This window comes from Cardiocondyla obscurior, linkage group LG07 (assembly GCF_019399895.1).
Source record: "Cardiocondyla obscurior isolate alpha-2009 linkage group LG07, Cobs3.1, whole genome shotgun sequence".
Classification (NCBI taxonomy): Eukaryota; Metazoa; Arthropoda; class Insecta; order Hymenoptera; family Formicidae; genus Cardiocondyla; species Cardiocondyla obscurior.
Genome location: NC_091870.1, coordinates 4,369,125 through 4,441,213, shown reverse-complemented (window position 1 = coordinate 4,441,213; position 72,089 = coordinate 4,369,125). Strand labels below are relative to the sequence as shown.

At 38.1% G+C, this 72,089-nt stretch overlaps 1 protein-coding gene across 1 annotated transcript; it reads right to left on the bottom strand.

The window, feature by feature from the left end:
• Nucleotides 1-17,267: 17,267 nt before the first annotated feature.
• LOC139104059 (odorant receptor 13a-like) lies at nt 17,268-58,063 on the bottom strand. The gene is made up of 4 exons (XM_070659286.1): nt 56,170-58,063; nt 55,427-55,754; nt 17,749-17,989; nt 17,268-17,293 (listed from the first exon to the last, which is right to left on the bottom strand). The coding sequence occupies exons 1-4, from the start codon at nt 56,418-56,420 to the stop codon at nt 17,268-17,270; spliced, it is 846 nt and encodes a 281-aa protein (XP_070515387.1). The 5' UTR covers nt 56,421-58,063.
• Nucleotides 58,064-72,089: the final 14,026 nt, after the last annotated feature.

Here is a 72,089-nt window from a genome sequence, read left to right as displayed (position 1 = left end):
TTTTTAATTTGGGCGTTTATTTACGAAAAATCAACGTTTGAAAATTTATTATATTCGACCGAGAGCGAGACGATGCGACGAAGCGCGAGCGAGCAGTGCGGCGATACGCGAGGCGTGGTTAAAGACATCATGCGAGCGAGACGATGCGACGACGCGCGAGTGACACGATGCGATTGTAGTTAAATTCGCTTGCACGTCTTCGCATCGTGTCACTCGCGCGTCGTCGCATCGTCTCGCTCGTATGATGTCTTTAACCACGCCTCGCGTATCGCCGCACCGCTCGCTCGCGCGTCGTCGCATCGTCTCGCTCTCGGTCAGATATAATAAATTTTCAAACGTTGATTTCTCGTAAATAAACGCCCAAATTAAAAAATGGTATAGAACTTTTTTGTTCGAAATAATTAGAACTACCCATATCTCCCGGGTGGGTCATGAGGAATGGGACACCCTGTAGAAGCATACGGTGAAGCCGTCTTAAGTAAAAAATGTTGTCGTGAGTAGTTTCAGAAGTTTAAGAACTGTGATTTTAACATCGAAAACAAAAAACGTAGTTGAAGGCCGAAAGTGTACAACAACGCAAAATTGGAAGAATTACTGAATAAAGATTTGTGCCAAACGCAAGAAGAACTTGCACTTACATTAAAAGTGACTCAACAAGCAGTTTTACAACGGTTGAAATTATTGGGAATGATTCAGAAACAAGAACATTGAGTTCCATATGAACTAACGCCGAGAAACATTAAACGCCGATTTTGCATATGTGAAATGCTGTTTGCCAGACAGAAACGAAAGGGTTTCCTGCACCGTATAGTCACTGGTGATAAAAAATGGATCTACTACGATAATCCAAAGAGGATGAAATCATGGAGACCACCTGGCCATGTTTCAACATCTACAGCTAAGCCAAATATTCATGGAAAAAAAACTTGTATTGTGTATTTGGTGGGATCAGGTTGGTGTGGTATATTACGAGTTGCTTAAACCGAATGAAACTATTACTGGGTCTGTCTACCGAACGCAATTAATGAGATTAAATCGAGCACTGAAGGAAAAGCGCGCCCATTATTACTCCAGACACGACAAAATTATTCTTCTGCACGATAATGCTCGTCCACATGTTGCGGCGCCTGGCAAGACTTATCTGCAAACACTTAATTGGGAAGTTATACCCCAGCCGCCATGTTCGCCAGACATTGCTCTATCTGATTTACATTTGTTTTGATCGATAGCGCATGGCTTGTTTGAACAGCACTTTACATTATATGAAGATACGAAAAATTGGATTAATTCGTGGATAAACTCTGAAAGTGAAGAATTTTTTTGACGCGGTATCCGTATGCTGCCTAAAAGATTGCAAAAAGTAGTGTCAAACGAAGGACAATACTTCGACTAAAACACAGGTACCGTTTTTTGTAACAAATGCCCAATTTTTTTATAAAAAACGGCGAAAATTTATTTCTACACCTAATAGAATCATCGTGCTTCAGCTGGAATTGCTGGAATACTTTAATCGGTGCATTTTTGTGCGTGCCAAAGTCCTCGGTGTATCCGTTTGGTGAGTCTTTGCAAATTTGGTGGTTTTAACTCGCATATGCTGAGACTCGCATATGCGCTGGTTATTCTCGAGCATTCTGTTACTAGGGACTCGAGATATAATAGACCCGAACAACAGGTCATTACACATTGTAGAAATAATACAGAAATTGTTGTAAAATATTTATATAAAATTATTAAAAAGTGTAATATTTTTAATAAAATAGTGTATCAGTATTTTAAAATATTGTTGTGTGGAAAATTAATTTTGTTCACGAATGCTTAAGAGCTGCATAAAATAACTGTACATATCAATAGAAGAATAATACTGTAATATATACTGGTAAAATCAATATTTATTGTACATTGTCATATTTGTTTCGAGAAATCAAGGATAGACGCGTCGGATAATTTGTCGAGTCGATCGCCGCTTCGATCACTCCGTGATCGCGTGGCAAAAAGCTGATCCGTCGTGGAGCACGCTCTGTCAATGTTTTCGATGCGTGATGTCTGTACGCCGGCTCGACCCTTTTCAAATAAGTCGGGTTTTTTGACATCGACACCTGTACGTCGAGAACAATCAAGAACGTTCTGCGATGACGTTCTTCCGGATCTCGTATGTTCTGGTAGCTTTGGGAATTACCGCCTGTATAAAAGAAGCGGCGTTTTTCGCGAAGCACCAGTAGAACATAGATATCGTGCGGTTTCCTGATTCGCGTTCTCTCGTTGCGTTTGCTGCTCGAGCTTGTATTGCCAGACGCGTCTGAGCATAAAACCGTGCAGTGGCTTTTTAAATTCAGTCTCATGCGGCACGAAATAGTTTTTCGTTACATTCTGGCTTAATGTAAACAGTTTCTTATCTGCGATTATTGACCAAAATAAACTAAGCTGTGTGAGTCAAACACGTATTTTTAACCACTATTACTTTCTTTAATAATTTTTAAACAGTTTTGTAAGAAGAAAGAAAAATAAATTTGAGTACTCACCTTATTACTCACATATTCACCAGCAAAACAAAATATAAATGCTTCTAAAGTGATAGCAATGTAAAAAAACAATGTCTTTACTAACATCCTGACGCCTTCATCTGTACCCAGTGACTGAAAGTCCAAAAAAAGGAAAAAAGAAATAAAAAATTAGACAGAAAGTTTAACGATTACTATACCATAGAAATATTAGAAGAAAATCTTCTAAACACGCAACAATAAAAGGGACATTGTAGATTAAATAAATTGACACAATACATCAAACATAGTAGAAAACAGATATACGGTAATTACAATTAGATGTAGCAACAAATTGACACATATTTTCTCTATTCTCTAATTAATTATTTTAATCGTCTGTGGAACTACCACCATACCAGAAACTACGTATTAAAAATACTAAAATATTAAAAGGTATGTTTACATAGTGTTTGGATTCAGAGGTATAAAAGGTGCTTTTTAGATAAGTGATTAATTTTGTGTACCAGCATCTGAATGCTTGTTTCAGACTGTAAAGTGGTTTCTTTAGTAAACAGACTTCATCTTCTGATCCATGAACTTTAAACATCTCGGATTGCTTCATATAAATTTTATCTGATAATTCTCCTTTTATGTATGCAGTGACGATGTCTATTTAGGCTATATACATTTTTTCTTAAATTTATTCAGCTAGGAAAACTTGTATGGTTTCACATCTTGCTACAGATGCAAACGTTTCTTCATAATCTATTCTTTGTCTTTGTTTGCAGCTACGTATCACAAGGCGTGATTTATATTTGTCTATTGAGTCGTCTTGTTTTTTTTTATTTTAAAGACCAATCTATTGGTTAACACTTTTATTTTTGGTCGTGGTATAAGTTCCCATGTTCCATGTGTGGCTTTAGGCCACAAAATCTAAAACTTCAAACCTCGCGCTGCGACCACCACCGATCGCCCAAGGATTAGCGCAGACCCGACCATTTTTTGAAATAACGTGAGCCAACCATCCGCCCGCGGCGTGTAGCGCGGATCGTCGCAGCCAGAATGTTGCACCACGAAAGTGCTGTGGGGTCCGTTTTCCGGAAAATGTAGACGGATAGTGAGTGAATAAAGGCCCTCTTGATATAACTGCTGCTTGGTATAACTTTCTTTATTTCCTTTTTTTTAAGTTACGGCCGTCGACTTCACGCGATACACTTTTAATTGCGACTGCCCGTCCCGGCCGCGGTTGCTTTTATATATGCCCTGCTGTTGCTATGTCAAAAATCATAGCAATCAGCAGATTCGCGGGTCGCAACCGCGAATGTCCTTGAAACGTTGCATCCCGGCGGTATTCTGCCGATCAAGCTAAATGGTCGCGCGCGTGCGACATTCCATCGTTATTCTCGAGCTTTCTGTTGCCAGGGGCTCAGGATATAACAGGTAACACGGGCCGACCATCCGCCCGTGCCGCGCGACGCTACAGTCCGTTTGGAAGGGGGTTTCCCATCTTTTGAGCCATCGGATATATAAGCCGGCTCGAGCGCGAGCTGACTACCTTGTTCCTCGCTGAAAAGAACTCCAGCAACAGCTCCACCAAGACTTGGGCGCTCCCAAGCCTTTCCTCAACCGGGCTCACCCGGCCTTCAATTCCGCTACTTCCAGGACTCAGGCGCTCCCGAGCCTTCTCTCGACCAGGCTCACTCGGCCTTCGATTCTGCTGCTTCTGAGACTTGAACGCTCCCGAGTTTTTCCTAGACCAAGCTCACCCGATCTCCGATACCACCGCCTTCAGGACTCGGACGCTTCCGAGCCTTCCCTCGACCGGGCTTTTCCGGCCCTAAATATCGCGGACGTTTTCATACACACCGTGTTGAAAACTCGCGACCGCGGAACTTTGTACGTCCGACACGGCCTAGACGGTAAAACCTGTACACACCGCACCGACGACTCGCGACCGTGGAACTCTGTACGTCCGACACGGCCTGGACGGCCCTACCTGTTACACCGTCAAAGTCCCCCAACCGTGAAAGAACCTGTCACAACCGTTGCGGTCTGGTGAGCCTAGTCTGTACACTGCGTTAAATAATCGACACGCTGGTGCGGCCTGGTCGGCCCAAATTGTATATAGCGCGTAAGATTTTTGAGAAGACGGGCAGAATCAGCTCTTTATGTAAATATCTTTGTAGATTATTATTTTTCTTTTTAATAAATTACTTTATTAATTTTAAACCACGTCTCGGTTCTTCTACTCGTACTCCGAATCCCGACAAGCTTTACCCCGACAAAATTACCATGTTACACATGTTTTGTGAGAGTTGTATTCCGTCTGCATTGAATCCAGTCGTACTTGCTTGTCTTTTCATTTTTTGATTTTCTTTACGATAATAGTTCCGGTTAAATATTCTCGTTTAATATGTATTTCATATGTTGCGAGACATGCAGTGGCTTCGCGATTCTTAAATAAAAGAGTGGGGTTATCCCTTTGTGATTACTGACTGTCTACGAACTTCTCAGTGTCTTGGCAGCCATATGATAGATGCCAAACACTTCATTATCTTGTTTTTTAGTAGTTTCTTAGATTTATCAAACCTTCGTTACTGCAAATTAAATATATTATAAATATTAAGTTTTTAACGTAGTTCATCTTTATCAAGAGGCACGCGCCATGTATAAGGGCAGCGAGGTACACTTACCAGCAATAATGGCCTGTCGCACTGCGGCGACGGCGGCTCCCGCGCGTGAAGTGGGGTAGTGTGCGTGAGGCCTCACCGCGGATCGCGTACGTGAGGCAGGGAACGCCGAAAGGAGCGAGAGGACGGGGGAAAATTTGGTGGGAGGTGTTCTCATGCTCTATCCCGCTCGCGACCCGTGCGTGTGAGAGAGAAATCATGAGTGAACGCTAAGAAATTATTATAGGCGCACCTTCGCTCTCTCGCTTGCACGCGTTCGTGTTTATACGGGCGGACAAGGATAGAAGTATATCGCAAGAGTACGCTATTAATTCTAGCTTATACTTTAAGACATTTCGCGACTTTTGACAATCGAAATTAAATACTCATGTTACTTATATTATAAATGTATATTTTTACATTACGTATAATTAAATTTTGGAAAAATTTTTGTTTTCTGTCTTGAGAAAGACAATTTTAAATGCCTTGTCTTTCTCAAGTCAGAAAACAGCATTTAAAATTGTCTTTCTCAAGACAGAAAACGAAAATTATCCCAAAATTAAATTATACGTAATGTAAAAATATACATTTATAATATAAGTAACATGAGTATTTAATTTCGATTGTCAAAAGTCGCGAAATGTCTTAAAGTATAAGCTAGAATTAATAGCGTACTCTTGCGATATACTTCTATCCTTGTCCGCCCGTATAAACACGAACGCGTGCAAGCGAGAGAGCGAAGATGCGCCTATAATAATTTCTTAGCGTTCACTCATGCTTTCTCTTTCACACGCACGGGTCGCGAGCGGGATAGAGCATGAGAACATCTCCCACCAAATTTTCCCCCGTCCTCTCGCTCCTTTCGGCGTTCCCTGCCTCACGTACGCGATCCGCGGTGAGGCCTCACGCACACTACCCCACCTCACGCGCGGGAGCCGCCGTCGCCGCAGTGCGACAGGCCATTATTGCCGGTCAGTGTACTACCCGTGCTCTTTTACACGCCGTTTAAGAAAATCCGTACATGTTCGGATCTCTACAACGGCTGAACCGATCGTTTTTTACATAAGTTTATCGTGTAAATTAGGGTCGAATTATGCTGTAAAACTGCTTTAATTTTTTCACTACGTTATCCACAAACGAAGATATCGCGATGTTGAAATTTGCTTGCAAGAGTAAAAACGGATAATTAATTAAGAAACGTCGTCATCATTGTCTCCCAAAATTTGTCCTTTTCGTTTTCGCGCCGCTAGATGGTGCGGATAGATTTATGAACTTTATTATTATCAACTCTGTTTATTGACGTATTATCAAAAGAACAAGAGGCATGGTTGTTTAGTGTGAGATAAAAAATAAGTAAATGATATAAAATGATAATTAATCATCAAGTTATTAAACTCGTCAAATTGCGCGTCTAGTTTGTTTTAGTTATTCGCAGGATTGTACGGACAAAGAAGCATTAAAATCTTAAGATACTTATGTGCTTTTAATAAAGTAAGTATTCCTATTCCTGAACATTTTAGTTATAGGTGTGACAGTTTACAAGTAATAATTATTTTTTATTGCAGGTTGCAGGATTCTTGGTTGTTGGACGAAGAAACATAAGAATCTCAAAATACTTAAGTGTTTTTAATAAGATAAGTATTTCCTTTCTTTTTAATTATAGGTGTGACAGTTATCAATATAATAATAATTATTATATTTATTACAGAAATTCTTGGTTGGCATTGTAAAGAAGAAGCATAAGAATCTCAAAATACTTATGTGCTTTTAATAAGGTAAGTATTCCTATTCCTAAACATTTTAATTATAGGTGCGACAATTGTCAAACATAATAATAATTATATTTTTGCAGTCTTGGTTGGCATTGTTTGGTCTCAAGATGTGATTTTAATATAATAAGTACTTTTTCCTTTCTAATTTTAATAAGTGCAACAGATGTCAATCATAATAATAATTATATTTATTGCAGAAATTGACAGTTTATTCTTTAAGCGGCTGGTTTAGGAAAATGGTGAAAAGTTAAAATTGAAATTACTGGAATTTGGAAATATAAAAGCACTGGACAACAGATTGTTTACTCTTTTGAACAATGGGAACAAACTTTTCAGGTAATTTCTACACAAACTCAGATATCAAATGTGCAGAAAATCACAAACCAAAATTTACAAAATAAAATTTAATTTATCATAACTCATTTACGTCAGGGAGGAAACCCACGACTCCAAATTAACAATACTCGGGCGCGCTTGACGATCTCAATATTTATTAAACCAAAAGAACTTTCCCACCAGAAAAGAAAACATACAAGATTATTGCTCAGTGACTACATAAGGATAAAAACCGAAAGAAAAAAAATTTACAAAAGATAATCGCTTGCCTCTACTAACTATAAACCAGACCTAAATGAATAATAACGATTCAATCTTACTCAAAACTCAACACTTGATATATGTACCGCACAGAATGTGCCCCGATCACTGACCGAAATTTTACCAATTTAAAAAAACTAAAGAATGTAAGCTATATCTACAAGGGGAAATTCTGTTTCTCACGGTTAAACCTGCGCGCAATAACACAAACGGCACGTGCCGACGCAAATCTGATCATGTAATGTTTCACACATATACTTATACTAATGGCATCGGGCCAACGCTATGTACAATCACGTGATGCTCACACACACTTATATTAACGGCAACGAGCCGACGCAATGTTCGGTCACGTGATGCTCACGTGACGTTTTCAAATCCACCGGCGGCGAAGTTTCCCTACATTGAAAGGGATTACTTGGTTATAAAATTTGCCGTCATGCAGAAATCCGGGATCTCGAACCTCGTACTTTTGCATAAGAAGTCCCCTTTGATGGTTCTCTTCCCTCTTGTTATAGGACACGCCACGTCGGTAAATTCCGCAGCCCGCGATGGTCGAGCTAGCTCGTTCTTACACTTCGTGGGCCCAATTACATAATCCCGTATTTATAACTGTGAAAGAGAACTTGATTAGCCTGAAGGCCTCCATGGGACGATGTCTCAGAGATCCCTGCCGCGGGGCACATATATATTTCCCCGTAACTCCGCTGACCTAGAGGTACGATATTACAATTGCAACGTCCTTTTCGACTCCGTGCATCGTGGCTCGTTCAAATGCTCATAGTCGTCCGGCCACGACCGTCCTTGCCGTCGCCTCGGTAGTATAGTGGCGTACTACATAGGCACTTTCACAACCGTAACGATGGATAGCACAATCCCAAGAGAGCACATGTCTTCTTGTGCTTCTCCCGAGCACCATCCTAGATCACACCTGCGCCGACGTGAGAACACGTTGGTAATACAATTGGGCCCTACAGCATCCCTAATCGGTAATTTAATACCCGATGGTTGGTAACCAAAATCGCGAATTTTTCTTCGTTACACAAAATAAATATTTATAGCTTAATTAAAATAAGTTTTTTTGTGGGTGACAAGCTTGCAATATATTAAATAACACTGTGTAAAAAACACACTTATTTTAAATATCCTGCCGGGCATACGAGCTAGGGAACGCGGCGTCCTAGTATTACTGGCATCACAGCGCCATCTGAAGCCAACCGCGCCATTAAGGCGAATTACAAAACGGAGAGCGCGAAGCAGTAGCTATCGGCATTTGCAAGCTATCGGTCCGTCTGTAATAGATCTATAATGAAGTTAGTAGACTCAACTGACTGACTAGTACGTTAAACAGAGTCCTGCCGCTTTCTCTCTAGATCTCGCCAGTTGGCCCCCTTCGAATCCCGCGCTTAAACGGACCATCCGAGATATTTAACCTTACAGTAAAGAGTCAAAAGTGAGATACCGAAGGCAATCCACGTGTCGAGGTCAGTAGAGCCGAGCAAACAAGCTTGCCAGAGGTAACCGCCCTCAAAAAGGCACAAAAGCGTGTATCGTATAACCAGTATGTTTCCAAACGTCGGCGTAAGCCGCGAATATGGCCGAGGAAATGTCCTCTTCTCAGCTAAGTGCCCTACGAGCAGCGCTGGAGGAACTTCTTTTCAAGGACCTGCAAGCGAAGGTTTGGCGCTATGAGATTAAGGCAACAAACATAGGTAAAGGATGCATGGAACTGATAATAGACCACGTCAGTAAAAAAATAATTGAACACAAACAAGAAAATCAATTAAAATGCATATTAAATTTCAATACAATTATATATTTTACGTAACCTAACCTCAATTTTATTAACATGTACATTGAATTGTATTTCAGTTACAGATGTTTTAATTTTAATATACCATAGTATATTAAATTTTCATAAAATTTCATGATTTTTTTAACAGTGTATCATCGGGTGCAGCAACTTCTTCCGCGCGACGAAGCAGAACGTGTGGCTTTTTATACAGGTAATTAAATTTATAGAATTTATTAACATTAATAAAGTAGAATTATAAATAAAATTATTGTAGGCTTTCTTACTCAATGACGGAGAAATGAATTATTTCCCGACCAAATTTTATAAACGGATGAGGTCCTATTTACGCCGAACGGCATTTTCAACTTTAAAAATTATGTATTATGGACTCGTGAAAATCCGCGTGCAGTTCGACAGAGATCCTTCCAATTTCGATGGAAGATTAACGTGTGGGCAGGAGCAATCGGAAATACGATTAAGTATTTCGTATACATACAAATTAACTCGATGAAGTCGTTTAAAAAATCGAAAAAAATTTATGTGTAATATTTTTCTTATCTATTCTCAGATATGGTCGTATTTTCTTCCACCGTATTTAAATAGAGATATATAAAAACTTCCTGCAAAATAAATTGCCCATTCTTTTAGAAGATCTTCCGCTACAAACGCGGCGAAATTTAATTTTCCAACAAGACGGTGCCCCGCCGCATTTCTCGTTTCGTGCACGGCGAGTTTTGGATGCGTAATTTCCAGACAGATGGATAGGGCGAGGCGGCCCGATTGCGTGGCCAGCACGTTCGCCCGATATTAACGTGTTAGATTATTTTGTGTGGGGTTACGTGAAATCACAAATCGAGAATGTGCGCAATCGTACGCAAGAAGAAGTGCGTGACGCGACCGTAGCCGCCTTCGGCACGATCACTCCGGAGATGGCGCAGAGAACAACGCAGCAAATTGTTCGGAGAGCTGAACTCTGCTTACAAGCACGAGGACGGCACTTCGAACAATTGCTGCGTTAAATTTTTCACACTGGATTAGGCCTATCGGGGACACCACTCTAAAAAAACGCACCGTGCTATCTACTTCTTTACAAGGTGATGTGGAAACGACAGCGTTTTTTATTAAAAATAATTAAACTTGAGAAATTAATCTTACTCGCGCGTGGATGCTTTATTTCGCTCGTTTAGCTCGCGCGTGATTGCTTTACTTTGCTCGCGCGTTGGCGCCTCGTCTCGCTCGCACGATTGTCGCCGCATCTCGCTCGCCGCGCGCGGACTCCGCCCATTCGCTTTAAGTTACTCGCCGCAGTCTGTCGCGCGTTCGCTCTATTCCGCGCGTCCTCGTCGCTTGCATGCGTATTACATTTATCATATATCATGCAATAGAAGCTATCAAAACAAGTGAAGTTATTTATGATGCAAAAGGTTCGACTGCTTTAAAATTAATTATGCCAAATTTTGTAAAAGGTATGGGTATTGATTTAATGCATCTTTTGTCTGGAATAGTTAAAAAACTTATGACTTTACACTTTAATTTAAAATATAATAAACATCTTTTTTCTGTTAAGCCTCTTTTGTCAGTAATTAACAAATTACTACTTAGTTTACGTCCCCCAAAATGTGTTCATCGTGTGTTCAGAAGTCTGGAAAAAATAGTATTTTGGAAAGCCTCAGAATTTAAAATATGGTTTTTTTTATTATTTAGTTCCTATACTCAAACAGTTCTTACAAAAAGAATATTTTGAACAATACTTAAAACTTATAATAGCGTTGTCTTATTTAAATGCTTCTAGTATATCTGATAGAATAATAAATATAGCAAAATTTTTTCTGAAGCAATATGTAAAAAATTTTGAACAGCTATATGGTATTGAATTCTGTTTAATTAACGTACACATGCTTCTTCATTTAGCAGATTGTGTACATGAACTAGGACCACTGTGGGCCTATACATGCTTTTCTTTTGAAAATTTAAATGGTAAAATTTTACATAGTGTTTATGGTACTAGTACGTTGATACGTAGATTACTCAATTTCATTGGCAATATTTGTGCGCATCAAAAAAAATTCAAGTTTTACCAGAAAATATAATAAAAAATTTTTGTCTTCATAAAAATAATAAGCAGTTAAAAATATCTGATAAACTTGATGATTATTCTTTTGTTGTAGGATCTTATCATCTTCATAAATTATATTAATGATCAAGATTTTATAATACATAGTTTCCGAGCTTGCAATATACGATATGAGAAAATTCAAATCTTTCACAGACTGCTCAAAGATGAATTATTATACGTTGCTAATAGCTAATCAAAAAATTTACAGACGGTATCATCATTTATAGTATATCATTTAAATGGAGAAAAAAAATTTGGATCTATACATGTTTTTGCAAAAGTCACAACATGTTATTGTGAAGGTAATAATTGCGAATGTGAGACAAGATATTACGCAATACTAAAAGAAATGATAAAAGTTGATAATTTCAATGTATTTCATGAAGAACAAAATTGTAACACACCACTACTTTATATGTATCAATTTGGAATGAGTGTGACAGTGGAACATGCTATTCCTGTCAGTAATATTATATCAGTTTGCTTTTATAAGCCAGTTAATGATAAAATTTTCTTAGCTGAATTAGTAAACTTAAATAAAGTAGAATAATGTATTCGAAAAAATGTAAAATTAACTCAATAAAAGCTCTTAACGCTACAAAATATGACAAGGAGCATTTAAATAGCACATCTGAATGTAACTCATAGACTAGTGATGATTTACAGCATTGACAATATGACTTAGAGCATTCGCAAATAAGAAACTTCAAAAGAAAGTTGGCATATGGAGCATTTAATGATGATACGTATGACTTAGTTTTTCGTCTCGGGTTAACTATAATGCAATTAGACATCAAAACAGCATTTCTAAATAGTAAATTAAAATCAGAAATATATATATATTACAACCACAAGGTTATGATGATCTAAGTAATAGAGTATGCAAATTAAATAAAGCACTTTATAGACTACACGAGAGTCCCAAAGTCTGGTATGAATGTCTGGATGGTTTCCTGCATAAATTAAGTTTCAATAAAAGCAATAACGATTATTGTCTATATTGTGATGTGGCGGCTTTGGCTGCTTCGTCGCAGCTCCCCGCGGCCGTCACAAAGCGCGGCGGCGCTGGACGAGCCGCGATAGCATAGAGAAAGGGGAGGGGTCGCGGGAATCTCCGGAGGGTCTTTTATTTTGTTTTGGGGCGATAATTTAAGATCGCGGTGATGAATTTTTGTTGCTACCGTATGTTGTCGGGATTACCGACCGTCCTTGCCGCGGGAGGAGCGAGAGGAGCGGACCATATGCGGGGGCGCGAACTTCCGGAAGAGAGGGTGACCGGATACGGGCCCGGGATGGGAGGCCATCCATTCCGAAAGCCTTGGAGGAGACTTGGCGTATACGCATTTCGGCGCCGAGAACTACCTGCGGGGGAATTGTTGCGATAACGGACTATCCGAAACCCGCGCCAACCGGCTAGTACCGATAGGGCTCTGTGAGGGCAGCGGCTTCCGCGGGAAATCGACAACGTAGCGCGGAAAAATCCGCGAGGCGCGAGAGTGGGGATACGCTCGTGCCAAAAATTTGCGCGGTCCTCGCTCTCTTCCGTGTAGACCGGCGACCAAGGCGGGCGATAGCGAGGGCTAGAACTAGCAAGATAAGAGCGATCGAGCGGAAGTGAGACGAAGCGAGTGAAGACGATACGAGAGAGAGTGCGAGAGAGCGAGGACGACACGAGGGCCTGGACGTATATTCGGTGAGATCCTCCACCCGCATTGCGGAAATATTATTTTGTGAAACCCTCCGCTTCTCGGGAAGACCGGCGTCGGCTCAGACGAGACCCGGCTACGTTGAACGGGCACGCGGGCCCGACAAAGTATTTGGTGTATCCTTGTCGCAAGGCAAGAACTTAACGGTAGAGAGTGGCACCCGACGGGCGTCTGACGGTCGGTGTCCATACCCCGCGGGAAACACCGGTACCGTTCATTTTCGTGGATTAATGTTATAGTTTGCTAGGTTGTAGTGCGTCGCGTCTGCGCGGAGAGCCCTCAGCAGCGGCCGAGGCCGGAAGAAAAATCACGCGATCTCGTTTACGCCAGGCGGTCTTAACGCGTCGATTCTTTTGTGTCGCGGGGTTCCGCGAAAACACGGCGCGAGCGCGGGAGACGCGTGGCCGGCACCAAAACAGTCAGGGCCGACGCGAGAATTGCGGGAGAACAAGATCCAAGGGAGATACTTGTGGCGATCTAATAGTGGTCCAAAACCAAAGCCATAATCTAGGTGATCGCACAAAGATCGAGCCCGTTCACGATTAAGATTATTTTGTTATTTTTTTTGTTATTCGTCATATTTGTCTCGTTCCGTTGAGTATTAATAAACGGACTGAAAATTGTACTCGCCCTGTTCGCGTAAGTATCATTTGGTGCTGTTGTTCCCGTCTGTCCGAAAATTCCGCCCGTGATACCTTGCCCCTCTCCGTTCGGATGAGCTAGCCCCCGCGCGTGACGGCCGTTTGAGTTGCAGTGAATTATTAAAAAGGAAAAGCGTTCGTGAATTGAATCGGCACGGCTGGGCCCGTGCCTGGCGCCCAAAACTATTTTGTTATCGGATTACGCCGTCCCGCGCCGGGATACGGCCGAGGTACCGCGATCCCTCCTCCCTCCCTATCCCTCGTGTCACGACGGTGCACGGATTTTCCCTCCGTGCACGGCCGTCTCTTTTTGTTCGCGACTCTCCTCCGCGAGGAGGAGAGAAAATATCGTGACAATATATATTCAATAAAAATAATCAAAAAATTTATTTGATAGTATTTGTAGATGATTTACTGATTTGTGGAAAAGATATAATTAAAATAAATCAAATAAAAAAAAAAATTATCAATTAAATTTAAGACTAAAGATCTTGAAAAAATAAAAATGTATTTAGACAGTAGAATAAATCATAATTATATTAATGATATAATGACGCTTGACCAAACAGATTATATAGAGTCACTCGCAAAAAAATATAATATTGAAGAAGCAAAACTATATAAGATACCAATGGAAGAGAATTTAAAATTGGAAACAGCACAGTCAGCAGACAATAGTCTAAAATTTAGAAATCTCATAGGAGCACTTTTATATATAAGTACAGGTACCAGAGCAGATATTAGTTTCAGTGGAAACTATTTGAGTAGATTCCAAAATTGTTATAATGATACTCATTACAAATACGCTTTGAAAATTTTAAAATATCTGTATCTAACCAAGAATTTAAAACTAACTTACAAAAAATACACAAATGAAAAGATACTGGACTGTTTTGTGAATACTGATTGGGCTGGGGACACAGTAGATAGGAAATCCACTTCAGGATTTGTAATACGATATGTAGTAACTCTATAGACTGGAAATCCAGAAAACAAGCAAGCGTGACAAAATCGTCAACAGCTGCTGAATACATTGCATTATCAGAAGCGGTTAGTGAAGTAAAAGTAATAATAAATTTACTAAGAGACTTGGGCAAAAACATTGACAAACCAATAAATATATTTGAAGATAACTGGAACAATTACTATTGCTAAATACGGTAACTTGACTAAAAATTCAAAGCATATTGAAGTCCATTCACATTTTATTCATGAAAATTACATGCAAGGTATAATTGATATAGTAAAATTAAACACAGAAAATAATTTAGCAAATGTATTTACCAAATCTCTCGACAGAATTAAGTTTGAAAAATTTCGAAAATTATTAAATATAATATAATTAAGTTAACTGGTATAAATTAAGAAGGGGTGTTAAAATAATAAATATAACCGAAGTAAATTAATATCTTGGAATGATATATGATACCCCAATAGGGTACCCCAATAAACAGTTCTTAAAAGAGTACGTGACTCTAATAGAAGTAGATATTTAGTTACTAAGAATAATGGTAAGAAAAAGACTCAGAGAAAGTTCCTTTATCTGACGGATAGAACAATAGCACAGCTTAGGCCTCAGTCTCTGACAGATCGCGTCCAAATGCAGATGCTCATATGTCCTGTATACAGGGTGTCTCATTTGATGTAAAAAAGTTCTTAGTTGTAAGTTGGGCTTCCGAAAATAAGTAGAAAAGTCCTATACGGTTTTGTAAGTTAGGCGTTAACCGAGAAAATAACATTTAAAGATTTGACGCCTCCCGTGCGAGCAAAAACGCGCCGTTCGAAGCTACCGAGACGTTAGTGGACCTAGAGGTGTGGCTTATCTTACTCTATTCACAAAGAAATGAGTAATCTATGAATCTCTGTAAATAGAGTGGTGGTGTGGCCCATCCCATTCATAGATCACTCATTTCTTTGTAAATAGAGTAAGATAAGCCACACCTCTAGGTCCACTAACGTCTCGGTAGCTTCGAACGGCGCGTTCTTACTCGCACGAAGGGCGTCAAATCTTTACATGTTATTTTCTCGGTTATTAACGCCTAACTTACAAAACCGTATAGGACTTTTCTACTTATTTTCGGAAGCCCAACCTACAACTAAGAACTTTTTTACATCAACTGGGACACCCTGTATAATTTATTAAACGGTTCATAACAATTATAAGTTATTATATTAAGTGCGTTGTATGTTAAAAAGGCTTGAAATAATAAACGATGTAATAAGTGTTAATTCAAGTGTATAATTGTTAATTAATTTACATCAACCCAACCACGTATGTGAATAAATCAAAAGTAACTTTTTATGTAACGTATGCACATTCGATCCACATAGCGAATGAAGTAACAATATGTGTTCGACGTTGCGCGCAACAGTTCGCGTAACCGAACGCTACCTTTTCTCACAATTGCTCGGAAACTTATTACTGAGTAGTTTTTATTTTCTCCATCGCCCCGAGCTACGCCATTTCTACAATTTTTCTATTTCATATTGTGCCGAGGTCCTTATTCTGTCTGTCCAGGAGTGTCAAGGTTTCCTGGGCAGACAGCCCCGGTTTCTCTACGTGCACTATCAGTCGGAGGCGCTTAGGGAGTTCCTCCGCTGGTAGTACACGTAGAGGGCCCGCATTCAGTTTGAAGGCCGGAGCCAAGTTTTTCAGCTAATCGTACTTATTTAAATACACTATATTTATCATTGGTGTTTTCTCTATATATTATAGATAACACATACGGGGAACATACAGGGTATCCCAGATCAGTAGACTGAACCAAAAATGGTAGGTAGAACTAGTCAAAATAAGACGAAAAGTCCTTTACGGTTTTGAAAATTTCTCAATAGTTATTGAGAAAAAAATTAAAATGTATAGCGTAAGAGCGAAAAGAAAGCTGCGGGTGAGTGAGCGCGACAGGCGACGGCGCCATTCCTAGCCATTCGCCTGTCGCGCTCACTCGAATTAAAGCACAAACAAAAAAGTTTTATATTAAAGATGAATTATTGCACACAAAGTTTCACAATGTTGAATATTTAAAGATTCTTTAACTTTTTTTGATGGAAATCTTATTATTAATATTGTTACGCCGAGAACGGGTCGGCGAACGTTTCCGCGTTCGCGTCTCTCACACACTCACACACACTAACTCGCGGCGCCGGAGCTCCGCGAAAGAAAGAGACGATTTATAAAAAGAACGAACAGTTTAATAGAACATGCAGAGATACAGCGACTGCACCGATTCAAGGCACGGGCAGAACTGTCATTTAGTAAATAATCAAACTTCGTTCCCCTGGCAACGGGGAACCGAGACTTCGGAGCGAGCCGGCAGCTTCACGCTGCTCCGTGTACCGGGCGTAACAATATTGAGCGTATTAACCTGATTAAATCGTTCTTATAACGAGAAGTTTTACGCATATAGAATAACAAATAAATTGAAAATTTTTTAGTTGCGGCTCAAAAATAATTCTTACGGAAATAAAGTATTTTCATATGTAGAAATTTTTCACTTTTCTTTATACAACTCGGAAACTATTAAAGATATCAAAACAGTTTTATACAAAAGTTTTATGGCAAAAACCTCTTCGTTTAACTGCAATAATATAATTAGAAAAAAAAAATTTTTTTTGTATTTTTATAAACAATTTTGTTAAAAAATTTTTTTGATCTAATTCTGTTACTGCATTTAAATATAGTTGTTTTTACTATAAAACTTGTGTATAAAACTTTTTTTTATATCTTAAATAGTTTTCGAGTTATATCAAAAAAAGCAAGTAACCCTTCTATTTGTAAGGGGTGATTTCATCCCTTTAAAGTGAAATTTAGCACAAACAAAAAATAGTTTTGTGTTACAGATAAACTACTCTACATGCGCACAAAGTATCATATTTTTTTCAATTTTTGGGTTGCCTAACCTTTCTTGTAAGTGTGATTTGTAAAAAGAAATCAAATTTTGAGTTAAATTAAAATATTAATTAAACGTTTACAGATACTTACTGTTACTATGAGGAATCCAATGCAACATATGATCATCGTATTTGAAAAAAATTGCATTAATGCAATATGAGAAAAAAGATTCTCAATGCTTTCCGAGAAAGCAATAATTTTATGATGCTTGTTGACCAACGGTTGTACAATAGTAATGGATATATCATGTTTATTATTTTTGAGACAAATCTTTTTTATTTCCTGTTGCACAAGATCTATTTGTCCCCCAATGTGTAGCATCTACATATAATTTAAGAAATAAATATTAATTACTTATATACTTACAAAATATAAGTACTTTAAATAGGCAAATAAATATTTTGTAAAAAATAAATTTAAATTTGATAAATATGTTTTATTACCAATTGTTTACGCGACAATCGGAACGTTGCCGGGACAAGCTCTGACTAGAGCGTCAAAGCACGGATAATCATAGAACGAGTGAGGGAGTTGTGAAGATAAATAAGACAAATGCAAGAACACCTTTATTATAATGTCAATTCGTAAACAAATGTAGTTGCATTAAATCAATTGTCTGATTTCGTCAAAAATAATGCTCTGCACGGATAGAAATATTGTACTTAAACGTATGCAAGTCAGAGAAAGAATGTACGAGCAACAACGGATGTCAACTCGAGACCGCACTGTTTCGCGTGAGTCAGAGCGAAAGCGCTCGAGTAAGCACGAGAAGCAAACAGAACGTACAGTTCCTGGCTGAGATAACGTTCTTTCTGAGGTGACGGAGGCTAGTTTGCGTGAGCTAGCGTAGTGTGTCAAGTTGCACAACGAAGCGCGTACGTGTGCCACGGAGCGCCGAGAAAACCGAGAAGACAGGGGAAAAAGTGGTGGAAGAGTATTAGCAACACGCGTTCGCAAGTCAGAGGCGTACTATAATTCTCTCACTTGTACGCGTTTGTTCAAACGGGCAAGCATGAAATGGAAATAGATCCAGTTCGAACGCTATTAGAAGTTTACTATAATTATCTCACTCGTACGCGTTCGTCCTCTCGGTCATTCCGGCACTCCGTGGCACACGTACGCGCTTCGTTGTGCAGCTTGACACACATTAACTAGCTCACGCACGATAGCCGCCATCATCGCAGAACGAACGCTATCTCAGCTGGTCAGTGTACTTAGTGTACATGCAAGAATCTGAGTGAAACCGCACATTATACATTAGAAAATCTTTGTTCGCTATTTCCGACTCTTGAGAGTAGAACACAGAGGAAAAAAACTCGGAGACGCGGACGGTGAGCACATTGCAGTAGATGAGTATAGGCCGGTTCTAAGCCAGATCCTCTCAGAAGGTGAGGTAAGCGGGGAAAAACGATGACGCGAAGGAAGCACATGACGCGGAGAAGAGAGGAAAAATTGAAACAAGCAAACTAGCTCATGCATGCTATCTGCCGTCGCCGCAGAACGAACCCTATTTCAGCCGGTCGGTGTATGGACCAAGCGATCGTGTATAATGTGATAGTATGCCGCGGTATTCATTAATACGTTGTACTTGCTTTTAAACTTTAATTTAACGTCCACGGTAGCGGTTTTAACTGACGCGTTTTAACGAGAGCAATCGAAGATAACGGCCATTATACATGAACAATGTGACGGTGAGACTCAATTTGAGGTATTCTTAACTATAATACTTCTTACAGAATCGTGCATACATGTTGTAAAAAATCGTGCATTTACATCCGTCAAAATCGCTATTTATATAATCGTATGGGTAGCACTTGGAGTTCAGAAAGAGCTTCACATTAGTGAATTTGCAATCATAAAAATGACTAATGTCCTTGGACATCGTGTTCCTACGACCCGTTTACAAAACGAATACAACATATCGCGGCTTTTCGAGTTACGGGCGGTCTTGATGACCTACGGCTGTTTGGTCGTAAGTTGCAGTAGTGAAAATTCATACAAATCCCACAAGCGAAAACCCATACTGACGAATCGACCGCTCTCCAGAGTGAGTAACATCGCCAATTTATTTAGCTTGTTTGGTAATACATGAGGCATTCACTACTGTATCTTAAATAAGTTATGCATAGGTTCGATCGCGTAACTTTCTACTAAGTAATTGTTGACGTTGCGCTTCCGTATGAGAATCAATTCGTGATGAGTGTTGATTACGACGCGCCTGTAATCCTTGCAAAATTTTAGCAACATGTGGAACAATACACAGAAATTGAAGTAACCGTCTGCATTGATCGAGGGAGTGACCCATCCCGCATTTTGTACAGTCACGCTCTTGTTGGATAGAACGCTCACGTAATTTGTCAGAGTAGTGATTATTTAAAACAAAACAAGAACTTGAAAAGAAGTTGCTATAAACATAAGTCGAACAATGCGTTGTTTTTGAGTTATCATTATTTTTATATCAAAATTGGAAATTGCTTTAGCTTCGAATTTTTCGTCAAAATTGAAAGATAAAATAATTTTTATGTGTTTCAAAACATAACTAAAATTAAATAAAAGTTGCAGGCTGTTTTTGTATTACCTAGAATGCTCCGCATGGAGATACAGTTTGTGGGACGAGCAAAAAAATCAAAACAAAGCTTGTATAATAACTTGCAAATTTAAAAAAACGCTTAGATATTTATTATTCGATTAGCAACGTGAGTACATGTGGCGGATCCCTCCGACGTCGCACGTCGGATGACGCCACCTCACACATTACCGGCCGTCCGGAGGAGGAAGCAAATTTTAATCCCGCGACCTTTCTTTTAATTTTATTCACTCTATGAACGGACTTTGTCTCGGGATTTCCCCGGCTAATCTTCCGGGACTCTCCCGATTTACTTTCTCTGAACAATAGCTCTGGAGGCTCGTTGCGTCAGTCGAGCCCTCAGAGTCCCTCCGAGTTTCAGAGCGAGCACATCGCTGAGCTGTCGTCTTCCACGACACTTTGTATTTTATACTTTATTCTTTCAACCGCGTTCCAGTTTGTGCATCGAGTGCATACGTGCGAATCACTCCGCGTGCTCAAGCCTGGCCAGGCCTTTTGCGAATCACAAATTGCGAACTGCGAACCACGAATTGCGAACCGCAAGCTGCGAACTGCGAGTTCCTTGCGTCTGCTGCCGACAGCATTCCTCCGCCGTTGCGGAATACAGATAAGTGAAACGCGGTCTATACCGACCCGCTTTTATTTCCTCAAATGAGAGGATCGCTTCTTTTTATAATTTGTACTCTACTTTTTATTGTGTTTATTATCGCTTGTTATTTTCTTTATTTGTTTGTTAAATATATCTGATTTTTGTTTGTGAATTTGTCAAGTGTCTGCCTTTCTGTCTTAAATTGTGACCCCCTATTCTGCGCGACTTGTAGCGCTGCTGGACACCGTCAACGTCCACATACATTGTATTTTTGAGTGTGGCGGCCGGTACGCCAACCGAAATACCAACGTGCCACAAACACAGCAACTCGCTAGACGCGCGAGCACACCGGCAAGCGCGAGACAAGTTCGGGATTCCCGCGAGCGAAAAGACCCGGCAACTGCCAACCGCAGCCGCCAGGTGGTTCCGCGCGAGAATAGCCACGCGATAGTCAGAAGCGGTAAAGACCCGTATATAAGGCGGGCTTTGCAAGCTCGAGTTTCGCTTCAATTCTCAATCGAAAAGATTATTTTGTGTAAATCGACAAGATGTTCTCAGAAAAGGAACTAATTGGTAAATTGTGAGAGAGTACATTTACATATATGTACAGTATTTGTCTTTAAGTTTGTCTTGTGCGCCGTAATGGCGCTTTACAAAAATGCCGCTTGATCTAATCAAGACGGCGTTCGCGATAACTTATGTGGGGCGCTGTTAATGTGACCTTTATTGGCCCCTACTTCTCGTCGCCAGGAAGCAACCTAGGTTCTTTTTCGCTGAACTCCGTCTGCGTCTCTGCGTTGACTAATGATGGCGAAAGTTCAGTTTGTGTCGCTGTAGTAACGGCGAAAGTTCTCGGCGTACGATTTTCTGTTGTAAGCAAGAAGTCTATCGGGTAAAGGACCTAGTCAGCGAGAGTTATTCCTGCGTCCAAAGGCTTAGCTTTGATGAGCGATACCAGTGATGCGGTCGGCGGGAATGTCTGGGGCTCAGAATCGTCGGCTTCGCTGTTGTCTTTGCTATTAACTTCGCTGTCGGCTTCGCTGCCGGCTGCTCTGTTGTAGCATGCTCCGGCTGCGTTGAGATCAAAGCTGGCGGTGCAGGCAGCGGTGCTAGTGGCAACAACAAGTCGGTAGTACTGTCCGGAGAGCCGAAGACGAAGGTCGGCGATATGGGTACTCTTTTCTTCCGGCTTCTCCTTGTCTTCTTCCTAGGCTGCTTGATAATCTTCTCGTGTGAAGAGAATAGCGCTTCCATAAAAGAAGGCACGATTATTCAAAAACACCTTGAGTGCTACCTTAACTGGTGCACACCTTGGCGGGTTTAATCGTGCTGACCCATTGTGGAGCACTGCCTTATATCCAGAGAACAAAGTTATTTTGCCTGTGGATTACACCTACGCCCTTGTGGCCACCTGGCGGTGGCGCCGCGAAGCGCCCTGCGCCGGGTTGCCGTTCTGCAGGTGCCATTGCGTGGGCGGTGTGCGTGAGCGGTCGCCACATTTTGTAAGCCAGCTAGTGCTCCTAATCGAGACGTACAGCCAACTGCCACAAAAGATAGTGCTGTATCTCTAAGCACATCTTCTAGTAAATGCCGCTACCAATCACGCAGACGTCTAAGTACCCGGAAGAAGGCACACCAACGAGAAAGCAGACTCGGAGAGGACGACGCAGAAGCCGGCATTGACACCGGAACTGGTACCGGCGAGCCCGCCAACTTCACCCAGCAGAGCTTTGTCGCCACCAATTGAGGCTGCTCGGAAACCGAGCATTCAAGACGTCACTATCGTCCCGCCGCAACAGCCATTAGTCGGAATCCTTCGGCCGACGAAACCCATGAAGCCGCCAAGGCACGCGCACTTCCAATTGCTAAAGTGGAAATCCACTCTAGCAAATTTTACGCCTCTGAGTTTCACTCGGCTGCCATGCATTTTTCTCGCTCCTGAGGATACAAGGATTTGGCGGTATACCAGCCCCAGATGGCGAGACGCTCCACCAGGAATACTCTCGTCTGTGTTGCCTACACCACCGGCGCGGACAGAACAAGAGATATAAATTGGACCGAGCACAACGGAAAGAGCTATCCAGCACGCTCCAACGCTAACAGAAAGCGGCACGCAAGTCGACCCATGGGCGACCACCAGCTCATCGGAAGCCGAGCCATCCGTCCTGTCGGGGGACGATAAGTGGAGACTAATCCTGGTCACGATAACGGCCCCACACATCTCTTATCTCGAGCGGCGCCAAATGTAACCTGCACCGTCTTGTCGGTATTTTTGTAAAAGCGCTAGTGGGCGTGATTTAAACAACACCTAAACATAATTGTAAATAGACTGTATATACAAGGTGACAAATGACTAGAAATGGCGCTGTCGTTTGTCGCGCTCATTCACGCACAGCTTTCTTATCGCTTTTACGCCTGTATATTTTATATATTTTTATCATTTTCTCAAAAATTATGGAGAATTTTTCAAAATGGTAAAGGACTTTTTGTCTTGCTTCGATTAATTCTATCTATCATTTACAGTAAAGTCCACTGATCAAAAACACCCTGTATATATTTTTTTAATTATTTGTCAAAGTATATATTGATATAACACAATTATTATAATTATGTAACACGGTAATTTCGTTGGGGCGAAGCTCGTCGGGATCCGGGGTATGAGTTGAAAAACCGAGACGTGATTAAAATTAATAAAGTAATTTATTATAAAGAAAACAATAGAAATCAGAGAAAATATTACAAAAGGATATAAATCAAAGAAATATTACAAAAGATGAATAATATAAATCTACGAGAATAATTGGTAAAGAGGTGGTCTTTGCGGAAAGCCCGCTTTCTTACAAATCTTATGCGATATATACAGGTTGGGCCGATCAGGCCGCGTCGTTGTATCGATTTATAGAACGTAATATACAGGCTAGGCCGTCCAGACCGAAACGATCGTAACAGATCCTTACGCATTCGCGGGACTCGGGCGCTATGTAACGGTAAGGTCGCCTAGGCCGCGTCGAACGTACAGAGTTCCACGGTTGCGAGTTTTTGGTGCAGTGAGTACACGTCTTGCCGTCTAGACTATGTCGAACGTACAGAAGTGCGCGGTCGCTTGTTTCCAGCGCGGTGTACAGGTCGGGCCGTTCAGGCCGTGTCGGACGTACAGATTCCCTCAGTCGCGAGTCGTCGGCGCGGTGTGTACAGGCTTTGCCGTCTAGGCCGTGTCGGACATACAGATTCCCTCAGTCGCGAGTCGTCGGCGCGGTGTGTACAGGTTTTGCGGTCTAGGTCGTGTTTGACGTACAGATTTGCGCGGTCGCGAATCTTCGGCGCGGTGTGTAAAACCGTCCACGATATGCGGAGCTGGGGAAACCCGGCCGAGAAAAGGCTCGGGAGCGCCCGAGTCCTGGAGGTAGCGGTTTTGAAGGCCGGGTAAACCCGGTCGAGGAAAGGCTCGGGCGCGCCCGAGTCTCGGTGATGAAGACGTCAGAGGCCGGGAAAGCCCGGTCAAAGGAAGGCGCGGGAGCGCCTGAGTCCTGGAGGTAGCAGTTTCGATCCCGGGTGAGCCCGGTCGAGGGAAGGCTCGGAATATTCCAAGTTCTGGTGGAACGGTTGCTGGAGTGCTCTCCAGCGAGAAACAAGGTACTTAGCTCGCGCTCGAGGCGGCTTATATACCCGAGGGCTCGGGATTGGGGAACCCCTTCCCGAGCGGACTGTAGCGGCGCGCGGCACGGGCGGCTGGTCGGCTCGTGTTAATTCGAAAAAATGGTCGGTTCCGCGCAAAACTTTGTAGACGATCGGTGGTGGTCCCGGCGCGGGGTCTGGAATTTTATTGTTCGTGGCCTTCGGCCACAATTGTTAATTATTATAAAATTAGAGTCGTGTTTACAAATATCTTAATAAATTGATTAATCAATGATGTATTAAGTCTATATATGTCTATATGGCTTAATATTTTTTTTTTTTGTTTATTCGTTTCACTTTAGTAACATGATACTGTGCTTGCAATAATAAATCTTGACACTTCTGGGCTTTACTTTTAACCAACTGAGATAAACCTGCAACAAACATAAATTTTATATATATTATATTAAGCGTACAGATTGGGATGGAAAAAGAAGAAGCTGACACAATGGTTACATTTAGTAGAAAAAGTTGGTTTGTAACTGTTGTAAAAATGAAAAATGTGATTGGCATATACTTCTAGATTCTACAAAATTAAAAGAATATGCCAAAACCATCATTTATTTAACAACTGCAAAATAGCGTTTCTACTAAACGTAATCTATGTTCTCTCTATATTAAATAAAACTTACCAATTAAATCGTTTCGTCCAACTGCTTCTAACCACACTTCTGCTTTTCTCATACCCTGAAAAAGCCTATGGCGTGGTATAACTTTTCCCGCCGTGTACTTTGGCACACATCATCGTTGCACCATTTTTAATACCTAAAATGTAATTTCAAGTTTGTAGTGGGACCAGAGAGCTGAACTTTCGATCGCGGCCGGCCACGCGTACAGATGCAGAGGCTCGTCCGTGTGACGCCAGCGCTTAGACTGCCGTCGGATAAAGGAAAAGGCCATAGCTATACACTATCTCTCCTACTCTTTCACGGCGTCGTCGGTAACTCGGTAGTTTCGGTATCGCGCAAGCATGATGGTAACCACTCGAATGCGAACGGCTGCTCTTATTTACCAAGTACTATAAAACTTACCATGTTACCATCATTACCATGTAAAATAAAAATTGAAAATAAATAAATTGTTATTCATAAAGAATCCTTCTTTTTTTAAACTAAATCATTTTTATCTCATAAGTTAGCAGTACGAAATAAGCAGAGTTAATTTTTATAAATTCGTAGCTAATTTGTTGTTAAAAAGTAATTAGCAAAGAAAAAGTTTGTTACTCTCTGCTTTTATTATTATACATTTTTTTAATAATGTTCAAGTAAAAGAAGATGAAGTTGGTCGCAAAGGAATTTAATCGAGATAACGCTTTGTTGCTTATTTATCGCTAAATATTTGCCAAAGGAAAATATTAAATTGCTATTTTCTTTTCTTAGTTAACAAATTGATATCTTCTACGTAAACGCTCGTTATTAGGTAACGGTTGTTCCTATCAATTCGGGGTTTCAGATATTTTGTTTAAAAACTGAAAAGAAGTCATTTCAATTGTTTAAACAATTTTTTTACAAAAAAAGTAATTCATCGAATTCGGTCGCCGGACGATGTTGCGAGTGACATAGTATACTTTTTTTCAATATTGTAAGGGAATATTGGCCTCTGAGCGTCGGATGGACAGTTCCGGGTCGACAGATTTGGGAATGATCAGAAATTGAAATGTCTAACACCAAAGAAAGTCCTTTCACCTTTTCTCTTTATACCATGCTCACTATACAACAACTGCTAGCCAACTACTAAGTCTCGTTCACTCGCACGGCAACGCCGCTGCCGTGTATTACTGCGCGAGTCTTGATGCTTCTCATTGGTCGCTAGTCGCATACATAGGTTTGTCTTACACATACATAGGTTTGTCTTACAGATTTCGGCCCTTCCTGACAAGTAATCCGTCCTCGGATTTATTTAACATGAATCGTTTTCATCTGACTTAATATAATTATCTCTTTCCTTGTTCAAAATCCACGGACGCATGTTGGCGGGTTCCCACACGCCTTGGTAAGGTTTCTGCGTAACTTGAAAACCTTCTACATCTGCCACTATATAGCGGTTGTTTCTTAGTTCTTTAACTATTCGGTAAGGTCCCCTAAATTGTGGGACTAGCTTATGCGACGTGTCAGGCGTACTCTCATAATTTCGTACTCCGACGTAGTCTCCAACGTTGTACTTATGCGCTTCTTTCCTTTTCCGGTTTACATAATCCTTATTATACATCTGCGCCTTATCTATTATGTGTTTCGCTTTTTCTCTAATTATCTCTAAATTACGCGTATCGTTTTTTACATTTTCTTCAACGTATTCTTGTATCTCGTCCGGTGTTTTAGATCGTTGACTCACTCCGAATAATAATCGACTTGGGGTATCCCCAATGGACTTATGAACTACATTATTTAATACATATTCGATTTCCGGCAACATTCTATACCATGTTTTACGATCCTTACTATCAACCATTTTAGCTAACATTGGTTTTAACACTCTGTTGACGCGTTCGGCTTGCCCATTCGCCTGAGATGATCCTGTAGCTATTTTAATATGCTTTATGTCGTTTTCCAACATAAAACTCTAGAATTCTTTTGAAGTAAAACATGTACCTCTGTCCGAAATTATCGTTTTAGGGCTACTATAGTTGCGAAAATACTGTTCTAACATATATATAGCTTCTTTACTTGACGTCGTTTTTGTTGCGAATAGCTTTACAAACTTAGTAAATGAATCTACGACTAATAACACATATCTTTTTATCGAATGCTTCACAACAGGCCCGAAATGATCAATATGTACTGTCTCAAATGGTAAATCTTTTTTCGGCATTACCTGTAACAAGCCCTCTCTTTTTCCTACTTTCGGTGAAAATGCAATGCACTTTAAACAGTTTGCAACATGCATATCAATTTTACTCTTTAGTTTCGGAAACCAATAGCTTTTTAGAATCACCTCGTACATTTTATTTGCTCCTATATGTCCTAACTCGTTATAATACTTGTATAAAATGTGATTTTCCATATGATTTGGCACTAAAAATAATAATTTTCCATCCTTTTTTCGATAGATTATGCCATTTTACATCTTGTAGTCTTTATCTTCTCCCTTCTCGAGTTTAGATTGCAATTCTTTAATGTTAACATCTTGACCTTGACTCACAGCTAAATTAAATTCCAAAGTATTATCCTCTACGACTAATATAGAACTATATCGGCTCAAGCAGTCTACATGACTTATTTTAGTACCGTCTCTATGTTCTACCGTGTAGTCAAATTCCTGAAGTTCCAGTGCCCATCTCGAAATTTTTGGATTTATATCCTTTTTATCTAAAGTCTGTGTTAAAGATTTGCAATCTGTAATTATTTTAAAATTAACGCCACACAAGTATATCCTAAATCGCCTAAGAGCGTATATTATCGCTAACGTTTCCAGCTCAAAGCTGTGGTATCTGCTTTCAGTATCAGTTGTTCTCTTTGAGTAGTAGAAGACCGGATGCAATTTCAAATCTTTTTTTCTCTGCATAAGTATTGTCCCGAACCCGTGAGTACTTGCATCACAATGTAATTCCGTTTCATCTTTAGGGCTATATAAAGATAAAATAGGCACTGATACTAATTTACTTTTCAATGCTTCGAACGATTCTAATTCTTTAGCTCTAAATTGGAATTGTACATCCTTTTTTAATAAGTCATATAGCGGCTTAGCTATCAACGAAAACTTTTCAATGAATTTGCGGAAATAAGAACATAACCCTATGAACGCCCGTATTTCTTTAATGTTTCTCGGTATTGGGAAATTGCAAACAGCCTTCACTCCTTCTGTCGTAGAACTCACACCATTTTTAGACACGATATATCCTAGATAATTTACTTTTGTGTACAGAAATTTACATTTATCAATTCTTAATTCTAACAGATTACAAATTAATAATTTGAAAACTTTTCTTAACACTTGCAGGTGATATTCAATGGTTGTGGTCGCGACCATAAAGTCATCCATATAAGTCACTATGTCACCTGAGTCTATTAAGTCACGCAATACCTCATTTACAAATTTTTGGAATCGCATAGGCGCAGTCTTTAGTCCAAACGGCATTTTAAGATATTCGTATTGCCCTAATGGCGTTACGAATGAGGTATACTTAACCGAGTCTGTCACTATTTTTACATGATGAAAGCCATCTTTTAGGTCTAATAAAGTAAAATACTTTTTATCATACAATACGTCTAACTGGTCTTTTACCAATGGAAGAGGATAATGATCTCGCACTAGATATTTATTTAGTACACGATAGTCTATACATAGTCTATATTCGCCCGTTTTCTTTTTGACCAGCACTACTGGTGATGAGTATTCCGACTCACTTGGTTGTATTACCTTGCTGTCAATTAATTTTTTTAACAATCCGCGTAGTACGTCCTTTTCAGCATAAGACAACCTTCTCGGCGTCACAGAGAACGGTCGATGCTCTTTAAGAGTCATTTTAAGCTCAGCATTTACAAGCGGAACCTCTGGTTTACTCGCATTCACATATTCTTTAATAAATATTTTGCGTACTTCCTTTTGAACTGCTGAAGACAATTCCGGATTAATATCTAGCGCATCCAGTATGAGATCATTTTCCTCTTTGACATTTATGCTGAGAATTTCTTGAATGCATTCTTCCATTCGCTCGCAATCATTCTTCTTCAACTTATATCCTAATTTCTGGATCGCATCTCTGCCTAAAATAACGGGTGCCTTCATAGTCTCGTCTGGCACAACTAATAGCGTACAGCACTCTTTCGCATCGTCCAAAGTTACATTAGCCTTAATCGTACCTAGAACTCTTAAAGGAGAATTATTAATACCACATAAATTCGCTCTTACGCTTTGCATATCTTTTAACATAACCGGAGGTATAAATTTTACTTTAATTAAACTTACGGCGCTTCCTGTATCTAATAAAGAATGTAGATTCAAGCTTACATTATCGGATCCGTCGGTCAAATCATATCCTACATTACAATAAAAGTCGTCGCTATTCTTTCGCAATGTCTCTATAGCCAGTACCTGTTCCTTTTCTTCTTTGTCCTGCGCTGACGTGCTCTTACAAAATTTGGCAATGTGTCCTAGTGTATTACATTTAAAACAAGTGACTTGTTCTTTCCTAGTTGAGTCCTTCTTTTGTTGATCGTCTCTCTTCTTGTGACACTTCCTGGCCAGATGTCCTTTATTGTTGCAGTTATAGCATTTATAATTTCCCTTCGTCTTGTTTTCGTTACGTTCTTCGTCGTCGCTGTCTATCCTTTTTGATCTACTAGTTTTAATATTAGCACCATCGACCTTTTTCTTTCCAATGTTTCCGTGGCTGACCTTCGCTCTCAACGTTACTTTTTCAAAAGCTTCCAACAGACTCGTTGTTGTGTTAATTTTCTGAATGCGTGCTTGATCTCTCAAAGATGAATCAGGTATTCCTTCAATGATATATTCCAACGTTTCTTCTTCATCTACTGGAATTTGATTAGCCAGTATAACTTTGTCATGGAGATATGCGCTAAATGATTCGTCTATCTCCCACTTGCGTTTCTCGAATTCCTTTCTTAACAAAAATTTACTGAGTTTGTGGCAAAACATGTTCTTCATTTCGTCAAGCAGTTGTACCGTCGTCATTTCAAGAAACTCAGCTTTTGAATGGAACCAGCTCAGAGCTTTCCCTTTTAGTCGTATGCCTATTAATACTCTGGTTGTATTATCGTCCAAACCATAGGTTTCTTTGAGCAGTCTAAGCTGTCGTTCCCACTTCTCAAAATCTTTATTTTCTCCTGTGAATTGAGGTAATAACTCGGCAATTGAATTAATATTTACTTTAGTAGGCCTGTCAAGATCTGCTCTGTCTAACCTCGCTCGATGTGACACTGAATCTCGTTGGTTAATATTTCTCAACATTTCTAATTTGCGACGAACAATCTCCAGCTCACGTTCCATTAGCTGTCTTTCTAGTTCTCGTAACTCTAACTCTCGTTCCATATTATTCACACCGGTGATCTCTCTTGCACGGTTTGTTCGCGTATTTCTGACTTTGTCTTCGTTAGATGCATCATGTGTACTTCCTGCACCTTCGTCTTGTCCTTCCTGCACACTTCCTTCGTCCAGAACTTCCTTCACGTTTTTAATCCAGTCATTCTCGGGATCTGCTGCCTTAAGCCTTTGAATAAGTTCGGCTTTTGTTCCTGCAGCGGACTCACCCATTCCCCGTAGCACCTCTCTGAGTGTCGCTGCTGTGAAATTCTGTGGACTAATCATGGTTGCCTTTCTCGTGTCACGTGATCAAATAGACCAATCACAAATTTCTTCTTCGATTGCACGGACCAATAACGTATTTCTTTCTTGACTGCGCGAACCAATCGCGTATATCTTCTTCGGCTGTATAAGCCAATCGCGTGTATCTTCTCCAGTCGCGCCTGCGTACTGCGTCACTTTATGTGCTTGCCCGGGCTTCCTGGCACACAGCCTACTCGAGCACCTGGTTCTCGGCACACAGCCCGCTCGCACAACCGATTTCTTGCACCCACGTGTCTCTAGCTCACAATCGCGTATACGAATTGCGTACCCTTCTTGTGCCGACTTGCCACGCAAACTACACTTGTCTGTCCTTTTGCTAGCTTGCAACTGCTCGTAATGGCGTCGAACCACGACCGTTTTACTTTTGTTCTATTTTTCCTTAGATACGCACGCCTCTCACGACTAACTTCGCGATACACAGCAACCAAATTCTTCTTTGAATGAGTACACTTTTCTCATCTGCACGTCTCGTCTAAATTCCCTTGGCCTCGTGTAAGCTTTCTGGCCCTTCTGAATCCACCTTCCGTATCCACCGCCCGAATTCACCTTCCGAATCCCACTTCTGATAAACTGTAAGGGAATATTGGCCTCTGAGCGTCGGGTGGACAGTTCCGGGTCGATAGATTTGGGAATGATCAAAAATTGAAATGTCTAACACCAAAGAAAGTCCTTTCACCTTTTCTCTTTATACCATGCTCACTATACAACAACTGCTAGCCAACTACTAAGTCTCGTTCACTCGCACGGCAACGCCGCTGCCGTGTATTACTGCGCGAGTCTTGATGCTCCTCATTGGTCGCTAGTCGCATACATAGGTTTGTTTTACACATACATAGGTTTGTCTTACAATATTAACATTTTTGCTAGTTATCAAATGGATATCTCCGAGATCGCGTGTCCGATTTTTATAATTTTTTTTTAACAACGTTACAGCATTGTCCGACGATCGAATCCGATGAGTGACTTTTTTGCAAAAAATTATTTAAACAGTTTAAACATTTTCACGATGTAAAATTGCAATACTCAAATTCGGCGATGCATTATATGAAACCGAAAATAAAAGTAATTTGTTGATTCGCAAAGCTTGCTATAATTTCCCTGTTATTAGTCAAAATCCTAGACCTAGTACGCGTGTAAAATGCCGCAAAAACGAGGATTATCAATTCGCGGCGTGCAACGTTGTCTGCTCAACGAATTCGCTGCTATCCACCGTTGCCGTTTCGCTTAGCCGAGTAATGCCTAGCCGATACTTTGTTTTTTCAATCTGTTCGCCGCCCGCCGCTGATTACTTGTTGCCTATGTTGATCAATTTAAAACTGACTGAGCCTTTTTCTATTAAATAATACTTGCGTTCGCTGGTCGTAAATGTGCTACAACTTTTTACTTTTTAATTGTTATACATTTTTCAAAATGTTGCATAACATTTCTTGTTAATTTAATGTAATCCAACTTCAGATTTTGACGTAAAAACTACAGTACTTTCGTCAAATATGAATAAGTGGAAATTTTATAAAGGTTGAGCGAGAGATGTTTAATAAATTAAATCGATTACAGCGCTATGCAGATTTTAATTTTTTATTTGCACCTCATCATCAATTTTCTATTTGGTAGTTACAATTCCGAAAGTTTATCCAACCGATTAGATTTACTCGTGTGTTAGTAAAACCAGGCCTTATTAATAAAAAAAAATTTCCAATTTTTATTATTTGTCGACATATTTTTAATTTACAGAATTGTTAGAACGGGTAGAACATGAAAGTATATTGCATCAATTTTTGCGCGCCTTTTGAAACTATATTTCGTATGTGTTTACAATTTTTATGGGTTAGCTGATGGACGTAATAATACAGTTCTTTGATACAATAATAATACAGTTTATTGATACGTGGTAATAAAGTTCTTTGATACAATGAAAACTTTAAAAGTCGCTGCGTTTTGTAAAGCGCTTATTCACTCACTCGTTCATTCTTTCTCACTCTTTTTCATTGCGCTGTGCGGCGGCCGTCGTCGAGTCTGTCGACGACGTCGCGGCCGCGGTCATTTAGTGACGTCAATAAATTTTAACGACGTGAACGCCAATAGTAGAGAAGAGAACATACGTACGACTGACCATTGGTTCATTTTGGTCTAAATTTTTTCAAACTATCCAATGGCTATTCGTTATACGTTTTGAAACTATGCAATAGCCAGCCCACGTCGCGAATTTCGCGCTTTTGCTTGGAATTTAGGAAATTGAAACGGGTTCTTTGGTCAGTCGTGCACCGTCGAAGACGCGAATAAGTACTGTGTTGATATCATAGTATCTTATTTTTCGCCGTAATTTAGAATTTAGATGTTTAGTCGAGATTCTTTGGGCGCGTGTTTTTGCAAATGTGAGTGTACGATTAGTAGATAGTAGATTTACAAGTGTTTTGTGGGGTGTACAGCGAATTAAGAACACAGTTGTAATTAATATACCTCGCTGCGCCTATACTTGGCGCGAGGCACTACCGTGCCTTTTGATAACGCTGCTGGCTTAGTATAAATTATAAGCTAGAATTTAATGGTGCAATAGTGATAAACAGTAATAAGGTATATTTTAGAATTATTTATATTTTTACATTTTTTGTTGAAATTATATTTTTTTATTAAAATGGAAGCATCTAAAGCATGTGATGACGCGAAAAAGAAAATGAAATCAGTTTTTTCGGACAGTTGGCTTTTTGACGATCGATTTAAATCTTGGATAGGTAGAGTTCCTGATAATAATAGTCTTTGTCATTGTTTTATATGTAATAAAAATTTTTCGTGTTATTTGTCACATGTTTCTAGGCATATGGAATCTGCATGCCATAAAAATAATATAATAAAGAATACATCAAGTAGTTCCGGTATTTCAATAGAAGATACTAATAAAAAATCTGTATACAATATAAATTTTCGAAAACAATGGCTTGATATTGCAAAATTTAAGCCTTGGTTGCATGAAGTACTTGACGATAAAAATTCATATTTTTGTACTATTTGTAAGAAATCGTTTAAATATGTAACTAAAAGAAATATTTATCGGCATGCAGAATCCAAAACGCACATTGATAATTTAAAAGAGTATGAAGAAACAAACACAGAGTTATGCACAAAACATAATGAAACATTTTTATCTTTCGATGATCAAAAAAAAATAGCGGAAATTCGATATGCCACGTTAATTGCTAACAAAAATATTTCATTTGACACTGCTGAAATAATTCTGAATTATTTTCAAGATGTAGGGAAAGATCCCGATGTCTTGAAAAGTATGAAGTTAAGCGCGGCAAAATGTTCGAATATAATTTCTAACGTTTTAGCTCCAGTCGAGACAAATCGCGTAGTAGAAACGTTACAAAATACGAAATTTACAATTTTTATAGATGAAACGTCAGATATTACAAATGAAAAATGGATGACGTTTCACGTTCGATACGTTGATCCAGAAACATTAAATATTCATTCACAATTGGTAAAATTAATAAATTTAGATGCAAAAGATTGCAGTGCAAAGAAATTATTTAATGCTTTTAAAACAGAAATGTGGAAATTAAAAATTCCATTTCAAAACATTGTTGCTTTATCATGCGATAATGTAGCAATAAAAGGGAAAAATTTATCATTTAAAACACAGTTTGAAAAAATAAATTCAAAAGTATTAACTCTTTCATGTCCACGTCATTCTATTGCGTTAGTTGCAAATGCTGCATGTGATAAAATACCTCATGTTTACGAAGATTTTATTTTAAAAATTGGATATTATGTTAATAGTAGTCCTAAGCGCTCAGCAATTTTTCGTGAATTTTGCAATTGCTTTCAAGAAACAAACCACAAACTATTAAGATTATGTGAAACGCAAAGGCTTTCTCGTCATATGTGCATTGAAAGAATTTTAGAGTCTTGGGATACTATAAAACATTTCTTGACTGACATGATTGTGAATGAGAAATCGAGTGTAGCTGAAAATTTAAAATGTACTATGCAAAGTATAGACTTAAAGGCATATTTCTTATTTTTAAAATATTTTTTACAATTTTTTAATAAGTTTAATATATTTTTTCAAGCAGTTGAAACAAGAATACATCTCTTGCATCCAAAATTAATGCATCTTTTGATTCAACTGTGTGAAATTTTTTTAAAACAAGAGGTATTAAAAAATGTACTTAATGTTACATTTGCTTTAAATGAAAATCAAAAACCTCTTGAAAATATTACTTTAGGATCAGATTGTGAAGAATATCTAGATGATTTATCTAATAACGGACACGCGGATGAAGCAAATATTATAAGAAAAAATTGTTTAGAATTTTATGTTACTGCAGCGGAACAAATTTGTAAAAAATTACCAATAAATAATAAATTTTTATGTAAATTAAAAGTCTTCCAACATGCAGCGTTATTTGATGCACACAGAGACTTACGTTTAATGACGTTTCTTTTGTTGCTGAAACCATCGGTGATTTTGACAAGAACGGTTTGAAAAATGAATGGTCTAAAATACATTTAGATTTTATAGATGCAGAGAAACAGCATCTCGCAACATTAAACTTTGATAATATGTGGAAAGAAATTTTTAAAAGTAAAAATAACATACAGAGATATAAAAATTTAAAATTACTTATTAATACAGTTAGAACATTTCCAAATTCTAATGCCGATTCTGAAAGAGTATTTTCATTTTTAACAGATATAAAAACGAAAAAACGTAATCAACTTTCTTTGGCTAGTGTTAATGCTATTTGTGTTTTAAAATCTGCATTACGAAAAAAAAACAAAATATTTTAAATATGAGTATAGATGAGAATCACATAGCTTTAATGTCCACAGACAATTTGTACGCTAAACATTGTATTTAAAAAAAAAGTACTTTAACATTGTATTCCGCATACAACAATGATGACAATGATGCTGTTGCATCTTCATCTAATAATAATAAAATAGTCACAGCTGTAATATCCACAGACCATTCGTACGCTAAACGTTAAACCAAAAAGAAAAGTAGATTAGTATTCTACTCCACGTATGACATTAATGAAGATGATACTATTGCATTTTTATGTTATATTATTTTATACCATATAAAGTGAGAAAAAATTAATAGCATATGTTTTAAAATATGTAAAAAATGCTAATTTAATTATTGTCATGAGTAGACACCATGTCTGTAAGAGACACCATGTCTGAAAAAGACACTATGTCTGTAAGAGACACCATGTCTGTAAGAGACACCATGTCTGTAAGAGACACCATGTCTGTAAGAGACACTATATTTTTTGGGTTTCAAAGGGGTAGTAAAAGCATAATACACGACTTTGGTTGTTTTTGAGAAGACATTACTATTGTTATATAAAAAAGTTATGCATTTTATTTTTGTTGTTAATAATGATATGAATAACAATAATGCAATGCGTTGCTTTCACATTAATAATGCTAACAGTGTCTACTCGAACATAACTTTTATCGTCGTATAGTTTTTTCTACTCAATTCCTATCCTCACCTCCACGTGGTGATGCCTGGTAATCTTATCGATTTGAATAACCAATGTTAATCAAATGATAAGAGCTAACGAGAAAGGGAGACAAATTTTAGAGCCTAAAAAAACTAAATTTTATTTAAACATACAGGGTGTCCCAGATCAGTGGACGGAGTTAAAAATAGTAGATAGAACTAATCGAATTAAGACGAAAAATCCTTTACCATTTAAAAAAATTCTGAATTTCCGAGAAAAAAAATTAAATTTATGTACTCGTAAGAGCGGCAAAGAAGCGTGGGCTGAGTGAGAGCGCGATAGACAGCGGCGTGAATATCTTATAGGTGATGGACGGAATCAGCGCGCGGCGAGCGAGACAAGGAGACAACGCGCGAGCGAGACGATGTGACGACACGCGAGCGAAATGAAGTGACAACGCTTACTGTATATTATTGTATATTATTATATATAACTGTATATAACTGTATATTATTAACAAGGGGAGGTCGCGCTCAACGGAACACTGATTTTATTCAAATTTGCAGAGTTTGAAAATTGGTGTTCCTACATTAATATTGTAAAGTCATTCGATGAGCTTCTCTAAAATAAAAAATGAAAATCGAGTTTAAACATTTGCGATGTATTAAAGTACCGAAAAGTTAGACTTATTTTCGAAGCAGCGTGGTAGTCCAGCGCGGACAGCTCTGGTCTAGTAAGCACAAGATCGCTAGTTCGAGTCAGGCCTATGTAACTTTTTTATTTTTTTAATGTTTTTACATGTTTATACAAAAATTAACAATTATATACTTTATTTAATTATTAGACTATTTTATAAAAAGAAGAAATAAAAAAATTTGAACGCTGTTTTTAATTGTCGTTGTTAGGATGTGTTTATTGGATTGATTGCTGCCGGTGTTAATTATATATTTTGATCTTATTAGTATTAGGTCGACGCTTGTTCATTTTTATCTTATTTTCTCGCGGTAGACAATAATAACTCGTGAGTCATCGCGTGTTTACATTATACTTGTTTTTATATCAAACGTCTTTCGCTTGTTGTTAATAAAAAAAAAACGCGTAATTAATTAAATGCTCCGAGCATTAGTGATGCGCACGAGACAAGATAAATCTCGATCTCGTCTCGATCTCGTCTTGAAATCGAGACGAGATTCAAGATCGAGATTACTTGTAACATTCAAGATCGAGATCGAGATTCAGGATCTCAAGATCCTGACGAGATCAAGATATTTAAAATTCTCGTCAAAATTTGGATAAAATATTTTATTATTTTACATTTTTACAATATGATTTTACCGATCGACGACACATAAGTGCCGTGATTGGAATGTCGAGTTTACGGTCGGTAATGTTGTGCTAGCGCTCGGCGCTTGGCTCGAAGTCGCAAAAACAATTTGTTTGCGATTCTCTTTTTTTATTACTCTTGACAACCGGTGTGCACGGGTGAGTGGCAACTATTTTTTTATCTTAACGGTGACATATTTAATGGTGTCATTATCATCTCTGGATCTTTTCTCGATTATCAATACCCGGTTTGTTGCCTGTAATACGTGAATTGTGAGTGAAAGACGATTTAGACCACGGTTTAGATTTATTTTAATGATAATTTTGTTAGTATTAAAAGTGGAAGAAAATCTGTAAATACTACAATGTCTAAACGTCAGCATTCTGCATCTGGTAAGAAATAATGCTACTTTATATTATATGCTACTGTATATTATATAGTAAAGTTAAGGGCAGGTTTGTTTATGTTATTTGTATTTATATATGGTATACAGGGTGTCTTGCGAAAAAGCGGAAAATCTCTTGGATGTAAGTAGATATTAAGAATATAAATATAAAAGTTCTATAGCAATTTGTCGAGTTTGCAATCTTAACATTGATACAAATTTTTATAACCGAACGAATAAAAGCGTGCTCTTATTTGCTAGATTAAAACAATTCGTATTAATGTTAATATGGCGCATTCGACAAATTGCTATAGAACTTTTATATTTATATTCTTAATATCTACCTACATCCGAGAGATTTTCCGCTTTTCGCGGGACACCCTGTATAGTAGGAAAACTACATATTAAACCATTATTTGATATTTTAGATTCTGACAGTGATAATAACGATATTAATGATAGTCAAGACCTTTTAGCATCGTCTTCTACATCTACACCAAAAAGAACAAAACGTTCAATCACGAGGCACGGTAGTGCCTCGCGCCAAGTATAGGCGCAGCGTACTACCTGCCTATTATACGCGAGACCCATTTTAAGAAATTCATACATGTTTGGATCTCGACAATGGCTGAACCGATTGCTTTGTACATAGGTTCATTGTGTAGATTAGGGTCAATTTATATAATAAAAGTGTTTTTATTTTTTCGCTACGTTATTTACAAACGAAGATATCGCGATGTAAAGTTTGCTTGCAAGAGTAAAATCACATTTTATTTTAACGTCGTCGACGACGAAAATGTCCTTTTCGTTTTCGCGCCGCTAGATGGCATGGATTGATTTATCGACTCTATTTCATTTATCGACTGTGTTTATTGATGAGTGATGATCGCGTAATAAATATCTATTAAATATTACAAATTTATGTGAAACCGTACAAGCATGAACCTAGGTTTGTCTTGATACTTTGAATAATTTTTTAAATAAAATCTTCTTTACAAAAATATTAATACGATCTAAATTTAAAATAGACTTTACAATTTTTATTAAAAAATGCGCTAATCAATTTTAATATTTTTATAATAGTTGCAAAGCAGTTTTTTCTGCTGAACAAAGCCAAAGATTTTTCTCGAGAAACTCGAGTAGTGATAAACAAAACTAAATATTGCAAACCTATATAAAAACGTATGAGGCGTCAATGAGGCGTCAAATGTAATACTACAACGGAGAGACGAAAAAAATTAATTTGGTGCGTCTCACGAGTTTGGGCGTCGGATGGGGCCCATTCTATTTTCTATAATATTACAAACACATGTCGAACCGTACAAGTGTGACACAAGTTTACCCCGAACTTGTTATAGCATCAATTTTATCAAACATTGTTCTAAAAAGTATCAATCGTACAGCAAAAATAGATAAAACAAAAAAAGTGTATTTTATGTACAAACTTATATATAAAGAAACACGTTTAAAAAGCTATCGGTTAGACCGTTGTTGAGATCCAAACATCTCAATAGCTCAGAATAAAAGATCTCGCGTAATGACACGCTCGATCACGCTGCTTGTGCACGTAACGCAAAACACTAACGTGTCTCTAGATTATACTATAACTACAAAATAAATAATATTCCCCCAAAAACTTACCTTTTTAAAAAAAAGGTTTAAAAAACGCGCCAAATATAAGTGCGCGAGAAAAGCTTTTTTAAAAAAGTTTTTAAGCAAAACCAAAACTCTCCCCAAAAAGATTTTAACTACAAAATGAATGATATCCCCCCAAAAAACTGACCTTTTTTAAAAAAAAGGTTCAAAAAAAGCGCCAAGTATAGGCGAGCGAGAAAAGCGTCTTCGAAAAAGTTTTTAAGCAAAACCACAACTCCCCCAAAAAAAGACTCCCTTAAAATTACACTCCCCAAAAATAGACCATAAAATGTGTACTTTAATAACAAATACTCTTCATAAAATTAATGAGATCAAATAAATGCGCCAAGAATCTTAAGAAAATAGAAATTATATTTAAACAAAATCAAGATTCCCCCCAAAAAAGACTCCCCCAAAATAGAACATAAAATGTGTACTTTAATAATAAATACTCTTTATAAAACTAATGAGATAATGTAAAGAAAAAAAACAATTGAAAATCAGAAAGACGTTTCGTTCTGACAACAAGACGGTCTATATTCAATTGTTTTTCGAGGACTGTTCTGTGCCTCAGCGTGTCGTCGCACTGTGCTATTAGTGGCAGAGTAATACGCACTGTGATATTTGTTATACGGCAAAATGAAGTATACAAATTCCGAATACCTCGATATGATTATTTGTTACGGTATCGCGAGGGAATCTGCAGATCGTGCGGTGCGAGTGTATTTCCAACGATTTCCTAATCGTAATCGGCCCACGGCAAATGTGATTTTAAGGTGCATCCAACGTGCGAGACGATCGGGATGTTTAGGTCGGGATCGTCTAAATAGATTAAATTATGATTGTGGAGTGCGTCGCAACGTAAGACGGGAAGAAGCAGTTTTACGCGCGATTGAAAATAATGCATCAACCAGTATACGCAGAGTTGCAAACGCTGTTGGTATCCCAAGAAGCACAGTGCAAAAAATTCTCAAACAAGATGGGTTGCACGGCTATCATTTGCAACGCGTGCAACAACTTTTACCGCGTGACAAAATTCAGCGTACAATTTTTTGCCAAGGTATGTATTTTCCATTCTGTTATTTCTTTAAAATAAAAAATTTACTTTAAGTAATTATTATTAAAACACCCATAGGCTTTCTCGCGCAATGTCGGCGAGATAATACCTTTCCCGACCACATATTATGGACCGACGAAGCGATCTTTACGCCAAATGGCGTATTTAATTCTAAAAATTTTATACTTTGGAAGCACAATAACCCGCGAGCAGTTCGAACTTGTGCGTTTCAGTACAGGTGGAAAATAAATGTGTGGGCCGGAATTGTCGGAAACTTAATAGTAAGTATTCTTATTACATAATAACTCATTTCATAAGAAGCAAAATAAAATTTGTAATATCATTATTGTTAAATTTCAGATAGGACCGTACTTTCTCCCTCCGAATTTAAACGGAGAAATTTATACTAATTTTTTAGAAAATCAGTTGCCCGTCTTGTTGGAAGATGTTCCGCTTAACATTCGTCAAGCCTTAATTTTCCAACAAGACGGTGCACCGCCACATTTTTCTCGGCGCGCGCGGGAAACATTAAATAATTTATTTGTAGATAGATGGATGGGGCGGGGGGGTCCGATTGAGTGGCCAGCACGTTCCCCGGATATGAACGTGCTGGATTATTTTGTTTGGGGCCACATTAAAGCCCACATAGAAAATGTGCGAGATCGTACCGTTGAGGAGGTTCGCGATGCAATCATAGCGGCCTTTGGTACGATTACGCTCGATATGGCATACAGGGCAACGCAACAAATTGTTCGAAGAGCCGAACTTTGTTTACAACAACAAGGACGGCACTTCGAACAATTGTTGCATTGAACTGATGCCGGTGGATTAGGCCTACTGGGGATACCACGTTAAAAAAAACGCACCAAGCAATCTACCTCAAAGGTGGTGCGGAAATGATTGCATTTTACACATAATAATTTTACATTTGGAACTTAGCCTCACTCGCGCGTCGTCGCATCGTCTCGCTCGCGTGTTATCGATCGCCTCTTCGCGCGCGTTGTCGCATCGTTTCGCTCGCGCGTCGTCGCATCATCTCGCTCGCGTGTTGTCGATCGCCTCTTCGCGCGCGTTGTCGCATCGTTTCGCTCGCGCGTCGTCGCATCGTCTCGCTCGCGTGTTGTCGATCGCCTCTTCGCGCGCGTTGTCGCATTGTTTCGCTCGCGCGTCGTCGCATCGTCTCGCTCGCGCGTTATCGGCCGCCTCTCCGCACGCGTTGTCGCATCGTTTCGCTCGCGCGTTGTCGCATTGTCTCGCTCGTACATCGCCCAATCCTTGAGTCGAGTGGGAAGGACTTATACTTTTGAGGCGAAGCCGCTTCTGACCGTGCGCTCCTATTTGCCCTACAAGTTTAATTTTTAAAAATTCCTATCTCCGTCATTCGTGCAAATAATGCAAAATTACATGGGACTTTTATACTTGTCTTTAGGAGATCTACCCACTCACCAAGTATCCTTCGTTATGTCAGGGACACCCTGTATAAAAAAATCTCGGAACAATTATATCACATTAAATGTAACACGCGCATCAAACTGATCTGTTATTACCGTTCTTAATGTGATGGATTTTTACGTGCCAACTAATACAAATATGAAATTTAATGTGCCAGCTAATACATCATATGCGTGTAATATGAATTATTACACGCCAGCTAATGCATCTAGCACATCGTGTGTGAATAATGAGTGAGTATTAATTTTTCTAACTAAAAAATTTTTTTTAATAAAAACTTTATATGGTCATTTTTTTTTATTTTACACTAGCTCATCTAAAGATCATGCAATCCGTATTTTATGTAAGCGATATGCATTGACGGCTACGAGTTATAAATATTTAGAAATTGGTGTTAATGTTGGAACACCTAGTTATGTGGAAATTATTATTGGCGATAATCGAGGATTGGAAATGCCGCTATTTCTCGAGGCTTGGAAATCACTCTGCGAGTATCGCGCAAACATTTTAAGTTTGCTCCACAACGATTTTAAAAATCTTCAAGACTTCGTGTACCTTGGTGCGTTGACAGCCAGACTACGCAACTTTAATGGCATGGATGTCCTGCGGTTTGAATCAGCTGGCAAATGCTTAATGATGATGGAATCGACATTTCTTAAAATGATTGATCTTGATGAGTGTATTACATTAGCGTTTAATAAATTAACATCTTTTCTTAAAATAATTGATTCGAAATTTGCACGATTTGCTAGCATCGCTTCCACTGCTAAAACTCGTGACGAGGTTGTAAGCGCGATACATGCTAGCGATTGCTATGATGGGAATCAAATTATTGATTGTGAGCTGCTAGCTCTAGTATTCGGAGCGCGAAAGTAATATTATATTTTATTATATTATATTGTATTATATTATATTGTATTATATTATATTATATTAAAAACATTTTTTTATTGCCATCAAAATATACAAATAATGTTATATTTTATAATAAATATATAATTTAAATGTTTATATTAAAAAAATTTTTTATTGTTGCATTTTTCCCCCAATATCCATGAACTATTGATTGATTGATCTCATACATATTTCTTTAAAAACTCGGAATTAAATGTAAAAAGATTTGCGTAAGTATATGTCACATTTTCGAGATACATCTTTTAAATGAAATAATTTCTTAATCTCTCATTGCGTGATAGAATGCATCTTAAGTTTCAAACGTGCTAAACGCTGTAAAAGATTCTCACGAGTATATGTCACACCTTCGGGACTGCTGTTGATAAAAAAATGCTTTCGTTTTTCTTTCTGACTGTCTGCAGTGAGCTCGTAGCTGTTGCCTGTCAGTCGCATGCTGATTTTTCAAGTGCAACACGTCTAATTAACTTCTTAAATGGAAAAAAGTGTGCATCGTTGGTACACATTCTCGCGCGCCGCGAGTTGGGGATCGCACCCGTTTAGTGCAGGCGGTGTGTGGTGTAGCACACACCAAAAAAACAGTTCAGCTCAATTGAGCTTATATTACGATAATCACATACGCGGTGAGTGCGAACGTGGAGAAATATTGACTTTTGACAGAACACCTCGTTCTGTTCCCGAAAACCCCGTGGGTGACGAGTGTGGGTACGTTATAGACAAGCGGATGAACTTGTGCACCCACGGGAAACGATTCGCCTTTGTAGACAGCGAATTGCCGCGGGTGAAAAAAATGCGGCAAAATTAAAAAACGTAAGTTTTTATTTTATTTGTAATATATATATTAACGGTGGTTGCTAGCGCGGGGTGTTGTAAGGAATAAACACGGGTTGCTGGGAGCGTAGGTGGAGGAGACGGGGGTAATGAATGGGCGACAGATACCCCCCGTCTCTTCCCACCTACGGCTACCTCTCCCCGCGCTCCTCTCATCGCAGATTTTTTCCCCCGTCCCCTCGCCTCCCTCAACGCTCCTGGGTTAGAACCCGTGTTTATTCTCTACTGTGAAATGTACATGATTTCGGTATGCATTCAATGTCATGAAAATTCGTACGAAGCCGCGAGAGTTTATGCTTAACAATACCCGAAGCGAGAACAGCTTTATCATCAATTTTTTACAAGGCTGGTGTCAAGGCTTTGACAATATAAACAATTTAGATCTATTAAGCCTGCAGGTACGTATTTTATTCATTTAATTCAAACATATTTATTACAAAAAGTTTAATATTTTACACCACTTTCATATTTTGTGTAGGCCGAAAACGGCGTACAAATTCGACGTTGTTCAAAGAAATTGTGGAGAACGAGCCAACAATCAGTATGCGAGTCGTGACGATAGAAACAGGAATTAGTCAGGTAACAGTTTACTGAGCTTTAAAGTCAGCTCACTTTTATCCCTACAAAATTCGTCTAACTCAAGAACTTCACGAAAATAATGACGTTTGCAGATTGAGGTATTGTCGGTGGTTCCTTAATGTAAGTAAAGAAAACTATTACTTTGCAAAATACATTTTGTTTTTGGACGAATGTTGTTCGCGCATACCCGTCGCTATGCTCAGGCAATCGAGGAAGTAACGCGAATTCCTCGGTCGCCTGATACGTGCATTTCACGCTGGATCATCGCGGTTGCTTTCAGACTGGCCTTGCGGTTCGCGCGTGTTCGCATTCCTGAGCTCGTTTGGTGAGCTTGGTTGATTTGCCGGCTCAAGTTAGTCGCACGTTAGGCATCGCGAACAACACCACATTTTTACCACAGGAAAGTTTATCTTTTAGCGCGGTTTTACGTAAAATATCGGAGCGATTCCGTTTGGTGACCCCGCTTCTCTCAATAGTTTGCAGTCTGCAATTAACTTCAGCACTTCGTGCTCTCTCTTATGTGTGAAACGATCCGGGGTCGCGTTTACCGAGCCGCCTCGCGTCTTCTTCCGCATCAAGATTTCTGTGTCGCGGGGGTCTCGTACCTAAAGACTCCTCAAGATTTCCACCGGGTCGATCGGCAGCTATCAACCGGCAAATCCAAGATTTTTGTGCGTTTTTGTTTGTGTATTTTATGATCGTTCCGACAGTGACTGTACTTTTGTAGTCAATAAATAGCAGTTTGGTCAAATACATTTGTCTCACGAAATTTCTGCTTTCACCTCGCGACGCCCTCGTCAGGGTGGTTCCAATTTTTCTCGTGTACCGCGCGTGATCACGCGTCGCGTAACGTCGCGCACAAATGTATTTTCCATAATAATGGCACGTTCAACTGCCACAAATTACATTACTAGGACACCGAGAATCTCTACTGGATATAACAAGCATATTCGCAAGTCCGGTGGTCGACGAACGTTTGGGCGGAAATTCTTTGAGACCACATCATTAGACCATATTTTATTGATGAAAAGATCGATGGCAAACAATACCGAAGATTTTGTTACGTCCAGGCCGTTGGTTATCAGAAAATGAATAGATAAGGACGAAGCAGGTCTGGGTAACTGACCTTAAAATCTCGAGACATACAGTAAATAGTGCACTTGAGATACCATTCACACCTAGGGCTCCGATAAGGGTCAATATCTCGAGAGGCAATATAACGCCTTATTTAAGTCGTGTGATCGGTGGCCATTTATTTAGATAAGGCGATAGAAAATCACCTGTTATCAAGGATGGGGCCGGTGCAACTTATAGTTAAAATAATCCAATTAAACAATATACAGTGGCTCACGAAAGTCTACATACATATTAAAAACCAGCAGTTTACCATTAAAACAATTATTTTTGGAAACATTAGCGAAAGTAAGGTATTCCTTATAATGAAAAACTAATACTGTAAACATATGAAACATTTTAATAAAAAAAAAAATATATGTATGAACAAAAGACTTAAATAACGTTTATCGAAAATCTCACAAAAGTTTATATATACTAATAAATAATGCTGTTTTAAGTTAAAAACAATAAATTAATATTTGGTAACTCTTCCTTTGATTTTTAAAACAGCTTCAAATCTCCGAAAAATCGACTTTAAGTATGATGAATTATATGGATTCTAATGGTGTGTATGTAGACTTTCGTGAGCCACTGTATATATATTTTAAAAATGAGTTACAGTAAAGAATTTGAAGATTACAATAATATTATAATATACGCAAAGGAGTAAGAAAAAGGAAATACTAGGAAACTGGAGGGGAGTAGAAATTTGACAGGTGAGACTCAGGGAACATGAAAGGAATTGAATAGTCTGGATGGTGGATTAAAATGACAGGTTCGTCATCGGATAGATTATATTTTGCTCTAAAGGAAGGAGAAGGAAACGGTTGAATTTTGCGGGAGGGGAGAGGTGCTTGAGGATATGTTGCTGCGACTTTGTCTAGGAAAATACGGTAGGAAGGAGAGGAATCTGTTTAAAGAGGAGAGACAGAAGAATTACAGGAAATAGAGTAAGAGGGCGAATGAGTAAAATTTGGAAGTTCTATAGGGGAAGGAGAATATGAGGGACCAATGAGCGACTAAATCGGAGAATTAAATGTTTTAAGTTTTGGGTAATAAATTCTACATGTAATGCTTCCGCCATACGGTAAAGGAAGTCTTTTTCTTAATTCTTCTAATAAGTAATCATAAGAGGTAGAATTCTCAGATTCCGCGGAAAGCCGTGATTTTGTTTGGCTCACTAGAATTGAGCGATATTGAGTTTAGCGATTGTTAAAATAATTCTTGGAGAAAAATTAATGTTCGACTTACTCTTGAATGTTGAATTAAAAATTTAGAATCCGTGCTTTTGAAAGATTCGTCTTGTGACAGATAGATTCGTCCTTCTACGGATAGATTCGTCCTTCTAGCGGATAGATTCGTCCTTCGAGCGGATAGATTCGTTCTTCTAGCGGATAGATTCGTCTTTCGAGCGGATAGATTCGTCGTGGTGGCACACACAGAGTTGTCGTACGGTTCGGGGGTATAATTACGACCCGATCTCAAGAATGTTTTTAGAGAAGTGAATGGAACGGTTCAGTCGCTCTTTTTATATAATTTTAAAGGGTTATTTTTTGGTATCGTGTGCACCGCTTATCGTAGGGCCGTTCGAATTATTAATTTTTTTCGAATTTTCCGCGTCGCTAATAATTCAATTTTTAAAAACAAATCACTTAATCTTCCCTTTGACTATTAATTTCTATCTATTATCTAGCGGAATTTAAGTATCTTAGAAAGAAAGAAATTAAAAAAGGCGTGGACGTAACAATTTCTTAGACGAGATCTTGGAGATTTATTGGATGATGTAAACCGAGCAGCACAAAAATGCGCTCTGGTTACAAACAATTTCTAAAAATCGCCCTGATACTTTCGCAATCGGACAAGGGCTTCGGGATTATTGCCTTATGTCGAAACAGAGCGACGAACTTACGTACAATATTCAGCTGACGCAACAATTAAAAGAAGTCCACACGGTTGATAAACCTCTCCGGTCAACCACCGCGATCGAAACTCGCTGAGATTGCAGCTTGGCAAAGTATATGAGCGACGGTGTGGAAGCCGTTGCGGGCATTTCTAATACAAATTCACGCGACGCGTATTTACTCGTGGTTTTTGTAATACAATATCGGAGAAGCAAAAAAATAAATAAGTGTTATACAGTTATCTTGATAAAGTTCTTTATTATCTATAACCGACTCCTCCTGCGACAACGGTTCCTGCGAACGGACTCACAACCGCACCGTACCACGGTGTAACATACTATTGGAATCACGTTGTTCGAGAAAAGACGACGAAACAAAGAACTTGGACAAAACGAAGAAATTTAAATAAATATGTAAAATAAATATAGACAGCGGTGTGACGCGTAGGGACAAAAAACAATAACACCGGATCAACAAACTTAGAAGTTCTCAGAAATATCGCGAAATTTCCAGAAAGCGTTCAATCTATAAATACCGCGGTATGGAGCGAAAAAAAGAGTTTCGATAAGAAAATAAGAGCATTTAGTTGAAAGTACCGGCCTACGTACACGGACCACCAGAGATAGCGTTCGGCGGTACGCTAGTCTCTCCGATCTGAGGCGACGGCGGTATACGTGCGCTAGCGCGTCACGCTTCACACAATGAAGCATGCACGTGTGCCGCGGAGCGCCGAGGAGATCGAGAGGACGGGGGAAAATGTAGTGGGGCGCGATTTGATGCTCCATCCTTTAGAGAACCGCGTGATGGAGAGAGAACGCTATAGGTTAGGCACGGGATCAAAGCGGTATACAATATCGCTCTCGCTCGCACGCGTTTGTTTAAATGCGAGCGTTAAGGACAGACATATATGCTGCTCGAACGCTAGCGTTTCGTCTGTTCTTTCCGCATACACCACGTGCTGTCTGTTCTTTCCGTATACACCGCGAACAATAATATATTCACGTGCACCGCGCGCCGACATAGCGTTTAAATGTAATGAAGTAAAAGTCATTTAGTAATGACATATTTTGAAAGAAAATATGTTTTTTATTTACTTAAACTAAAATTAAAATTAAAATAATTTTAAAATGTTTAACATAAAATTTATTTTGTTACATTTTATTTTTGTATTTAATGTATTAAGATTTAAGATGATTTATCATCAATTTAAAGTAAAATTAATAATTTATATATTAAAATGGCCATGTAATCATACTGACGGTACTGTCTTGAGAAAAACTAAAAGCAGTACTCACACGAATTCGCTCAACTGTTTCTTGGATTTGTGTGTGCTGCTTCGCGATTTTCAATTGTTAAACATGCTACGATTGTTTGTCACTTTTCGTGGTTTTGCGAAGCGAAGCGGATGCGAAGTGATTATTGTAGTGAATTATAGTTGTAACGAAATGGCTCCAATCTTGTGCTCAGAAATTCGAGGACGAATTGTCGGACAGTAGCAGGCGGGAAGATCGATAGCAGAAATTGCTGCTGATATTCCTTGCTCTGAACCTACTGTACGACGATGGATACGACGATTTACTGAAGACGGGGATCATGCTTTGCATGATCATCGTACAGAAAATCGTCGTCCTCGGATTACTACAGCAGAAGAGGACGAGACCATCGTCGCTCGCGTTGTGGATCGTCCTTTTGGCACCGTCCAAGAGGCGATCAACGCAGCGGAAGTTCCAGTGTCCGCGAGTACCGCCCGGCGACGTTTAAACGAAGCCGGGTTATACTGCTATCGTCCCGCCCACAAAATTCCGTTGACTCCTGGTCATCAGGAGCAACGGATCGCGTTCGCGTTAGAAAATTTAGCGACGAGCCGTGCGGAGTGGGAATCCACGATATGGACCGATGAAAAGGTCTTCGTATCGTGTGATGACCACAGGCCACACGTATGGCGTCCAAAAGAGCAACGGTTGAACCCGAATCACGTTGTGCCTCTCCACAGAAGTGGAAGGAAATCGTGTGCGATGTGGGGATGGGTATCCGGTACTGCAATCGGAGAATTGGTACACATTCCTGAGAGAATGAACTCGACAGTGTATATTCGCATACTGGAAGAAGTTCTTCTTCCTTCAGTACGCGCAATATACCCTGAAGAGGATATGCCAATTATCCGATTAGTGCAGGATAATTCCGCTGTCCATACGTCACGTGAAACACAAGCGTGGTTCCGGGATCATCCCGAGATTCTTTTGATCGACTGGCCAGCTCGTTCGCCCGACTTGAATTTAATAGAGAACGTTTGGGCGCAAATGGTTCAGCGATGGGAACCACGAAGGGATAGGACGATAGCAGCATTGGTCGACCATGCGAAGGAAGTTTGGGAAGGACTTCGGTTCCAACCAGACTTTCTCGCAAACTTGATTGATTCGATTCCTAATCGTCTCAATCAAGTGATCGACCGGTCCGGATACTGGACAGATTATTGAGGTCTTCCTCCGCAGCTTCGCCCACGAACGGCCCTTTTCAGGGCCGGCAAATATTTACGATTGATCGGCCTACTCAGGGGATATCAAATTGTCTTTCTCAAGACATACAAAATTCAAACTGTCTTTTTCAAGACAACATTAAAAGTATTACTTGTCTTTTTCAAGACAGCGACCAAAATTATAAATTGTCTTTTTCAAGACAAGATTGAATTTAAAATAGTAATTTTATTAATAAAACATATTTTTTTTCAGGGATAGTATTCTAAAAATTTATTATATCGGCGCTTCGCGGCACACGTGCGCGCACGCCGCCGTCGGCGCAGACCAGAGAGACTAGTGTACCGCCGAACGCTATCTCTGGTGGCCCGTGTACGCACGCATTTAAAGTCATTTGTATATCGTTGATTCGTACCATAGTTCTACATCTTGCAGAACACGTAATAAACAGTCAAAAATCTGAAGTTAATATCGAGTCCAGTTTATTTAAAATTTACCTCGCGGGGACGAGATCAGACATTCCTGACCGACAAAAAATTCACGCTGACGAATTTATTTGAGCAACATATGAACACACGTATTAATATGTAATTCCAACAAAGTGGTCATTCTGCGCACATGGCCAATAAAACAAAAACCTTGTTAAACAGAAAATTCAGTTATCGTTGGATCGATCTTCATGGTCCTCACAAATGGTCACCGCGTTCACCAGACTTTACACCGCTAGACTTTTTTCTGTGAGGTCACGTAAACAAAAAATTTACGCTACGCGACCTGGAAGCGTAAAAGATCTGAAAAACAAGATTGTGCGAGCTTACCATGCAATAAGTCCACAGATCTTACTCCAGGTACGTAGCGCAATATTGAGAAGGGCGGTATTTTGTGAGAAGATAGAAGGAGCTCATTTTGAGCACTTGCTCAAGTAATAAATAGATTGTGGACACATTGCGCACAATTACATGTTGGTGAAAGTTTTCATCCGCATGTACTTTTACGCAATATGACTTCAATTTATCTATTTAGCTTTCATACTGACAAAATAGGTCGAAATACGTGGTATAATATGGCTATAGGCAAAAGTCTATTTAAAAAACTTAACGCGTCAAAAGTGGTACCTTAAAGGTAACGTGGAAGTCCACTTTTTCAGTTATATATATTTATATGGAATAAAATAGTATTTATAATAATAATAATAATAATAATAATAATAATAATAATATTAATATTATTTTATTGCATTTATATTGTTTAATTTGTTTATACACACGGTCGACTTCTACAGCGCCGCTATCTATCAAGCGGAGTGTTAATTAAAGTTACAGTCGGTAACTCACTCGTACGGTAAAAGATTCATTCAACCATTATATTTCACCCTGTATATACTCACATTTACAAGATTGATGAATTTTTTAAATCGTTCTAATATCATTACTATTGCAACATGGAGTTTTAATTACTCCTAAAAACTTCATGTATATCTATTTTCTTAATAACTGTAGTTGATTAACATCGCTACAAATAACTTTAATCGCGACATGGGTTCACTTGTTAAATCGCATGGGCGCCGCCATATTGGATTTTTGCTAAATGTGCTGCAAAATATGGCTTTTAGCATATTTAGTGGCACATTTAGTGAAGGCTTATAAATGTGCTATATAAGAGGTACAAAATAAGTTTTTTGAGATAAAAGTGCATATTTAGATAAAGACAGACTGTTGCCTCTAAAGGTGCCGATAAAAGTGAGCTCAGAATACGGGCCAATACCTTTGTTTTCCATTTCAAGCTGGAAATATAAAAATAATCTTAAACATACGGCAAACATGCTCTGTCAGAAACAATATGTAGAGATTGGTTTAGACATTTCAAAAATAATAATTTGGATCTTGAAGATAAAGAACGCTCTGGCGCACCGAAAAAATTTAAAGACGAAGAATTGGAGTTGTTACTTCATGATAACTCATATTAGACGCTAGCTGAACTTGCAAAATTATTAGGAGTTAATTACATAACAGTTTCTAAACGTTTGAAAGCATTAGGATCGATTCAAAAGCAAAGTTATTAGGTGCCGTACCAGTTGAAGCCGAGAGACTTCAAACATTTACGTGTAAACAGCTACTTCAACGGCAGAAAAAAAAGGATTTTTGCATTGTATTGTGATTGACGATGAAAAATAGATACACTATGGTAAACCTAAGCGTAGAAAATTGTGACGTAAGTCCGGCCATGCCCAATATCGTTGGCAAAACCAAATATCCATGGTTCCAAGCTTTTGCTCTGCATTTGGTGGGATCAGTTAGGTGTAGTTTTGAAACGACCCGTTTTGTCGCGGACACGAATATCGCTCTAGCGAACCGGTCCCGGAGCGCTCGTCGGAATGCCAGGATTCGCGTGAGAGGGTCGTTAGATGCACTCGAGATTTGAAAGAAGTAATAATCTGAATTTATTAAATAGAAAGAAATATATACAAGTGAGAATTGTCTCGTGACGACGGTCGGATACAATTTACAAAGATCGCTGACGCGGTTGACGGCTACACGTTTACAGTTATTATTCGCGCGATAATACACGGTCGGTCGCTCACCCCGTCGAGTGAGAGCGACGTCGGCGCAAGCGGCGTGAGTGAGATGAAGCGCGGTGTTTACGCGGATCGTCAACCGAAATTCGTAACGGCGTCGCGGAACAATTATATGATTAACGCGGAAGGTTTTCGACGGACGAATACGCGAGGTATTGAGGGGTCGAGAGGAGGGTAGCGCCTGTATGGTGTCGATTTACCGAGATAACTCGGTCGAGGCGGAGAGATCTCCACCCCGTTGTTCTCGACGGCGCGAGAGTTTCGTGAAGGTGCCGTACGGTAGCACGCCTTCCCCTGGGACCGAGAATACTCGGTGGAGGCAGAGTGAACTCTACCCCTCGAGCCGGAGACTGCGTAACTACGGTGCGGGCTGGTGTGAGCACCAGGAGTTCCTGGTCGAGGCAGAGTGTGCTCTACCCCGTGACACTTTATGCTCGGATCGGAGTCGATGTTCGCTCGGGCGCGAACGGATAGGAACGGTGTCTTTACCGCTTCGGCGTCGTCTTTTTATATAAAAAAAGGTAGGCGCCGGGGGTTCGCGGTAGGACGCTTATCGTTCGCGGCGCTATGTTTTTTGTCGCGGCGTGTTTCGGAACGAGGAACCGCGGTGCCGTCGGCTCCCTCGCGCGCGGAACTTAGTTGTGGAGCGGCTCGTTCGTTACTTTCGAATGCACTTACGGCACGCCGCGTTTTTATTCTCCTCGCCTGACGGTTGGTCGGTTCGGCGGCATCGGCGGGTCGTCTGCTGGAAATGATGCACCGTCGGGGTGCATCGTTACAGTTTATTATAAGTTGTTCAAACCGAATAAAACTATTACGGGACATTGCCACCGACAACAATTAATGCGTTTTAACCGAGCATAGAATGATAAAACGGTCACTATATGAGCAGAAACACAACAAAGTGATTTTGCAGCATGACAAGACTCAGCCATATGTTTCAAAACCGGTGAAAACCTACTTGGAAACGCTTAAATGAGAAGTCCTGCCACACTCGCCATATTTACCGGACATTGCCCTTTCCGTCTACCACTTATAACGATCGATGTCACATAGCATGACTGAGCAGCACTTTTATTCTTATGATGATGTTAAAAAATGGATCAACTTTTGGGTAGACTGAAAAGACGTGTTAGTTTTTTCAACGTAGAATTCAAATGCTGCCAAAACGATGCAACAAAGTAGTGGCTAGTGATGGAGACTATTTTCAATTACAGGTTTTTCACCGATTTTTTTTAAATATGCTATTAATTTTCACGAAAGAAACAGAAAAAGCTTATCTAACATTTCAATATTATTTAAAACATTTTTTTTATTTTTTAAATTATATTTAATTTAAGTGTGGTTTTTCTCTATCAAAAATTTTTTTTTAAACAAAACCTATTTTTTAATTTAATTTACTACATATTTTAATAAATAAACGTAAATTTAACTTTAATGCTACGTTTCATGATTATTTAACCTATTGATCTCATTCTCAAATTTACGAGAGATCTTTGCTGGTTCTGTCCCAGACAACAAAGATTAATTTCCTTTGGCTAAAAATTTTCTCAGAAAATTTACTGTTTTTTTAAGTCCCTCATAGATACAGTTACAACACGAGCCTCTAGTAACAGAGGCTCGGATACAACAAGTACAACAAGTAAATTCTTACACGCGTCAGGCACAATGCCGAATTGCAGAAATTCATCGACAGAAGAAATCAATAAAAAGCATTAACACTGGAATACACTTTGCACATTCGGTCAAAAATTCGCAACAAGTCTCGCTCACCTGAGACCAACCTCGAAGTGCAACTCAAAAAAGGAAAAAAACTAACGTGAGAATACGCCACCAAAGGACTATTTTATTTAAAAATTGAATAATTTTTTCTACGTTGTTACTGGGTCCGGAAAACGGACTCTTTAGCATCGGCCACGGTGCTACAATACGCTACTGCACGATACGTTTTTTATGCATACTTGCTCTTCGGTGAGTTTATACATCCATACTCTTTTCTAATTTTTAATCTCCTAGCTCGTTTCCTTGGCTATTCACGAGCGCAGACCAAATAAATAAATCTTTTCGTGAAAAAAAGGTTTACACCACGTAGAAACAGAAAAGTTTTATAATTTAATTGGATAAAAGCGTTTAATGACTTAAGAAAAAATGGCAAGAATATAAAAAACATCGAAAAAAAAAAAAAAATATTCAGAAATAATAAATAAACAGTAAGTTGATAGAGACAAGATATAATACGTGTTATAAAAAAATAGAGATAGGAAACAAAACACCCAATTACTTGTTAAAAGAAAATTTGTATAGGAATACAATAAGAGATAATATAACAGCGTTAATAAAATTAAGATGCGGAAATTTGGAAAAAGCATATAAGTACTGAATGTGAGAGGAACATATAAAATGTAAATTTTATAACTTAAGTAAAGATAACCTAGAACAGAAAAATAAATATAAAATTTGCAATAAGATCAGAATAAGGTGAAAGGGTAAGACAGATAGATATGTAAGAATGAAAGAAAACAGGAAAAATGCACAACAAAATTGAGAAGAGACATGAGACGGACAAAAATAAGGAAAAACATAAGGATGAGATCAGCGCATGCAAAAAAGTGTATAAAAAATGAATGTTTAAGTACTTTTTTGTAAACCAAGTCTTTTGTAGCTTACAAACAAGCTAAAATAAAGCTTTTATAGATTACAAAATTTGCAAAATAATATATAACTTTTGTTTCAAATTTTCATTGTCTACCCACAGTTTTCAAACTTGAAGTTTGGTTTGAACACTTTGTATAATATACTTTAATACTTTCAAAAAAATGTATACTTAACACTATTTTTACCTCTTAAAAATAATTTTTTATTATGTTAACACATAACAAAGATAATATTAGTATTATTGCAACTCACCAACGTAACCATCAAAGCATCAAGCATGCCTATGGCGGAAGCAACCGCCATTAAATGCATGAATTGTACGCATACCACGATCTCATAAATTGGCGATTCGCAAAATACGAAAGGCAATTCCATTTTTATAAGTAACTCCCGGCAATCATCATTACTCTGCTTACGAAAGTTAATGGACGCAGTGCTGTAAAGCAATACTGCCATCGAGTAAACACCGATGGTTAATTTTGAACATCGATGTGCAAGGACCGCCTTATCAATCATAGCGTATATGTTGGAACATTCGTGCCAGTCGTTGAACATTGCCGAAAGAATATCTTTGAATATTCTACAATATAATACTTTTTGATAAGTCGTAACATTAATTTATATTTGCAATATATAACAAAAAATGTTTTGTAAAGAAAACTACGAAATGTATTGCTAAGCTAATTTTCTTTTTTCTTTTTTTATTAAAGACAGTATGATAGATTTTTCGTGAAATACCATCGATAATTCTAAACAGTTGTATTGTAACATTAATGAGTAGTAAAAAAAATACGTAACATTTACATTATTTTTTATAATACAAAACAGTTTTTTATATAATTCAAAACTAAGTTTTAAATTGGTAAATATTTTAACATAATCTTGCTTGGAAATTAATTTCTTTCATTTATAATTGTTATTTTTAAGTTTTCAAAATTAATTTCACACAAATATACAAGAAAGTCTTATAAACCTATAATATAAATAGCACATACCGGTTATTCACCCACAGAACAATTAATTTGAAAAAGAGAAGATTGTATGGCAAAGTAGTACTTAAACCATCTATCAGATTTGGCAGCTCTTTGGTACTAAAGTGCGTTAAAAGATAACGATATTGGAAGATTAGCCCTATTCCCATTATTACTGTCCAAAACAATCGTATGAGAATCGAGGAATTTGGCCATATTCCAGTAAGACGAAGACCAATCTCAACTGGTCGACTAACAGTACTAGTCAGTACCATTATGTGTAAAATTTCACGTTTTGTTCACTTGCTAATGTAGTTAAATAAAATGAATTTAAGTTGTAGGCAAGATTTTTATACAATCATTTCACGTACTCGCTGAAGAATAAGCTTCAAGATGCATTTAGCCCCACCGTAATGGCTATCGACCAATTGCGAATGACAGACTAGTATTTTCATTATATACTTAGAAATATAGAAAAAAGTTACTACGATCGAATGATGATGACAGACCTCGATAAGTGAACAGTCGTCCAGGGCATTATTTGTTAGCTTCCGGATCAGGAAATGCTTCGACCGCTGTTATTGCGAGTGATTTACTTTAAAAATGTAAGGAAATAAGAAAAAGTTTTAATGTATGAGTACAAAAATAAAGATCGCTAAAGTGACTATTGTTAAAACATGTTTCTGAACAAAGTAACAAACATAAGTTCTATTCATAATAAAATGATGTTAAATCTTAGTTCTATTCAGAAGAAAATGATGTTAAATCTTAGTTCTATTCATAAGAAAATGATATTAAATCTTTACAAATAATGGAATAAAATCCTGAGAAAATTTTACAAAAAGAAGATAAATTATTTCAGTTTAGATATTCAACTAAAGTGATTGTTAATTAAGAGCCTATGTACAGTATCGAGTAAAAGTATAAAACGATTATCTTTTAGTAGATTATTGCATTATATTAGATATACTAAACCAAGTGCCCAACAGTTTTCAGTTATTCTTACAATTTAAACATACATTTGCACTCTATACTCTAGTGCTTTTTTAAAACATAAACAGTGTTTAATAGAATAAACATGAAACTTTCATTGCTGCATTTGCTGCGGTTGTTAATTTAAGACTTATTTATAAAACAAGTATTTATGTTAACATAAATAATAATAATTCCTTAAAAAGTTAATATTTTATAAAGTAATCGTTATTTTTAATGACTGCAGCACATCTTTATGGCATTTAATAAATTAGGTTTACACGTTGTTCTATTGAAATGTTTCTTTATTCTGTATCAATTGCAGTGTAAAAAAGTCACTCAAATTTTTTTATTTATGTTTTTTTTCATTACTTTAAACAACGTACTACGAGTTCTCTTTCGAATTGAGATCCGATCATTATGATAGCCATGGTAAAACAGTAATATTTTTATCTATTAAATACTACTTCTCAATTTAACAGTATGCATCGCATCATTATTTTGCTGAAATATGACATTGTTTTCCCTACATTTACATGCATAATGTACTATGGTTTTCATTACAATGTCCAGATATTGCAATCTATACATAATGCCATTAATTTTTTTAATTAATCCTGGATTATTTCATGAGAACGATGCCTACACAATTACAAAACCACCACCATGCTTAAGTGTTTCTATGGTACAGTTTGGATTAAGATTTTCACCTTTGTATCGAAATCTATCAGAAAATACTCTATTCAATTTTAAAATTTGAAAAAATAAGCAAAACGTAATCAAGATATGAAAAAATAAAATATGTACATAACATATAATAATTTAAAATGGTTTAATATATGTATATATTATCCAATTATGTATATTTATGTAGATTTTTTAATCAATATCTTTTTGTTTATTAAGACATTGCAAGTAATACTGATACATAAGAAGCAGAAGCTTTCAAAATCTGAAATATAGTTATTTTACATTAAAAAAAAAATTTTTTTTTTTAATATTATTTATAAAATCTTACATTAGCAAAAACTTCCAAAGATAGATTGTTAAATTTTCCAATTGTTATAGTTAATTGTTTTTGCGATCTCAATATTAAGATTAATAAAATTCGGCTTTCATTAGGTTTTGCATTGTACCAAAAGGTGTTGTAAGCTGCGTTTGCGATTGATTTACTCTGCAAAAATAAGAAGATAAAAACTAGCAAAAAGTTTAGATTGTTTATATAATATTTACATACATTCCTTTTTAATTTGTGACAAAATTTATTATCTGAAATCAAAAGATGCGGGAATGTCTTGCATCAAGTGTATGCACAGAAAGACCGCAGCGTATCTTAACGCGAGTCGAAGAGTTGGCGATAGCGAGTTGCTGGATCTTATATAACGGCAAAGCCGATTAAACTTTAAGTAGGTTTAATAAAAAGATTGGGGTCGATATGTATATTATAAATGTTTTTTTTTGTTAATCTAATTAGTCTAGAAGCTGAGATATAACGATGTAAAATCTAAAAAGGTCATTTTTTATGGATTTATCATAGTTGACACTTTTATTTGTTAACACTATTTATGTAGAACTTTTAATAACAGTAATTCTGTATGCATTTTTATTTTTAAAAGTTTTTTAATGTATTTAATATGTATCAGTTTGTTCTCTGTGCGTACACTTGATATCTTTTCCTTTACTTTTTCTAAGATTTATATCACTAAACAAAATATTATAATAAAATTAGTATCTGTAAAATAACAATTTATAAATATATTAAACATATGTAGAGTGTGGCATCTAATATGACGATTTCAAATGACTCGTAAATTAATTGTTGTATTAAAAAAGTTTGTAACAAAAGTTATGCTTTATGTCTTGTCCGGAAAAAATAACTATGTAGTCATGCATTTGCACACTTCCTGACAACAAATTTAAAAACCTGTAAAAAGAAAAAGGTGACGCTGCCGCAATCTCATACAGAAATTTCGTTGGAAGAACTCTTTCATCTACCGGCTCAAGTTGAAAATACTCATAAGGCGTTTTTAAAAAAACTTCTATATTTTGAGGTGACGTGGACTTTGTCCATGCCGAATCATAATTGTTTTACCAAAGAGACATTTATGCAAGTATATGTTGCCTACACTGCAACCCAGCGAACAATCAGTTATCTCAAAACGGTCTTTCAACCCACTCATCCCGAAAGATTTTAACCACAAAAGAATCACTCATTTTAGATTTTCCACTCACATCCGAGTCACTCACGTCTTATGGTTAACACTTACGGAAAAGTATGAGAATATAAGAATAAACGTCTCTTCATACAGACACATCTCGATCGCATTTTTTCGGACTTATTGACAAGCAAGGGAAGCGCGGCTTTATCAGATAAACTTCTATTCACCCATGAAGAGATAACGCAATCGCTGCTTACACTAAAAGTAGCGGATAAAATGTGAGACTGAGTCCTCTTCTACCAAACATCACGTCAGTTGGATAGCACAACCCAAGAGCTATGGGAAACATCGCTTGGAGTTGAACTCGAATATCTAACGTTCGAGGCATTTAAAACTTTCCTCAAATCTCGCGCTCAAGCACTTAAGCGACTCAAGACTACCTCAAACACTTATATATCTTGTTCTTCAAGAACTACTCATCGCAGAACAATAGCCGCAACCACTGCCACAACAGCAACCGATTCAACATCAAATTATTAATGCAACTGCTGCAATGGCAAATACTTTATCGTCATTTATATGATGTTTAGGAACTATTAATCTGAAAAAAGACTCAAGGTCATATAGAAAGCGCGTCTATGCTATAATTACGTAGAACGCCACAATGTAATCTCATGTCAAAACTCACACAAATAAAATAAGTGTTTGAAACGTCACTATATTATGCTTCATGAAGCATTAGTAAATTCGACATTAGCAGACAAGTCATTATCATCCAGTTCATGCAATTGAAGATCCGGTGTAATCGCTGACGCAAGTTTTAATATTCACTTTAATATTCATCGGGCTCAACGCTTTTAGCCACTGCTTTGGCAACAATCATTTCATCATTAACCATTCATTAAGTTCGAATTCTCATGGATACTGGCTCAGAATTCATGTTTATCTCAGAAAGTTTAGTCAAACTTCTCAATGCTCTTGTTTACACTCCATACTCACCATTAATGATGATATGAAAATCGATGGCAGGCAAGCTACTCACATTAAAAAAATTGTTTCTCTTATACATAATTAAAAATATAAATATAATGCCCATTTGTAAAGAAATGTATGTATAAAAAATTAGTTTAACTTCGCCACGGAGATGGCAATGCGGTCGTAGCCGGTTCGCTTAAGAACGAGAGGACAAGTGTTAGTCTTTTGTGGTTTTAGAAAGAGTCACACGGAGACAGAGTGATCCGCACGTGGCCGAGATGAATGAGATCCGCACTGAGTTCTCACCGATGAATTTTACTATAGTTTCATGAGTTCTGACACTTGATTGCTCGGTCGCTTTCACAGTAAGAGAATTCTACCGCGTATAATTATATTAATTAATATGGGTCACGAGGTTGCGAAAACTGGCGAGTAACAGAGCACGAGGCTCAAGACGCCTCGTGCTGCCTGATGAGTTCATCGATATGATTCGGTCGATGTTGCACACGGTGCTGATGATTCTGATGATTGAGTACGATGAAACAATGAGATGATGGGATGAGCAGAACGATGAGTAGAAGTTTTGAGAAAAAGCACACTGCACGTTAATGTACACAAGGTGATCTCTGAACTGTGAATGATTAAGAGACACACGAGCCAGCAACGCCTTCGAGAATCGGAGGCAATAATCGAACGCCGAATTGATATTGAACCGGAACGATTGGCCACGAGATGTTGCCCAGCGGCGGCCCCATGTTCAACTATGTTCTTTTTTCAACTATGTAATCTTTTAACACCATTCGATCGCTAAATCAATTCAGTAATTAAAACGGCGAAAATTATATTTATAAGTATGAACGTCTGCGCTGAATATGTCTCTCTTATGCGCACCCGCTTAAACAAACGCGTGCGAGTGAGAGAACTATTGCATGCCTCTAATCAGCAAACTACAGCTTCAAGCGTTCTCTCTCAAGCGCACGTTACGCTATAGAAAATAAAACATGCCTATGTTTCCTACCACATTTTCTCCTGACATCTCGGTTTTCTCGGCGCCCGCGGCACACGTACACAATTTGTTGTGCAGCTTGACGCACACCACGCTAGCTCATGCACACTTGTCACCGTCGCCGCAAAACAAACACTATTTCAGACGGTCAATGTATATTTTTTAAATATCAAAGTCAATCTTATGTATTTCGCCTGTAAAGCTTCTAGCTTCAATTTTTTCTTTTTTTCCATCCCCAAATTGTCATTTCGTACATGTTAAAAGATTGTATTAATGAGTCTTGCTACTGGCGCAGGGCAGCACCTTGTGGCCGATCGCCGGCGACCGATTGATATCGATCCGTCGTTCGATTATCGCCTTCGAGAATCGGAGTTACCGACTCGAGCCTCATTCATTGTCTCACTTGCTGTGTGAAGATCGCCTAGTGTGCATCAAGAGTGCAGTGTGCTTTCTCAATAATCTTGTCTCATCAGTTTTGATTCATCTCATTGTCTCATCGTGTGGAATCATCAAAATCATCGACGTGTGCAACTCAGAAAGACTCATCGATGGAATCATCTGGAAGAATTCATCCGGCAGCACGAGACGTGTTGAACCTCGTGCTCAGTAGCTCATCCGACTTTGCAGACTATTTCTCGTGATAATTAATGTAATTACGCTTGAAGTTACATATCATTGCGAACTCGATTGATAAGTAACAGGCAGATTTAACTCATTGTTCACTCATCCGGAAACTCATTGTTAACATCATCTCGCGGCCAACTGCATATCACGTTGTCTCTGAGTGACTTGATAATTGTATCGAAAGATTAACACCCGCTTTTTTGTCATTTTTCTGTAACCGGCCATGACCACGTTGTCACCTCAGCGGTAGCATAACTCATCCAGTAAATTAATTTTTTATACAGTACATAAATATGCTTTTTACTAAAATATTAAACATTATTTCTTTTTAATTCCATTTTTTTTTATATATTCCTATCATGTTCGCTAAAAATCACCATTTTTACTTGTTAGATATAAACCATTTTATTGAAGATTAATTTATATTGTACTAGTTTATTTTGTATTCAAATCATAGATGGCAGAAAAGAAGTCTAGCAATCAGAGCCATCTCTTAAGACTATGTAAAATTTTTTGTTCTTTACTTCTTACATGTATAGGATGCAAAACGAGGAAAAATAAAGTATTAATGCTAATGAAATTTTTATTAATAAGGATATTTTACGTTCAGTGGCTCGTAGACAGAATCTCAAAGATCTTTCTCATCTTAGCTCTTTCGTGTCTGTAACAACTAACTTCTCCTAGCAACGACGACTGTTGTTTTATTTGTTCACACACACATACATACATTTTCTCAGCGAAAGCTTGATGTCATTTGGCTCTTATTGTTGAGCGTCGTTGATCCGTTTTGGATTCAATCGTCAACCCTCTCTCACGCACACACTTACACGCACACAACACATACATCTCTTCCTTCTTCTCTCTTACTTTTTCATTCTCTCTTTCTAATAACTCATGCATCCTACACATGTAACAAGTTTATTAAGTAAAGCATACGGTATTATTCTCTCTAAAGAAAAACGTGATTATTAAGTGCTCTCTCACACGTTATATACAGGGTGTCCCAGTTAATGTAAAAAAGTTCTTAGTTGTAGGTTGGGCTTCCGAAAATAAGTAGAAAAGTCCTATACGGTTTTGTAAGTTAGGCGTTAATAACCGAGAAAATAACATGTAAAGATTTGACGCCCCCCGTGCGAGTAAGAACGCGCCGCTGAAAGCTATCGAGACGTTAGTAGACGTTAGTAGACGTTAGTAGAAATGAGTAATCTATGAATCTCTGTAAATAGAGTGGTGGTGTGGCCCATCCCACTCTATTTACAGAGATTCATAGATTACTCATTTCTTTGTGAATAGAGTAAGATAAGCCACACCTTTAGGTCCACTAACGTCTCGGTAGCTTCAAACGGCGCGTTTTTGCTCGCACGGGAGACGTCAAATCTTTAAATGTTATTTTCTCGGTTATTAACGCCTAACTTACAAAACCGTATAGAACTTTTCTACTTTTTCGGAAGCCCAACCTACAACTAAGAACTTTTTTACATCAACTGGGCACCCTGTATATCCTATATCGGTATTTATCAACAGGTTATGGGCTCAGAGCATAAAGGGAAGCACGAAAGGTCGCCGCATAAATTACACTTACTAACTAAAGTTTGATCTCGGGAGAAAAGTAAGATTAAGAACGGACACACGTGCGTGTAATAAAGTAAAGAAATGGCCGACGCAACAAAAATCACAATTGCAAAGCTGAACGGTGAAAACTATTTCACCTGGAAATACAAATTAGAACTATTACTAATCAAAGAGAATTTTTGGAGCGTTCTCAACAAACCAAAACCGGAATTAGCATCGAAGAACTCAAATAGCAGAGAAGTGAATGATTAGCAACGACGGGACGATCAGACTCGCTCAACAATTGGTTTGCTAGTCGAGGACAGTCAATTATGCCTCATTAGAACCAAGACGACGGCATCAGCAACGCTGCTAGCACTGAAAGAATACCATGAAAAAGATTCACTAAGCACAAAGTCAGCTTAATGAGAAGAATATACAGTTCAAGAAAGGATGAAGAAGGTGATATGAAAAAACACATCTCTAAATTAACTAATTTATTCCAAAAATTGGTTGACCTCGGTGAGAAACAACTGTCTGAGCGATGGACAGTTGTAATGATCCTAAGTAGCCTGCCCAGAAGTTATGATGCACTAATCACAGCAGTCGAAACCAGGCAAAAAGCTGACTTAACAATGTCTCTGGTAAAATCAAAGTTTATTGATAAATACAATCGTTGTAAGGAATCTAGCGGCGAAAAGGACAACAAAGACGATGCAGTTTTAAAGGTGACACAGAATTATTCTGTTTCTTCTGCAAAAGAAACGGACATATCAAGAAGGATTGTCACAAATACCAAACATGGAGAGAAAATAAGGATAAAGAAGAAAAAGTAAATAGTAGAAAGACAACAAAGAATAATAAAGCAAATAAGGTTGAACAAGATAACGTTTTTACGTTTATGGTATCATCTCACATTCGCAATGACTGGATTATAGATTCAGATGCGACAAGTCACGTCAAAAGCAACAAGAAATTTTTTGTTTTATATGATGACAGTGTCTATTTGAATTTTGCTAACGGTAAGAAAGTCCATATAAACGGTAAAGGTACATGTAAAATCAAACTAACAGATTCATCTGGAAAATCATCTTTCGCTATGGTAACAGATGTCCTCTATGCACCAGAAATAAATGGCAGTTTACTGTCAGTAAAAAGCTGATTGGTAAAGGTTTTACGGTTAATTTTTTAAATAACATCTGTTAAATCAAACAGGGCGATAATGAAATAGCAGTCGCGGATGCATGTAACAATTTGTATATATTAAAACAATTTGATAAAGTAAACGAGATTACAGAACAAAGGCATAATTTAAATGCTCATTGTATACATTACTGGCATAAAGTTCTAGGTTACAGGGATCCAAACGCTATTAAGGAAATGTGTTCAAAACAGATGGTTGACGGAATATAATTCTATGACTGCAGAATTAAAATTTTATGTAAGGTCTGTCTTCAAGCAAAAATGGCACGTTTGCCATTTTCCAAACAGTCAACAAACAGGTCCACAAGCGTACTCGACCTTGTTCATTTTGATGTCTATGGCCGTATGCAAACGATGTCGTTTAGCAAGGAACGCTACATATTAACCTTCATAGACGATTTTTCAAAATACACGGTGGTTTATCTACTTCGAGAGAAATCAGAAGTTGAAGCTAAATTTAAAGAATATGTAAAAATGGTGGAAAATAAAATTTTTTAACGGCCAAAGGTAATAAGAACAGATCGAGGAGGAGAGTATACTGGTAATGCAGTTGTAGAATTTTTAAAGGACCAAGGTATACAAATACAATATACAGCACCCTATACACTAAGTCAAAATGGTGTCGCTGAAAGAAAAAAAAAATCACTCGTCAAAATAGCATGTTGTATGATGCTGGACGCAAATTTGTCACACATCTTTTGGGCAGAAGCCGTGAATATGGCAAATTACCTACAAAATAATTTGCTAACTAGAGCCATTACAGTCACTCCATACAAAGAATGGCATAATAAAAGAGTAAAGATAAAGATCTATTAAATGTTCGGACAAAAATGTTTTGTACACATACCAGTTGAAAAGCGCAGAAAGCTTGACAACGTGGCAAAACCAATGACTTTCGTTGATTACAACGAAAATTCCAAGGCATATAGTTGCTACAATTCTGAGGTAAGAAAATTAGTTATAAGCCAAGATGTCCGATTTGATAATATAAAAATGGATAAAAAAAATGCAGCATAAGGTCAAATTTGTCAAGAAATCCAGAAGGAAAGAGAAACAGCATACGAGGACAATAACGAGATCGAGATTGATTTCAAGAAGTCATCAAGACCAAATGAATGAATCTGCATAAATCTGCAAATAATTCAAATAAAAATTATCAGTCATTCATCGATATTACGTGTTCCAAAAGCGGTAAAGAATCGCAAGGTAATGACAACGAGAGAAGAAACAATGAAACAGAAGAAATTGAGGAAGATAATCTTTAGGAGGAGATACAACCAACTGAAAGAAGAATCTCAAAGCGTTCTACAAAAAGAAAGATACCAGATCGTTTACGTTATGAACAATTAGATACAGTAAAGAATTTCAATAATGAAATGAAGAAGTCTAAAACACTATCAGAAGCTTTGTCCAGCGAAAATAAAATACAATGGATTCAGGCAATGGAAGAGGAAATTTCATCGTTTAAAAGAAATCAAACATGGAAACTATGTAAACTACCAAAGGACCGCAAGACAGTCGGATGTAAATGGACATACAAAGCAAAAAGGGATCTGAAAGAAAACAATATTCGGTTTAAGGCGCGCTTAGTAGCACAGGGCTTCTCACGAAAATACGGAACAGATTATGATCACGTTTTTGCACCAGTTGCAAGACAAGCAACAATTAGAACGCTACTAGCAATAGCTTCAAGCGAAGATTATATCGTCAGACATCTAGACTTTAAAACAGCATTTTTTAATGGTAAACTAAATGGAGAAGATTTACATGAACTAGCCGACTGGATTTATCGAAAATAATCAGGAACACATGGTCTGTTTTCTAAATAAGAGTCTCTATGAATTAAAACAATCTGCAAGATCTTGGTACGAAAAGTTAAGCAAAGTTCTATTAAAAATAAACTTTATACAATGTACTACATTTCCATGTCTTTATGTCAAAAGGGATCAAAAACATTATCGTTTAATTTACGTAGATGATATAATTCTTACAGCAAAATTGAATAAAAACATAAACGAAATAAAGGCTAACATTGCTAAATACTTTGAAGTTTAAGATTTGGGTGACATAAAACTTTATCTAGAAATTGATGTAAATAGAGATAAGGATAGAGTATTTCACATAAGTCAGACAATATACATAGAAAAGATATTGGTTGAATTTAATCTTCAAGATGCAAAACCATCAAGTATACCGATTAATACAGGATATTTAAACAGCACCAACACTAATAATGATTTATTGTTAACAAATAATAACTATCAGAAATTAATTGAATCTACTATATATATCAGTAAACACGCGTCCAGATATATCAGCTAGCGTATCAATTCTGGCACAAAAGATAACTCAACTATCACAGGAAGATTGGAACAAACTGAAACGCGTGCTAAGATATTTAAAGGGAACTCAGCATTTGAAATTAGCACTCAAAAATAAAAACTCAAGAGAATTATTATACGGATACTCGAATGCAAGCTGGGCGGAGAGCGAGGCAGACAGAAAATCAAACAGCGGTTACATTTTCTTCGTCAACGGTGGAGTTGTCAGCTGGGCATGTCGCAATCAAAGCGTCGTGGCACTGTCTACCATGGAGGCGGAATTCATTGCATTATCTGAAGCATGTAAGGAAACTTTTTGATTAAAACGTCTGCTAATTGAAATGGGAAGAAATATAGAAGGACCACTTAAGATCTATAAAGATAATCAGAGCTGTCTCAAATTCATAGAAACTAAGAGAATAACAAATTTAAGTAAACACATTGATACAAAAGTTAAGTTTGTTGAAGATTACATTGATCAAGGAGTTGTCTCGTGCGAGTACTGTTCAACCGAGGAAATGATTCCGGATCTGATGACAAAGCCCCTGAGATTGAAGAAACATAAAATTTAGAGAAATGGCCGGTTTAAATCAATAAAATGAAGAGGAGTGTTAGATATAAACCATTTTATTGTAGATTAATTTATATTGTACTAGTTTATTCTGTATTCAAATCATAGATGGCAGAAAAAAAGTCTAGCAGTCAGAGCCATCTCTTAAGACTATGTAAAATTTTTTGTTCTTCACTTCTTACATGTAATAAGATTATTAAGTAAAGCATACGGTATTATTCTCTCTAAGGAAAAACGTGATTATTAAGTGTTTCTTCACATGCTATATATTATATATCTTATATCGGTATTTACCAACATTATTTTCCCGCGTTAAACATTTTTTTTTTGCCGAAGTACTTTTCTAATGTCGTGGAGGGGTTGGTGCACGCACTCACACTCGCAGGGTCGTTGGACGTTGCTTGGGCGATCACGGCGAGTTGCACGGTGTCGGATGCGAACAAGCGCAGTGGCGGTCAGCGCGGTGGTCTCGAAGACCCGCGGTTCTCCCGGGGTTCCCGGTTGTTTGGTGTGTCGGGCGGTGCAGTGAGAACTACTCAGCCCGGGATGTTCAATCGCGCCCCGGTGCGGTTAAAACTGCACCAGTGCGAGTGGAAAAAAGTATCCAGTTAGAAATAGTGTCTCAAGGGTCACGACCGCAGGAGTGCACTCGGGTGCGATTAGGCGTACGAAAAGTGAACCTTGGGGAGTTTAGTTTGGTACATCCAACTAGGAAGTCCTGTGCTCCGAGTGAGTCTGGAGTGCGCTTGAGTGCTCCCGAGACGCATCATTGCGGAAACATACTGAGTGAACCCAGAATAGGAAAGATTGCCCGGAAATGCCGCCTCGTATGCTCTCGAGAACGACACTTCGGTATTACGGATGCGCCCGGCTGCGATTGAGTGCTCCCGACCGCGTTATCTAAAATGACCCGGGTGATCCTAAGTTGGAAAGATAAAGAAACAATACTGGAAGTGTCGGAGCTTGGCTGCTGGTTGATTGGGCCTGCTGGAGTTCCGGGATAAAACAGATACAGTTTCGGCCGCGAAGCGGCCTCTTATACCGTGAGCCTGAGTAGTTGGAAAACCTCCCATTTTTCAGTTTCTCAGTGATAATAACGATTAAGGCGCTACCCTGGGCTGGTAGTTGCCCAGCAAGTCACTAGTGACGATCGCCCCGTTTGAGGTGACACTCTCCGAACCGGTGGTCGCTCAGTGAATTATTATGGCAATCGTTACAATTTTATTTAAAAAACTAAAGCGCATCTTTATTTTTTAATAAAAATACAAAACAGCAAAATACGAACAATTGGGTTACATGTCTCACTTGATACTATATGTATAACATTTGTCACAAATTTTTTATTTTATACAAGAAGTAATCAACGAGTAATTTAAAATAGTATTGTTAGGTGCTTTATTTTGAACACATGTTGTCCAAAATAACATTTCTAACAACAGTAAGTAAAAAGTAACAATTGGAAACAATAAGACATATATAACTATTAGCATAATAGGGCGGGTTCTAATCCAAAAATCTCAGGAGGGGTGCGGAAGCATAGGAGAATGCGGGACAAGGGGGCGCGGGAATAGAAAAACTTTGTGGATGAAGGGGAGCAGGGAGAAGAAAACAGACTAATGGTGAAAGGAAAACGGTTTAGACGTAACCACAGGCTAAGAACGCGGACAAATCTAACTGCGCGAATTTAACCAGGTGAGTCTAACTCTGCGCGAGATCCCAAATGGTGAGTGGACTCCAAAAAAGCGTAAGGACCTAACTGCACGAAGGGGTCTGAATCGTTACTTACCACCCACTGTTTTCGATGGGCACTTTAGAGACACACGTATCTATCATCACCGAAATACTTTTTAAGCAAGACGTCGTACCAGTCATTACCGACACACACTTTTTAGCGGGGCCCCGAACCCGTTATTACCAACGCACTAAAACGATGCACTACACTATCAGCGCCAATGCATCACGATATTCCCATTGTTCATAAATATAAGTGGGAATACCGCATTATGTTAGCGCTAACAGCGAAATGTTTGCTTAAATCTAGTTTTTATTTACATTATTTTACCATAAGCGTCTTTTTTTGTCAAAACTATTTATAACAAGAGCGTCTTTTTTTGCTAAAAAGTTTAAATAAAATTAAACGTCTTTTTGCCAAAAATAATTTTTAAGAAATGTTAAAAAAAATGTTTTTAAATATGACACTGTGGACACATTGATGTCATTTCAACAACATTTCAATCCACTTTACATCTGGTACACACCGTGTCATTGACAAGTTCGTTAAAGGATCTATTTTCCACTGAGTAATAAAATTCATACACACAATGCATTGCACAATGATGCATATTTGTTAGCTCAACAACGCAGATAGTGCTATGATTTTTGAGATGTTGATCGGAGCAATGGCCACTATCTGCGTTTTGATATTGTCATTCTCTTCGTTCTCCACTATCTGTAAAAGATTGCGAACGTTGGAAGATTTTCAATCCCCGAACATTCCCGAACTCAATATGTATAATGTTTAAGAACTTGTTGTTAAATACATTTTCATCACCAATTACATGATTTTCTATCACATTCCCAAACTCAATATTTATAATATCCAACAGCTCATCGTCATTATTGAGCATAAGATCATCTATTGTACAACAAATTTTTTTATGCATTACTAAGAAACTAGATGCTGCATCCGCACCGGAAGAACTCATAATGATTTGTCAACAAATAAAATCAGATGCATTTCCTACTAACTTCTGCAGTTACAAGTATTTTTTATCAGGTAAATTAGCGACAACGATATGAAGATCTTGCATACACCCATGCGAATGAGAAAAAATTTAATACATATGATAAGAAAGCAATAACGCAGCGTTGTGATATGAAATGGAATTGTGTGAAAAAAATGTAAATTATACTTTAGTAGTATTTTTATACTTTTAAAATATTAATATTATAAAAAATAGTTGTGAAGAATGTCTAAAGAAGGAAAAGTGTTTAATATTAATTTGAAATAAAACTGTTGTTCATTGACATAAAAATATTAGGTAATTATGCAGAAAAGGGTCATTCTTTTCGATTTTAATGACTTTGACATATGTTGTCAAGGTCTTTTTTCTGAGTGACTCTGACGATTTTTTAAAGGTTAGGAATGGCGAATGGTTAGGAATGGCGCCGTCGCCTGTCGCGCTCACTCACGCGCAGCTTCCTTGTTGCTCTTACGCCTATACAATTTATACATTTTAATTTTTTTCTCAATAACGGTTGAAAATTTTGCAAAATAGTACAGGACTTTTCTACTTGTCTCAATCAATTCTATCTATCCTCCCAGTATCCTTCGTTATGTCTGGGACACCCTGTACACATTTTTCGTAAATATAATAACATTTTTGTTTGTTTAATTATAATAAAATAAATTATTGTTTTATGTATCATATATTAATTAATGTATGCCTAATGTAAAAAAATTAAATTTTATGTTAGAAATAGAAAAAGCATAATTATTTGAAAAAGAGACAAAAAAAACTTCTTTTACTTTTGTTATTTTTGATTTTAATACAGTCGATGATTTAATACAGTCGATATTAAATTCATATGGAAAAACATCCTTATGTAAGATTCATGTGTGAGCATTTGAATTGACCGCCACCTGAGAGCTCGTGCCAAGAGGCGCTGGCGGTAACCTAGGATAGGTTGTGGCGGATCCCTTCGACGCTACACGTCGGATGACGCCACCTCACACGTTACCGACCATACAAAAAAGAAAGCAAATTCTAATACCGCGGCCCTTCTTCTAATAATTGTTTACTCCATGAACGAACTTTGAAACGGACTTTGTCTCGGGACTTTACCCGGCGGACTTCCGGGACTCTCCCGATTTACTTTCCTTATACAATGGCTCTGAAGGCTCGTTGCATCAGCCGAGCCCTCAGAGTCCCTCCGAGTTTCATAGCGAGCACATCGCTGAGCTGTCGTCTTCTACGACACTTTATATTTTATATTTTATATTCCATTCGTTCTACCGCGTTCCAGTTTGTGCATCGAGTGCATGTGTGCGAAACACTCTGCGTTCTCAAGCCTGGCCAGGCTCTGTTGCAAACACAAATTGCGAACGGCGAAACACGAATTGCGAACCGCAAGCTGCGAACTGCGAGTTCCTTGCGCTTGCTGCCGACAGCATTCTTCCGCCGCTGCGGAATACAGATAAGTCTAACGCGGTCTATACCGATCCGCTTTTATTTCCTCAAATGAGAGGATTGCTTCTTTTTATAATTTGTACTCTGCTTTTTATTATGTTTATTATCGCTTGTTATTTTCTTTATTTGTTTGTTAAATATATTTGAATTTTGTTTGTAAATTTGTCAAGTGTCTGCCTTTATGTTTTCAATTGTGACCCCCTTATTCTGCGCGACTTGTAGCGCCGGCTGGACACCGTCAACGTCCACAGATAGGGACGTGGCGCCCCAGCGCGGCTTCGAGGAGGAAGTACTCAGCTAGAAGGAAGGAGAATAATGGTCGCAGAGAAGAACAAGCGTGCGAAAGAGTTCAGTTGCTGTAATATAGCGGTG

What these genes read in the sequence shown, in the direction of transcription:
- LOC139104059 (XM_070659286.1), bottom strand. Translation starts at nt 56,420, where the DNA reads ATGGTACTGACTAGTACTGTTAGTCGACCAGTTGAGATTGGTCTTCGT. An exon ending in ATGCTTTGATGGTTACGTTG is followed by an intron (nt 17,990 to 55,426) that starts GTGAGTTGCAAT and finishes AATTATATGTAG; the next exon opens with ATGCTACACATTGGGGGACA. An exon ending in CATAGTAACAGTAAGTATCT is followed by an intron (nt 17,294 to 17,748) that starts GTAAACGTTTAA and finishes TATCTTTAATAG; the next exon opens with TTTCCGAGTTGTATAAAGAA.